The following is a 60,948-nucleotide window of genomic DNA, read 5'->3' as shown; positions in this document are numbered from 1 at the left end:
TATTTCTCGTATAGTTTCTTAAAATTAAAATTTTAATTTTAAAATATTGAGTTGAACTAATCAAATTTAGACTCAAAATTTAGTCAAATTGACTCTCGATAAGCGAAATGTATCATCTAATTTGAAACAGAGGGAGTAATAAACTAATGTGAAAATATATAATAGTTAACTTTATAATTTAGCGATAATCATGTTCAAAAAAACATATATTGGATTGATGTAAACTTCCGATGTGGATAAGTTGTTACCCCACCCTCACTCTTCCCTTTCACTACTAGTCATATTTAGGAGCTTTTTCCCATCAATCAGTCACCACACCACATCTTCCTTCTTCAAGCATATATAGGGCTATTAAAAAAGGCCATAATGATATGGTAGGACTAAGTGTAGTACTCGAAGGCAATGAAAATATTGGGACAAAAACAAATGTGGCTATTAATGCAACTGCAACTTGTGCTACATCTTCTTTTTCAAATATAGTTAACAAAGCCAGTATTGTGACGATCAAACCCTTTTCTCCTACCATTACAATATCCTCACCTTTCTCCACTCAAAACTCTATTGCAGCCATAGCCATGGCCACTACTAATTGTGGGTTTCTTGATTCTTGTTTTCTTTGTAAGCAGAAGCTCTTACCTGGCCAAGACATCTACATGTACAAGTAAGCAGCTTTATATTTCATTTTTTTTTTTATACTTCGTTAGTTAAAAAAGATTCCCTTTTGGTGATTTGATTGGAGAAGATTGCAAGATTTGTTTTTACACTATTAACGTGATTTTAACTATTTATAATACATTGATAGAATCCCTCCGGTCTCATTTTATGTGAACTTGTACGAGAGGCATGAAATTTAAAAAGAAAAGAATGATTTTTTAATATGTTGGTGTAAAGCAATTAGTCATTTTTGTGGGTACAAAATTATATCATTAAAAGTAAATATGAAATTTAAAGTTAAAATATTTTTAAATATTAAACAATTAATGCGGTTCTTTAGGATAAACTAAAAAGAAAAATATATCACAATGAAATGAGACAAAAGGATTAGCATTTTTTTTATAGATATACTTAACTTATATACATTGATAATGAAAAACAATTACACTATAAATTTATTTTAATTGATTATAACATGTCATTTAATTTATTATATTTTTGAGTTACTAAATTAGGATAACTCTAGATGGTTACAACTTACATGTAAAACTTGGACATCTTAATTTGATAGTATGAAAAATTATATGCTGCTACAAAAGTAAACTCTTTAATTATTGTCAAACCATGTTTAAATGAATTCTCAAATTTGATTGTGTAAATATTTTTTTATTAGATTAATATATGCATTTAGTTAAAGTTTAACGTGGAATGGTCTCTTGTTCCATGAACAGGGGTGATAGGGCATTTTGTAGCGTGGAGTGCAGGTGCTGTTGAGGTTTTTAAATTTTTAAGATGAAATAGACTTAAAATGAGGGTGAATGGGAAATGGAGGGAAAATGAAATTTTTGAGTTAAATTTTAAGTTTTTCCCTCTTGACAATGAGACATTATCCCATATTGGAAGAGGAAGAGATTTTTGGTGGGTATATATATAATTGCTCTTCTTGTAGCTCTTAAAAAGTTAAGAAGAAAGCAAGCCTCGCGCCGTCGTCGTCGCTCGCTCGGCTTCGGCTACGGCTTTGGCTTTGGCTTCGGCTTCGGCTTCAGATCGATTGATTAATTAATTTTTTGGACCAAATTTATTTGTTAATAGTAAATATTAACGTAAGATTATCCGCATTTATAACAGATATTTTCCAATCCGTGTATTGAGGGTGGACGTTTGGTCTTCTTCAACACTGGCTGCTATATATATGTGCAGCAGCTGTCAACAGATTTGGCTATACATTGCACTCCTTCCTCTCAGCATTTCCATACGATTTTCTGAGTTTCTACTCCTTCGTTCTGCATTGTTTTAACTTCAAACAAAGCAACAGTAAGTGTGATTTGCTACCGAACTTGGTAGATAGCAAGTCTGTTATTACCCAAGTCCAGAAATTGCAAGTGATTATTCATGATCTACTTGCCGAAGGTCTTGTCATCAACGAAGCATTCCAAGTAACAGCAATGATTGAGAAGTTGCCTCCGTTGTGGAAGGACTTCAAAAATTATTTGAAATACAAACGAAAGAAAATGTCCCTTGAAGATCTCATTGTTCGGTTGAGAATCGAAGAGGACAATAAAGCTGCTGAAAGAAGAGGCCGTGGAAATTCAACAATAATGGGAGCAAATATTGTTGAAGATAACAAAAAGAAGAAGAAGGCTTCTGGTCCGAAATACAACCCAAGCAAGAAGCGGTTTAGTAGAAACTGCTACAACTGTGGGAAAACCGGACACAAATCTACGGAGTGTCGTGCTCCGAAGAAAGACAAGAAAAGGGGTCAAGCAAACATGGTAGTAAACCATGATGATGTTGATAACTTGTGTGCCATGCTTTCTGAATGTAACTTGGTGGGAAATCCTAAACTGTGGTGGTTTGATTCAGGAGCCACTCGCCATGTTTGTGCAGTTAGAGAAGCTTTTGCTACTTATGCTCCTGCTGGACCCGGAGAGACAGTTTATATGGGAAATGCTTCAACAGCAAAAGTTGAAGGATATGGAAAGATATTTCTGAAAATGATTTCTGGCAAGGTCATGACTTTGAACAATGTCCTTCATGTTCCCGAAATGAGAAAGAATTTAGTCTCTACTGGACTTCTTGTTAAGCATGGTTTTAAGTGCGTTTTTGTGTCCAACAAGGTTGTCATAAGTAAGAATGAAATATTTGTAGGAAAAGGTTACCTCACCGAGGGCCTTTTCAATCTAAATGTAATGGTTGTGGAAAATAATAATAATATTTCAGCTTCTTCTTACTTACTTGAGTCAAATGATTTATGGCATATACGTTTGGGTCATGTCAATTATAAAACCTTGCGAAAAATGATTAACTTGGAAGTACTGCCTAAGTTTGAATGCGAAAAATCAAAATGTGAAACATGTGTGGAATCTAAGTATGTTAAACATCCTTATAAGTCAGTTGAAAGGAATTTAAATCCTTTAGACTTAATTCACACAGATATTTGTGACATGAAGTCAATACCATCTCGCGGTGGAAAGAAGTATTTCATAACTTTTATTGACGATGGTACTCGATATTGCTATGTTTGCTTACTGAATAGTAAAGATGAAGCAATAGACGCATTCAGGCAATACAAAAATAAAGTTGAAACGCAACTTAACAAGAAAGTAAAAATGATAAGAAGTGATATGGGTGGTGAATATGAATCTCCTTTTGAAGAAATATGTTTAGAATATGGAATTATTCATCAAACAACAGCCCCTTACACGCCCCAATCTAATGGGATTGCAGAAAGAAAGAATCGCACATTAAAGGAGATGATGAATGCGTTGTTGATAAGTTCTGGTTTGCCACAGAACTTGTGGGGGAAGCCATTCTTACGGCTAATCGAATATTAAATCGAGTGCCCCATAGCAAAACACAATCCATTCCATATGAAAAATGGAAAAGAAGGAAGCCCAACTTGAATTATTTTAAAGTGTGGGGGTGTTTGGCAAAAGTGCAAGTTCCTAAACCCAAAAGGGTAAAGATAGGACCGAAAACCATTGATTGTGTTTTCATAGGATATGCGACAAATAGTAAAGCATCTCGATTTCTGGTTCATAAATCAGAAAATCCCGACATTCATAATAATACAGTTATAGAATCAGATAATGCTGAGTTTTTTAAAAATATATATCCGTATAAAAAGGAATGTGAGTCGTTTGTTGAAGGATCTAAACGACCTCGGGAAGAAACAAAAGAAATTACATGTAATCAGGAGGATCCAAGACATAGTAAACGTCAAAGAACGTCTACTTTATTTGGACCAGATTTTGTGACTTTCTTATTGGAGAATGAGCCTCAAACATTTAAAGAAGCTATGACTTCTTCGGAATCATTGTTTTGGAAAGAGGCAGTCAATAGTGAAATAGAATCCATATTAAACAACCATACATGGGAATTGGTTGATCTTCCTCCTGGAAATAAACCTTTGGGTTCTAAATGGATTTTTAAGAGAAAAATCAAAGATGATGACACTATTGATAAATTCAAGGCAAGACTCGTAGTCAAAGGGTATAGACAACGAGAAGGTCTAGACTACTTTGATACATACTCTCCAGTTACAAGAATTACATCCATAGGGATGTTAGTAGCATTAGCTGCAGTGTATGGTCTTGAAATTCATCAAATGGATATTAAGACGGCCTTATTAAATGGAGAGTTGGAGGAAGAAATTTACATGGAACAACCTGAAGGGTTTGTGGTTCCAGGTAAAGAAAAGAAGGTATGTAGACTTGTTAAGTCTCTTTACGGACTAAAACAAGCACCCAAACAATGGCATGCGAAATTTGACCAAACAATGTTGTCAAATGGTTTTAAGATAAATGAATGTGATAAATGTGTGTACATTAAAAATGTTCCAAATCACATAGTCATTGTTTGCCTATATGTGGATGATATGCTGATAATGAGTAATGACATTGCCAACATAAATGCTACTAAGCGTATGCTCAATAGCAAGTTTGATATGAAAGACTTGGGAGTTGCTGATTTAATTCTGGGAATTAAGATCCATAAGACTCCTCAAGGTCTGGCATTGTCACAATCTCATTATATTAAGACAGTACTTGAAAAATTCAAGCACTTGGGCTTTAAAGTTGCAAAGACTCCAATTGACGTGAATCTTGCATTAGCAAAGAATAAAGGCCAAAGCATATCACAATTGGATTATGCTCGTGTGTTGGGATGCTTAATGTATATCATGAATTGTACACGACCAGATATAGCTTGTGCTATAAGTAAACTGAGTCGATATACGAGCAATCCAGGCCAATCTCATTGGATGGCAATGAAACGAGTTTTGGGATATTTAGAACATACCCAGAACTTTGAATTGCACTACAGTAATTTCCCTGCGGTGATTGAGGGATACTGTGATGCAAATTGGATCACCGGTTCAACTGATTCTAAGTCCACGAGTGGATATGTATTCACTATTGGTGGAGGAGCGGTATCTTGGAAGTCGTCCAAACAAACATGTATTGCCCGCTCTACAATGGAGGCTGAATTCATAGCCTTAGATAAAGCCGGTGAAGAAGCTGAATGGCTCCGGAATTTCTTGGAAGACATTTCATTTTGGCCCAAACCGTTGGCACCAATATGCATACATTGTGATAGTCAAGCGGCAATTGGAAGGGCTGGGAGCGTTATGTATAACGGTAAATCTCGTCATATACGACGAAGACATAAAACCGTTAGGCAATTACTCTCTATAGGAATTATCACGATTGACTATGTAAAGTCAAGTGATAATGTGTCAGATCCACTTACAAAAGGCCTAACTAGAGAGGTAGTTGAGAAATCATCAAGGGGAATGGGGCTATGGCCGAGAACAAGTCATTGTGGCGGTAACTCTACCTAGAAGACTGGAGATCCCAAGATCTAGGTTCAAGGAGATCAAACAAAGTCATTAATGACGGTTCAACATTGTCAAATAAAATTTTAGTCCGTTCTCGTGATGAGACAATGTTCAGTACCAAGGATAAAGCATTAAGGCTTTTTAATGATTTCTAAATTTGATACGGGGTATATCAAATAGTGTATCTACAGGATGACACGTTTAGGAATCACCTATGTAAGTGTGAAGTGTTAGCCGCTTCAAGGAGAACTTTGTAAGGCCAGTTCTCTACGCACTTATGAAACCAGGCGGTGTTCATGGCTGAAACGAACACAACAATGAGAACCAAAGACGGTTAAGGGTTGATTGTGTGACTTATGGTTGTCTAGGTATACACCAAAGATCGACGGTTCAAAGATATCAAATCTACCGATTGACCGAGTATATCCGACATAAGTTTACTACGGAAAGTTCAAAGGGAAACCTACTTATCCAGATGCGATTAATCCTTGCTTGTAAATCACACAGTTTTTTCATGCATACTTCCGTGATATAGCCATTCCCCATTCATGTGGGGGATTGTTGAGTTTTTAATTTTTAAGATGAAATAGTCTTAAAATGAGGGTGAATGGGAAATGGAGGGAAAATGAAATTTTTGAGTAAAATTTTAAGTCTCCCCCTCTTTACAAAGAGACATTGTCCCATATTGGTGGAAGAAGAGATTTTTGGTGGGTATATATATAATTGCTCTTCTTGTAGCTCTTAAAGAGTTAAGAAGAAAGCAAGCCTCGCGCCGTCGTCGTCGTCGCTCGCTCGGCTCGGCTCGGCTTCGGCTTCGGCTACGGCTTCAGCTTCGGCTTCAGATTTGGATTCGGCTTCGACTTCGGCTTCAGATTCGGATTTGGATTTGGATTTGGTCAAATAATCGATTGATTGATTAATTTTTTGGACCAAATTTATTTGTTAATAGTAAATATTAACGTAAGATTATCCGTATTTGTAACAGATATTTTCCAATCCGTGTATTGAGGGTGGACGTTTGGTCTTCTTCAACACTGGCTGCTATATATATGTTCAGCAGCTGTCAACAGATTTGGCTATACATTGCACTCCTTCCTCTCAGCATTTCCATACGATTTTCTGAGTTTCTACTCCTTCGTTCTGCATTGTTTTAACTTCAAACAAAGCAACAGTAAGTGTGATTTGCTACCGAACTTGGTAGATAGCAAGTCTGTTATTACCCAAGTCCAGGAATTGCAAGTGATTATTCATGATCTACTTGCTGAAGGTCTTGTCATCAACGAAGCATTCCAAGTAGCAGCAATGATTGAGAAGTTGCCTCCGTTGTGGAAGGCCTTCAAAAATTATTTGAAACACAAACGAAAGGAAATGTCCCTTGAAGATCTCATTGTTCGGTTGAGAATCGAAGAGGACAATAAAGCTGCTGAAAGGAGAGACCGTGGAAATTCAACAATAATGGGAGCAAATATTGTTGAAGATAACAAAAAGAGGAAGAAGGCTTCTGGTCCGAAATATAACCCAAGCAAGAAGCGGTTCAGTAGAAACTGCTACAACTGTGGGAAAATCGGACACAAATCTACGGAGTGTCGTGCTCCGAAGAAAGACAAGAAAAGGGGTCAAGCAAACATGGTAGTAAACTATGATGATGTTGATAACTTGTGTGCCATGCTTTCTGAATGTAACTTGGTGGGAAATCCTAAACTGTGGTGGTTTGATTCAGGAGCCACTCGCCATGTTTGTGCAGTTAGAGAAGCTTTTGCTACTTATGCTCCTGCTGGACCCGGAGAGACAGTTTATATGGGAAATGCTTCAACAGCAAAAGTTGAAGGATATGGGAAGATATTTCTAAAAATGACTTCTGGCAAGGTCATGACTTTGAACAATGTCCTTCATGTTCCCGAAATGAGAAAGAATTTAGTCTCTACTGGACTTCTTGTTAAGCACGGTTCTAAATTTGATACGGGGTATATCAAATAGTGTATCTACAGGATGACACGTTTAGGAATCACCTATGTAAGTGTGAAGTGTTAGCCGCTTCAAGGAGAACTTTGTAAGGCCAGTTCTCTACGCACTTATGAAACCAGACGGTGTTCATGTCTGAAACGAACACAACAATGAGAACCAAAGACGATTAAGGGTTGATTGTGTGACTTATGGTTGTCTAGGTATACACCAAAGATTGACGGTTCAAAGATATCAAATCTACCGATTGACCGAGTATATCCGACATAAGTTTACTACGGAAAGTTCAAAGGGAAACCTACTTATCCAAATGCGATTAATCCTTGCTTGTAAATCACACAGTTTTTTCATGCATACTTTCGTGATATAGCAATTCCCCATTCATGTGGGGGATTGTTGAGGTTTTAATTTTTAAGATGAAATAGTCTTAAAATGAGGGTGAATGGAAAATGGAGGGAAAATAAAATTTTTGAGTAAAATTTTAAGTTTCCCCCTCTTGACAATGAGACATTGTCCCATATTGGAAGAGGAAGAGATTTTTGGTGGGTATATATATAATTGCTCTTCTTGTAGCTCTTAAAGAGTTAGGAAGAAAGCAAGTCTCGCGTCGTCATCGTCGTCGCTCGCTCGGCTCGGCTTCGGCTACGGCTACGGCTTCGACTTCGGATTCGGATTCGGATTTGGATTTGGATTTGGATTTGGATTTGGTCAAATGATGGATTGATTGATTGATTAATTAATTTTTTGGACCAAATTTATTTGTTAATAGTAAATATTAACGTAAGATTATCCGCATTTGTAACGGATATTTTTCAATCCGTGTATTGACCATTTGGCAGCCGCCTAATGCTCTTCCCACCATGAATGTGCTTGCTCCACAAACATGAATGTGCTTGCTCCACAAACATGAATGTGCTGGCTCCACCATGGAGGGTGGACGTTTGGTCTTCTTCAACACTGGCTGCTATATATATGTGCAGCAGATGTTGAAGAAAGACACTCAACAACACAACACACAATACACAAGACTGAAATCGCTCAACAGATTTGGCTATACATTGCACTCCTTCCTCTCAGCATTTCCATACGATTTTCTGAGTTTCTACTCCTTCGTTCTGCATTGTTTTAACTTCAAACAAAGCAACTGTAAGTGTGGTTTGCTACCGAACTTTGTGTTCGCTGAAATACTGGGGTTTGAAGTACCGCTACACCAGTGTGTAATTCGTTCTATCCTGGGAGGAAATAATCCATTACCTTGGGTACTAGGAGGGGATTAAATTCCTTAAGGAAACACTGTGAATTCAGTGGGCTCGAATTAATTACTTTTTCATTACGTTAACTTATATTTTGCAGAATTATTATTTATAAATACAGCAATATTGGCGGGACTAACAGGTGCAACCAGATTTTTAAGGATGAAGAAGAAACTACAAAGGTAAAACCAAAAGATAACCATTCATTAGCCTTCATTAAACCTCAAGCTTCTTCTTCGACATCTATGTGCTGAGATTTTCTTTTCAACAATACCAAAATTTATTCTTGGCACATTTTGTTTTAACTATAGGTCACGGGTTCAAGCCGCAGAAGCACTGTCTACATCATACCTTTTGGTAAAGGTATGCCGTCTTTCTCCGTACTCTACGTGAATACGGGATATTTTGTGCACCGGACTACCATTTACAATTTATTTTGACTATTGTATCCTGTTCTTTTCCCCCTTGGATTTCTAGTAGTATGAAAATTGAATGCTTAACAAATAGTTTCCATTATCAGCCCATGGTTTTGGTTTTCCTTTGCTATAAACTGATGGCGTTAAATGGCAATCAATGAGCATCTTTAATATTATGCCTGGATTGGAAAAGGATTCGAACATAAAGAAATTCAGTATTTAGTAAATTCAAAATGAGAGTGTGATCTTGTAATGTATACATTTTATATATCTTTTGTTTATGTATACAGTTAAAGCAATGAGTTCAATTGGACATACAGCTCGTCGTAAATCTGCCTTTGACTCGAACCTCCATGCGTCAGACCTTCACATATTTGTACGGGCAAACCCGTATATATGGATTGTAAAGATATGGGAAAAAATTCTAAAAATTAGTACATTTTCTATTAAATTCTGAATTTTACAATGATATTCGAAATCTGCTCTCCTTTTCTATTTTTTTTTTCTAGGAAAGGAGGCATTTTAAAACATTTTTTACTATATCAAAGAGTGGTAAAATAACTAACCTTATTTACTTTCCTGGCCTCTAAGTGATAGGAGAGTCAATGTTGATAGTGGCGGGCATGTGAACCCATGGTGTTTCCGCCAAAATAGGTATTTTATGTATATATATTTTTAGAATTAATTTAATTATCTGACACTCATGCTTCACAAGGCTGAATGATGTACTTGATTAAATAATGAGTTATTTACTCAAAAAGAACATGAATTAATTTACTTAATGAGTACTTTTTTTGTCCTTTCTTTAATGATACACCCATGTTTTAAAAATCCTAAATCAGCCTCTGATTATTTATGTTTGCTATCTGTTTTGGTAAATATATTTTGCAGTGTCATTGGTCTTGTATTTATTCCAGTTCACAGATCACAATCAGTCTTTGAGCTTTAAATGAAGTAACATTCAAGTAAGCGTGAGCCAATTAGCTAGTTCATTTTATACAGTTACTATATGAAATTGGAGTTAATTAATAAGTCCATGTATTTTGCTCAAATATTTGATCTTGCTTCGAGTTAGTATTCCTTGAATTTAACATATAAAATCAAATTTAATAACAAGTTTTTTCAACAAATTTTAGATAACTACAATGATTCTCAAAAAATATGCTACCCAAATTGAGAAACGTAGAAATCTTCCGGGCTTAATTTCAACCCAACACCTCTCATAGCACTTTTTTTGTTTTCTTTTTTGTGATAAGGACGTCTTTCATATCACTCGTTAAAGTCATATATTCACTCAAGTTAGCCAGAAATGTCTGAGAAAGTAAGCAGATTATACAGGTACATGAATTTCCCCCTAGATCTTTGTAGCTGGGAATTTTCAAATGATACATACATGGGCAGACTATAACATGATTGTCGTCGTCGTCACCCATTTCTCTATCAACGTCACCAGTGAGTTCAACCAGATTTGAATAGAAGTACTGCTTTTGAATCCAAATAGAAGTATACAAAGTGGTTCGTCTCATGAGTCACATAAGAACCTACGTGGGAAAAGGAAAAACACAAAAATATCATGATTTGTTGATGCATAATAAGTCTGCAGATCAATTCATCAAAGCAGTCAATCTTTCGTTTAAAATGAACAAATTATTCAAAAAAACATCATAATGCAGACAAAACCATTCCCATCCTCACCAAACTCTACAATATGTCTGGTATACGGAGAAAGAAAAAAGGAATAAAACAAATAACCAACACAGCAGAATTGGTTCTCATCCGAATTGAAGTGACTTTAGCAGCCTTCATCACAGTTAAATTGTGCGACCATTTTCTTTGCTACAAGTACCATCTATAATCCTCAACCAAAGCAAACGACCAACAAAACTGAAACTGATAATGGGGCAAACGACCAACAAAACTGAAATTGATAATGGGGCAAACAAAATCTTGGCTATGCATAAGTTCAGCAGAGCACAAATTAGCAACCAAGATATTGTGGAAAACTAATTCCATCAACATCAAACTCAGGCAAAGGACAGCTACTACACTCTCCTAATATTCATCGCACGAGGACAAATTGTCTACCAAAGCCGAAGACTCCAAAATTATATTCGCAAACCTCTTAGACCTAAAGTAGAACGACAAATGTATTGCCTCATGGTTGTCCTGAAAGCATGATATATTGGAGGCATCAAATAATATCTTTTGATGTATCTTCGGGCACTTCAGACAAAATTCATGGTCAAACCAATTAATCTCTAATAAACGAGTATGATTTACCAAAGCACAGAAATAAAATATAATACTCTGGCACTGCGATTGAATATTCCACCTCTTGTTTTATGGTGCTAGAGAAAGGAAAAAGAAAAAGATACCAGGAGATCAACAAAAGAATTTAGTAAAATATAACCATATTAAATTATACTACATAACTTGGGCAAAAACATCTGAAAAGGTTTTAACAATTTCCTTTCTGAACAAGAGAAAGTAAAAGTCCTAGGTGGTTTCAAGAAGCACCGGATGAGATACGTCCACCACACATCTACAGATGTTAACAGAGCTTCAGCTGTGAAAAGCCCATTCAGGCCAAGTAATTGACAAATCTATAGGTCTGCATGAATCAATTTAATAAGTATCGACAGTGGAGATCAAGTTCTCTGCCACCTTTCTACACACTATTAGTTACTCAAGTCCTCTGTTACCTTTCTACACATATTACTTTGGTATTTTGTACTTATTTTTATTGTGGGTCGGGGTGGGGAAAAAGCCCACTTATCATGGCGCCTCTAGGTTAATTTTGTCTTTTGAGTTCAAATGTATAGTCCAGGGGTGGGGATAAAACCCACTTTATCATGGTGCCTCTAGGATAATTTTGTCTTTAAGTTCAAACCTGTACTCCAAAATTCTTCAAATTATCAAATGTAATACATGAGGTTGGCCTCCTCCAGCTTTTGGCTAAATGTCAGTCGCTACTTTCGAAGTCCTGTTGAACCGAAACTGGCTATTGCAACTAGCATCAGCCTTCAAATTATTTGTAACCAAGGGTAAGTGGCCAGTATGGTTGTATTAAATAACAGTATGATTTCCATTGCGAACTAACAAGGAAAACCTTTCTTTCTATAGGTACCCAAAAAATGTGATAATTCTATTACACTGCTCTGAACAAGGACCACAAGTTACACAATGGAGAAGTGCAGATGCTTCACTAAAGTGACGGAAAGAAGCTTAAGTATAGTTTGACAACTGAAGCCTTAGCACTTACAAAGAATGAATAACCTGTCAAACTATTATAGGATTCGTCCTACGTAAAGATAAGTAAAGGACTATTGTTAGTTGCAGACTGCTGATTCTCTGATAAATGTGCCTCAAAGGGAAGGGAAACACAAAAGTTGGTAGATTTGATGTATTACACTTCTACTCTCAAATGGATCACTAAAACAGAGCGTTCTCGTTTAGTCATGATCAACCTCTAACCTATTTCATTTTAATCTAGACATGATCAACTTCTAACCCACTTCATCACTCATTGATTTTCTTCACAAGCACAGGAAAGTCATGTATGACCACTTACGCATACAAATAATACTCTATGCATAATCCATTTATTAGCATCTCACAGGACCAGTGTTAATCACAATAACCATTCATGACCTAAAAGAGATTAGACTAACACAAGTACAATTTCATAGCAAGAAACTTAAGTTTCATCTTAATAAATGACAATTCGGGAATTAGCATATAGGAATTTTACCTACCAGATTATGACATTTAGGAGAAAGAGTTATAAAACAGACAAAAGAAAAATAAGTAAATTAACGTGGGACATGTGAAGAATTAAGTTTGCGATAAAACCAAAAATTTAAAACTGCGTGCATGCATAAGCACAATATCTCTCAGCGATTGTGTATTAATAGAGAAAACATTGCCTTATTTACTACCACAATTTCTAATCTCACACAAACATGGCGAATGGGTAAACATGCCACCAAGCTGAGAGTTTGGTCGCTCATGTGGGCGCATGACAACAATCTTAGCAATGAAACTTTCACCATCCTACATGTGTTCACAAGAGGAATCTCTGATGTCATCAATTGCGGTTTAATAACTGGGTGTATGTGTTTGTCAAGAAAACAAGCACATAACAGGGTAGACGTACGATGTAGTAGAAACCCTAGCAAGATTGAAGGACATGCTGTCGATACCTTTAAGATCCCAAAGGATACCAAAGGTTCTTTTACCATAATGGAGCCGGCTAAGCCAGATGCTGGCCAACCAATAAATTATCTTTTGAGACCTGTTAGAAATGATGATATCCATTACCATTTGACCCGTTGTTAGAAAAAAGGGTCATCACCAAGTTTTGTGTTTACTGATATTTTGTTGCAGGAAAAAAACCAAAAGTTTAACGAAAATGTGTTAGCACACGATATGCCAATTTATGTTACAAGTAGTTGCATAATTCTAATTAAGTAGTTACCGAACCACCTAATACTATTGAACCTAGATATATTCTACCAAGAGTGGTGAAAACCTCAACACAGAAATTTTAACCAAACCCCCTTCCCAGGTAAGCTTTTCCTTTGACCTTCAAAGATCAAAAAGTTAGACGAAAATAAGATCCTTTGACAAGTCATTTAAATTGCACAAATACTAATCCACCCTGACATTCAAGACAAAGCCTGAAGGAAGGCCAGATCCGCACATTTCCAACATGTATTGCATGTCATTGCAATAGGCCGCAAGAAGAAAACAATTAAACAGTAGCTTTGTTACCATGTTACCTTCTAAAGCATCAACTTCTAATTAGACAAACAGAAATTTGATTTCTTGTAGAAATGTTTATCAATATAACCAATGCAGCACCTATGAACTTGAAAAAGAAAAAAACAAGCTGGAAGATCAGAAGAGCCAAGCATGTTTACCGAAGTTTTTTCCGACAATGCAATGCCAAGTAGGGCCATACTTCTTGTCGAACTCCTTCTTAATCTGTTCTGCTACATCCTTCTCTACATTACACTTCTCAAATGCCTAGAATATACACACAGACAAAATGTATAAACATTCAGAAGTTGTATAGTCATGTCATATTCTGATCAGTGTAGACACTTAAAATTCTGGACTCTTCCTGACAATCAAGCAAAGAGTCCGGAACCAAAGTGATACATAAATTGGTCATAGGTTGTTTTTTCCACCTATTTTTGTGCTTTGAGTCCAAAAAAATGACACTTTGGTTCCGGACTCTCAAGCAAAGATCCATCTCACTTTTTTGTCTGAGAAATACACTTTTTGTCTCTTGAATCAAAGATAATAACTTAGAAAATAAATAGAGAAACATTCAATATTGTACTCAACAACAACAACAACAACAACAACAACTCAGTATAATACCACTAGTGGGATCTGGGGAGGGAAGTGTGTACGCAGACCTTACCCCTACCTTGGGGTAGAGAGGTTGTTTCCGATAGACCCTCGGCTCCCTACCTCCAAGAACTCCCACCTTGCTTTTAGGGTGACTCGAATTCACAACCTCTTAGTTGGGGTGACTCGAACGAACTAGAACTCACCACTAGAGCAACTCACTCTTGTCAATATTGTACTCACAAATTTATTAATTAAAGAGTTTAAATTCTTCGCATTGCCGGCGTAAAAGATACTGTATTTACACAATAAGGTCATTTATTAGGTAATTAGAGATGAATCTCTTGGTAAGTATTATAATATGTAATCTGGTAAAAATGATAACTGACCAATGTCACGGGTTAAAATACTTTTTACAGTATCAGTATATATAACTTTATATATAACTTAAATCCTTAATTAAATTGTTTTACTCAAACAAAAGATCCTTTGTTCAGGAAATACACTGCTTTGGCCTCTAATTAAAGAAAATAGCTTAGACGCTACAATCACGAGATGTTCAAAGTCAACTCACACTTTATAAATTAAACGATTTAAGTCATATGCACAGACATTTTAACATGTGAAAGCTGGTCAGTTGCCATATTTATCAGTACCAATTAATTCGTATCAAGAGATTCCCCTAGTATTTGCCAAATGACCTAATTGTGTACAAATTTTAATTACCTGATTGTGTAAATATTTTTTGCACCGGCAGTGAGTAGAACTTAAATTTATTCCCGACTTCAGTTACTAGTAATTATTTTCTCACTCCGAAAATTGTTCATGAATAATTAACAAATTCGTGTGTGCGCGCGCGCGCGCGAGAGAGAGAGAGAGTATATACAGCAATAGCAATGTCGACAGCCTCATTTTGGAGGTCAGGTTTCATATCGGCACTTTTTATGATGACTGTCTTCTTCCCAACAGTAGTAGAAGTAGCTGAATTCGAAGAGGATTTTCGATCATCGGAGGAGGCTGATAACGACTTGCGATCGTCCGACGAAGACTTCACCACCACAGCTCCGGCTCCGATACCGTTTCTCTTCGTGTCTTCGCTCATTTCTTCTTCTTTTCTTCTTCTCTTTCTGTTTTGAAGTTGAAGGCTGACACGCCGGGGCCGATGGTGCAAAAAAGTGCAAGAAAGAGAGTTTGCGTGTGTGTGTGTGAGAGAGAGAGAGAGGTTGTCTTTCTGATTTCCAAGGGCTAATCCTTATTGGGGGCAGTTTGCCACTTTTTGCTTTACGCTAAAGAAATTAGAAAATATTTTTCAAAATCAGCATATTTTGAAACATAATTTTCTTTAAAATATTTTTTAAAAATTATTGTTAGTGAGAAGTAATTTATATTTAACTAATTAATTTAAAGCATACTTTTAGGTAGTAATTAGTAGGAAAATTATCAATTATATTAGTCCATAAATAAGTTAGTATAAAAATTAGTCAATTCATAAATATTACCATTATTAGCCATGTAGCTATTTGTAACAAACAAAAAATGTCAATTTTTTGAATTTTGCTTTCTTTTGAGTGGGTGTTATTGGAATAGATTAGATATATCTTAAGGGGTTTAAATCTCAGTTTTGGGATCATTAGATAGAGTTTTGAAATTATTTGAATTGAAAATTCGAAGTAGAAGATGAACATGAAAAAAGTGATATGTGTATCACATATGTATCATATTTGTATTAAATATATATCACATGTATATCTATGTATACTTGTGTGTGTGATACATTTTTGTTACATGTGTCACAAAAGAAATTTTGAACTCGATTTTAACTATGAATTTTGATACCAAATCACTTCTAATCTTCCTCAATTTTTTGTATATTGACTCATTCATATGTTTTCAATGAATTTTAACCATACCTATCGAAAATGCCATTTTGCTTAGATTTTTGGAATTATATATATGAAATTTTCTTTTCGTTTTGCATTTAATGTTGTTGATCACGTTTAAAAATATGGAAGGAGATCTTTGCGTGTGATTCTTGGAGAGAATTTGGAATCCTTATTTATTTTGGCTAATTTTGGTAAGTTTATGATTAACGGCTAAAGGTTGGTAAGTTATGACTTATTTGAGACATTTTTGTAAGATTTTCGATCTTAGTATTTGGTGAAATTTTTAAAAAATATTTCTGAGTAGGGTTGTTAATAGGGTGAAGTGCGGGAATAGTCACCTTTAAACCCGCTATTTAAAATATATTCACAATTTACAATATTTTTAAAGATTAGTTAATTCACCCAAACTTCAGGACTAAGTATCATAAATTTGAAAATTCATGACTTAGTGTCCTGATTTTTTGAGCTGCTAATTTGAAATTCAAGACATAAGATTCGAACTTAAGGACATAATTTTCCAACTTTAGGACACGATATCCTGAACTCTAGGACGCAGTGTCCTGAAATTTGTGCAAAATTGACTAATCGTTAAATACATTATAAACTGTGGATATATTTTAAACAACATACTTAAAAGTGACTACCTGATGTCATTTTCACCCGTTAATATGGGCTTGGCCAGCTAGGCTGGCCCAACTCAGTCCGTGATTTAATAAGTTGTGCTAAGATTTTTGAAACCTATTTAAAAACAAGATTTTTAAGCTCGACCCATGTAAATCTGTAGCCCCTGAGGCTTGATCAAGGATGGGTTGGGTCAGCCCGTAGAATTAATAAACGTACTTAATTATGAATTGTTGTTCAAAAATACTTTTTAAATTAATTAATCAAACATAAATTATTTTTTATTAAATATATTTTAAAAAAATACTTTAAAAAATTATAATAAACTAATTTTAGAAGTTCAGCTAAACAAGCTTCCGGTCAAAGACTCTCAACAAAGAAGTGAAAGGTGTAGGTACATATAATAGGCCTAAAAGATCAAAGTTGTGCAGAATACTTGCTTACAAACATCCACTGCTATATCAGAAGCTTTTCTCACTTTCTTATGAAAAGAAAAACACCATACAGCAAACCCATATCTCCGTTGTCTTCTTCCCTTTGCTGCAGCTGTGTCACCTTGGACTTCGGACAAATCCTTTGCAAATACAGAGATTCCATTCTTTTCTTTCTGTAAAGGCTGGCTGTTTCACGGATAAATAGGTCTGCATTGAAAATTGTACTTATATTGACATTTACGGGTTAATTATGCTAACTCCTCTTTAATTTGTCTAAATTATGCAAATACCCCTTATGTATACTCCATAATTTCAATTCAGTACTCCCTCCTAATTTATGTGACAATGTTTGACATATAGTATAAGAGGTAGTTTGATTAAGATGAATTAGAGAAAATAATGCATGCATTAACTTTTGGTATTACTAATCTCTTATTTTGTACACTTTTTCAACTTTATGTATTATTAATGCAAGTACTAGTTATACAACCTATTTGGTTTTACCAAGGTTATTAATACATGCATTAGCATGATTAATGATAAAATTATCCTTAAAGTCCCTTAAAGCTAAAGAATATGGAGGACATTTTTATAAATAACTATTTTTTATAAAAATTATGCAATGTATTTTAATTTTTAATAGATAAGAAATAATTTATACATAATTAATACTTGCATTACAAACCCATGCATTACAAAATCTTGCATTACTAATACGTTTTATTCAGCATTATTCTTATACACTTTACCAAATGATCCCTAAATCTTATGGTATAGTATGAATCTTAAATATTTGTAGGACTCAAAATCATCTCATTAAGAGTATAATAGAGATTCTAAAGTTAAATTGCTTCTAAACATTAAAAAAAAAAAAAAACATTCTTTTGGGACAGCCGAAAATAAAGTACGACACAAATTGAGACGGAAGAAATACTTCTCTTTAGTTCATTTTAAGAAGAATGATAGTTTTTAAAAATAATTTAATTTAATGTTTTGTTTACCACACAAATATATACATATCTACGATTATAAGTTTTACATATTTCTTCCCCCTCCCCCCCTAAATTTCACACGTAGTTAAATTATATCACATAAAGTGAATAATACTACATGATGGGTTGTTTGGTATGATGGATGTGTAAAAATAATTTTAGTATCAAAATTTAGTTTTGCCTTATTCTTGATTGGTTACTAATACTGGGATAAGTTAACATAGGACTAAAAATAGTATCAAGATAACTTATATCTTTTAGAGAGTGAAATAGTAATCTCAGGATAAGTTATCAAAGTAGTAAAGTTAACAAATCCAGAATTAATACAACATACCAATCAATCAATAAAAAATAATACCAGAATAACTAATTCCAGCATAACTAATCTTAATATTACTAATTTTAGTAAAATAAAGTAAGCTAATAATAAATAACACTCACATTACATTTATATTACTAATTCTTATATAACTATCGCATAACTAATCCATGCATAACTAATCCCAACATAACTCAACCTTGCATAACTTATCTCTGCATAACTAATCCATGCATTATTTATTCCTGCATAACTAATACATTTATAACTAATACATATATAACTAATATCTGCATAACTCTAACCGGCAACCAAACGATCCATAAGTATATTGGTAACTCCTAGGGTTTTTTTGCCTTGTTCATCAAAATGCGAAAAAATCAATCTTCTTATATTAAATAAGGATAACTTAATAAAACGTATTTTTTAATAAACAAAAAAAGCGCTAAAAGGACAGTTAAAATGAGACGGAATATGCACATTAGTAGCTCCTTAGGGTTTTTTGTCCTGTTTATCAGCTTTAATTACTACTCCATAGTCAGGTTTCCACATGCTCCTCGGGACTACCATCTCTCCTACTTCAACGCCATAATATTTTTCCTTTATTTCCATTCCTTCATTTATACTCCCCATTCTGACCACTTTCCCTTCTTCTTCTCCCTTTTCTCTCCATCTTTCCATTTCATAACCAACTTAATCCTTTCTTTCTCACCAGCTCTTTAAGTTAAGCTCTAGTTAGCTCTTCTCAAGAAGAAGAGAAGCTATAACTAGTTGGAGTACTATATAATAGTGAAAAATATGGTAATGGAAGGGATTCAAGAAGACATAGGTGAAGGTATTTTCCAATGTACAAATCATCCTTACAAGAATAATACCCCAGGTGGGATTTGTCCTTTTTGCCTTCAAGAAAAACTTGGAAACCTTGTTTCTTCATCTGCTGTTTTTCCTTCTAATTCTTCCTCTTCAACTTCTTCTTTTAAATCTGATTTTGGATTCACTTCCACTACTTCTTCAACTCTTTCACTCCAAACCAACATCAAGAATACCTCTAACTTTACAAAATCAAGAAAATCTGAAGGTGAAGATTATGTCCATCAGAGAAAAGGGTTATGGTCATTTCTTTACAACTCATCTTCTAAACATTTTTCCACTGCTAAGAAATCTGAAAAACCTACAAAAGACATTAACTTTCCTTCATCTTCAGCTTTGAGTGGTTCTATAGAGGTAGAGGAGAATGAGGTCTGTCCTATTCAGGTTTATTCAAGATCCAGATCTATTGGCTGTGGAAGCAGAAACGTTTCAGGTGATTGTATTTTGCGAAGAGTCGAGTCTCAAAGAGAAGGTAAACATAGAGTTTCCTCAAGAAAAGAATGCATTAAAGAAAGAGTAAGATGTAGAGGGATTTTTAGTGGTTTTATGATTACTAGTTCCTCTTCATCTTATTGGGGATGGGTATTAGCAAGTCCAATGCGAGCTTTTACTAAACCATTATCAAGTAAGAAAGGAGAAGCCTCAAACAAGAATGCTACTCCAAATTTGGCTGCCATTCCTTCTTTATTGACAAATTAAAGGCTAGGAAGGGTTTTCTAGTTTACAAAGTAAATGACACTATACAAATTTACAATTTTCTTGTTTAGACTATGTTCATTTATGAGGTTTTGTTCATCTTTGTTTATGTATCATCACTGTTTAGGGGAAGGGGAAGGGCCTTGGAGCAATAATTGTGTACTATTGTGTTTTTATGATCCACGGGTTTTGAGCGTCGGACGGCCTTTTTACTGCTTTTTCCCTCTTGACTGTCGAGGTTATAGTGTCACAGACGCACAGTTTTGGCTGGTAAAAGATCTTTTATTGGAATCTGATTTGTGATTAAACACATAGTTACATTACTATCTTACTCAGTCTGACAATTTAAATGTACTCTTTATTTCTCCGCTAATTTTGAGTATTTCACACAATATCTCGTCCAGCATTTGAAATGTACATAATATCACATCATCTTTTTATTGCACTGGTAACTTATACTAATTACAACTCTTGAATGAAGAAATTAGGATGAGTACTAAATGGGTGATAATCAGGCGCAGAAGCCCGGTTATAGGTTCTGTTTTTGCTCAACCAATATATTTGTATTAAACTTAGAATTTAAAATTCATATCGTTGAACTTCTGGTTCTACCTCGGGTGCTAATCAACGAAGAGATTGACATAATTGATTGCAATGAGGACCCCAAGTCATAATATAACACTTAAGTCAAAGATCTTAATGAGTGAAATCTGATGAACTTTACTATTAAAGGACATACTATTTTAGCACCTACCAGAAATACATTCAAAGATAATCAATCACTTGGTTAGGTATTCTAGGGGTTGGCAGGGTAGGGAAACTTCTTAAAAAGCATTCAAAGGAAAGATCTTTCTACCTTCTTTTTCCCCTAGTAGTAGTGCAAATGGTATAAACTTTTTAAATCCTAGCCCCAGTAGGCAGTAACTATACTTCAGATTTTTTCTTGATTTATTTAGTATGATCCATTCTATACCCTAAGGTCTTGACTTGTAAAATCACGCACATTTTTTGGAATTTTGACTACAAGCATTAGTTTAGGTTTTTGCAACTTCAGTAGAAAGCATACAAAATTGAGTAGATAATATTACATCAATGGTTGGTTTGGAATCTGCCGCAAGATGAATGGAACTCAATCTAGTAACCACCTAAACTGATGAAATACAAGGTGCAACCACTTGGACAAAGAAACAAGTGGAAAAGTAAATGTAAGACTATAGAATATCTGGTATTTCAAATAATCTTTTCTACTCTACCTGGAAAAAATAGTTACCCGCAACTACTCGCCTTCCTACATCTAACTCCAAACTTCTGCGTTGTTTTGACAGTTTTTTCAGCTGTTCAGTAGTTAGTCGTGTAAAATTTACTCAGATGGGGCAGGGTGGAATATCAATAGTAATACCAGCTTGGATTTGGCCCCAACCAATAAGCCGCCAGTGCTTCTCAATTCTCCGGCTAAGAGCAATTTTCTCACCTTTGCTGGTACACACAGGGGACGTTAATTGCAGTTTCGCGAAAACATTCTTGACAGCAACAACACGAGCCCCTGTTGACATAGACCCTATATTTAACATGAGGATTTCTCCCTTTGCCAACTTTGAGACTTTACCCTGCCTCTCCGAGTCCTTTGTCCTCACACCCAAAAGACGTCGGAGCAAAAAGAAATTCACCTGCATTACAAAGTATAGAAATAAAGGAAAGATACATAAGAGCACTGTATAGGAACTCAGTTGGAAGGAGGATAACACAGTCAATCGAAAACAGTAGACTTATTGAAAAAGAACCAGTAGTTCCTTTACGACAGACTTAACTATTTCATTACTCAGAAAGAAAAGGGATATCACTGATCTAAAAAACAGTTCTCTAAGAAGAGACATACAAAATTCTAGTTTTAGCAATTCATCAAGTTTCTGAAGTATTTCAAGGAAGTCATACCTCTAGTTCGACGAAAACTTCAGGGAGTGACCCAACCTCCCCAAGAACCTGTCCCACCAATCGATCAGCACGTGTTAATGTTGGATCCATAGTTGTTCCAACTCCAATGAGGCCTCCGGGCACAGCAAATTGTAGTTCATTTTGCTCGGCAAACAATGATACTATTCTTGAATATATTGGAGTACATTTGATGTTTCCACTCTCATCTTTGACAACAATTCCTGGACGAACTTCAATAAGTTGATTTACCTTCAATACACCCTGCACAAAGAATCTAATTAACCATTATGAAGGTCTTCCTTTTGTTATAAAGGTGGCATTCATGTCGTTTTTGTATAAATTCAATAATACGTGGATAATTTTGTGAGGTGCTATTTCTTCCTTAGCTGAGTTAGTTAAATATCATTAACCTTCATCATTTTCAGGGCATGATTTTTTTTCTTTAGTTTTTATTCTCCTATTCAAATACATTATTTAATAAAATTTATGTGATTCAAAAGAAATAAATAATTATACCCACCGTAAATGACTAGTATCATTAATTGCAGGAAAAGAGAAAGATACCTTCAAAATACTGCCACCAGCAACACCACCTCTGATATCATCAACTTCAAAACCAGGTTTGTTGACATCAAATGACCGGATAACAATCATATTTGGTGGTGAAATGAAATTCCTCTCAGGAATGGGAATTTTTTTCACAATATATTCAGCAACTACATCAATATTGTACTTCAATTGTGCAGATATTGGTACAACTGGGGCACCATCTGCAACAGTTCCCTGAATAAGGTTTTGAAATATGGTATTATAACAACTATCCTCACAAATTAAGCACAGAATGTGAGTGGAGAAAGAAAAGCAGTATTCCACTAACCTGAATAAATTTCTGAATTGCCTCGTGCTGGTTGATGGCAACATTTTCCTGGACTAGATCAACCTTATTTTGAAGAATTATGATATGTTGGAGGCGCATAATTTCAACAGCTGCTAAATGTTCAGAAGTTTGAGGTTGGGGACAGCTCTCATTGGCAGCAATCAGAAGTAAGGCTCCATCCATAATTGCAGCTCCATTAAGCATCGTAGCCATGAGAATATCATGACCCTGCAGAAAACGATGTTATAGGCAGCATTGGTATAATAGAAAGTTATACGGCAGAGATGAGAATTAAATATCACAAGGATGCAAAGTACATCATGAGTTAGTTTTTCAGTATTATGACTGCAATTTATTAAACAAAATAATCTCCCCTAGTAAGGAGAAGTATCTACTGACAGAGAAACATAAACGTACGTTAATGACAACATAACCAAAGAGAAAATTCTCTTCAAATTATGTATTCCAAAGTGCATGCTGCAGTTTCAAATATCCAATATCCAAAAACCATTAAAAGGAGCAGTAATTTTCAGAAAAAGGGACAATTACATAGTAGTTTATTAGAATAAACCGTTCAAAGATGCAAAGCTGAGGGTCACCAGCGATTGTTTAGATAACGATACTGAAGCTGAATATCTCTTTCTAAAATAGGCCTACAATTCTGAAACAAAATAAAAAAATAAAAAAGGAACACACATAAAACACGGGGAAAAAAATACTTATCTTCCAAGACTTCCTTCAATCTTAGAGAAAGCTAATAGGTACTGCAAGTTAAATGCGAATACTAATATAATGTCGAGCATTCAGTACAAAGAAAGCAGTAACGATTTATTGAAAACTTTTTTTTAAGTACTTTCCTGCTTTAATACCAAAGCTACAATCCTCAATATTTTCTCTGGTATGGTCATATCTAAGCACAGTCAAACTAAAGGCTAATCATCTCATATAGAAACAGAATGCACAACTAAAATGGCAGTAATACATACTGTACAGAGTGGCACGTGAGGAACTTACGGGGCAATCAACAAAGGATACATGCCTCAGTAATTTCATCCTGCAGTTCTCAAAACCAGGGACATCACACATGGGACTGTCTTCTTTTCCACTACCATATGCCCTGGAAATGATTGTTGTTACAGCACAGGCTACCAAATGAAGCACATTTCTGTTTCAAGTCAAGGACTCACTTGTAGCACATGGGTCTAGGACAGCGCTCTTCTTCACATTTGTATATCTTAGCATTTGCATATCCAAGCTTAATTGTAATATTACGTTCTAGCTCATTTTTAAAACGAACGGTCTGCACAAATAAGGGTGTTTAATTATTTTCTGTCTGACTACTTTCAGCAAACACACAGTGTGAATAAAATAAGTAAGACAAAACAAAGATCAGACCAAAATAAGGACTTACTAACCAACATATACGAAATATCAATTGAGCTAGCCCATAATAGATAAAAATCATTAATTTTCGTAAAAGCTGATTATTCCACCATAATTTTCCCAAACTGCTAATACAGGCTCTGTGTCTTGTTGCAATATAGAGTAATATAATAATAGCTTTGATTCATTATCAGCATACTGAATAGGAGCACAGGGAATTACTTTATTTTTCATCATAACAGAAGGAAAAGGACAAAACCCAGAAATGCTTTCTAGTTGATAAACTAAATAGTTACTTAGCGTTAGATACCTATAATTAACAGAAAGAATATTTGTTCCCAGAAATACAAAGGTAAATAAGAACCTGTATTTACAGTTTACAAAGGTCAACATATCATTCAATTGTAACTCAAGAGAAGCAGTTAAATAGAGGACTCTCACATCTGACAAGAATTTTATGATCTAGCAGGACAAACCTTCTAAACTCAGAAGTTTAACTCCATTGATAAAAGGTCCAGAATTTAAATACGACATACCTGCACACCAGATATAGCTTTTACGACTGTTGACTTTCCATGAGCCACATGGCCAATAGTACCTAGATTTTGAAATCATATTTCAGTAATTCAGTGTGACTAGTAAAGTGTAAAAGGGATATATACCATACACAAATTGATGTAAGCACATATCGTTTCAAGTATTCAATTATTACTAGTTTACCAATATTTATTGTAGCCTGACGAGAAATAACTTCAGGCGAAAGCGGATGTAGCTTTGTCACATCCAATTTGCTTAGGTCCTGCTCCATCAATCCTTTCCGAGACATTTTCGACTGCTGTTAAATACTTCAGTAGCAATCTTCAACTCTGAAAGTTGGAACAAAGACAAAGAAAGTCATCTTTAAAACTACAATGACTTATCATAGAACGTCGAGCAACAAATCAACAAACTCAAGGAATAGGGTTACACAGCTTAATCACCAAAGTGTTTGCTTAAGCAACGAAAAATTCAGACACCTCATTATTAACTTTCTTTTATTGTCCTTCCCATACCAAAGAAATGGAACCTAGCTGATCAAAGACCAATCTCCACCCGATACACTGCCAACGACCAACGGATTCATCAAGTACGTTCAAGCATCCTAGCATCTCAAATTGACCTCATCTTTTTTTCTTTCCATAAATGCATAATCAATTGACATTATTAGGTTGATTTTTCTATATAATATAATGGTAGTATCTGGATAAACTTGCAGGCACCTCGACTACTCTACTGTATACCTGCTTCGTCCCACCAACACAGGTAATGAGTAACTCTATCCACCGAAATTTATATAGATAGAAAAATTCACTTAGTACTGAGTTTAAGTTTTATGCACTGAGAATGTAATATTCACACTATTACGTCAGTTGAAAGACAATTGCATGTTACTTCATTTAATATGAAATGCAATACTATTAGTAATATGTCACACAGGAATTCGAAGCTTTATTTGAGAAATGGAAACAAACACATCGTTTTAATCCAATTCATTAAGCATTTGCATTATAGCACTAAAAATCATTACAGAAAAGGTTAAAGAGTTTGGTCTAATTGAAGATAGACAGAAAGGAATTATTTAAGAGAAACATACAAAGTCAGCCGTCGGAGAAGGAGAACGACGAGGAGTTGGCTGCTGAGAGGAGGGTTCGGCCGCTGAAGACTGTTACAATTTGGGCTCCATTTGTTTGCTTTTAATCCACAGCCCACTTGAATGAATTTGGGCTTCAGATCAAGTAGGCCTTAAGTACTACAAATTTGGGTTTTATGACTGGCCCAATAAAGGCCCATTACGATTGGTGGATTAAGTGGGTCAACCCGGTCCACTTGCCTGGTCAGTGACTAAAACATATGTATATGACTGGTGAGACATCTCTATAGCAGCATCCCTAAAAAATAAATTTTTCTTAAAACTAATTTTTAAGTTATATTTTACTTCTCTATAACAGCTTTTTACCTATAACAATAACATGTAGTAGCACGCTCTTTGTAAAATTACCTCTCTAAAGCAGCCATATAAAATATTTAAGATTACTAATAATAATTCTAAAAATATGCACACAATCTTTTCTATTAACAAAGTTTCTATCTTGCATAACGTATAAGATTTGAAGATTTGTACAAGATATTTTTTCTACTGGACAAATTCCAAAAAATATTGGGATTTTTTCATTCCTATACACTAGTTGAAACCTTATTATGAAAAATATTCATGTTTTGGTATTTACCCGACCTAAACACATTTTAGTTACAAAATATATACAATCCACCTTAAAGGGCACTCAAATCTATTATTTGTGTCTTCAATCAAGGGATTTAGTTACACCATTTTCCTTTTTTTTTCTCCTCTTCTCTTTCCTTATTTTTCTTCCGCCTTAATATACGGTAATCATGGAAGCTATTTTTCTCCACCCTGTCATTTTGCCATGGATTGTTTTCCTAGTTTGTAAATTTGGAAGAAAGGCGCAAGCTTTTAGAAGAGCAGAAAAAGTGAATTTGGAGGTGTTGAGAGGAAAATGAGGTTCTTTAGAGTAGGCTAAGAGAGCTTCAAAATGGTTTTCTTGTTGGATAAAAGTTTTGATTTTTGAATTAAGCCAAACAAAAGAATGGATTGGATTCGTAGTGGAAAATTCACGGGATTTGAAGCAAAGGAAACGCATAGCATCTCATCCTCCTAAGTTCAGCAAATGTCACTGACAAACTGGAGAAGGTGGACTTACTCCTCTGCACTTCAAGCGAAAAATATATTTTATTTTGTTTCTTGTGTTATAAAGATTGGTCTAAGTGAAAAATATAAAAATAGATATGCGTGTCTGAAATATATTCAGTCAAGTATGTCAATCATTAAAGGAAGGTGGGTCAAGTAAAAATGTATTCAGTATACAACTTATCTACAACTTTCATATATTATTTCTACCGAGTTATATACAACTTAAATACAATTTTTATATAAATTTTATATAATATGTCCTTTGTATATTTTGTATCTGATTTATACATACAACAACAACAACAATAATAACAACCCAGTATAATCCTACTAGTGGGGTCTGGGGAGGGTAGTGTGTACGCAGATCTTACCCTTACCCTAGGGTAGAGAGGTTGTTTCCGATAAACCCTCGACTCCCTCCTTTCAAGAACTCCCCACCTTACTCTTGGGGTGACTCGAACTCACAACCTCTTAGTTGGAAGTGGAGGGTGCTTACCACTAGAGCAACTCACTCTTGTCAGTCTGATTTATACATAGTAAAAATAAATTTCATACAACTAATTATATAATATACAACTTATCTACAACTTATCTATAATTTTCATATATTATTTTTACCCAGTTATATATAACTACAATATCATACCACTTAAATATAATTTTTATATAAATTTTATACAATATGTCTTTTGTATATTTTGTATCTAATTTATACATAGTAAAAATAAATTTTATACAACTAATTATATATTATACAACTTATCTACAACTTATCTACAACTTTCATACATTATTTCTACCAAGTTATATATAACTACAATATCATATAACTTAAATACAATTTTTATACAATATTATTCAACTTTCATACAATATTTAAATAAAAAAAATATATAAACAACATAATAAAATTTTTCTACAATTTTACTATAATTTCGTAAGTATAATGTATGCCATGTCTTCTTCTTCTTCTTCTTCTTCTTCTTCTTCTTCTTCTTCTTCTTCTTCTTCTTCTTCTTCGAGTTTCAATCTGAAATTCAGCTAAAATCAAGTTTAATCTTCACCAAAACAACCTCAAAATTGAGATATAAACTCCAAACAATATTTCCAATTGTTTGCAACAACATCCAATCCAAACAAATAATGATTTTTGAAAATTCAAATTCGAATCAAAAGCTTCAAAGCTTTTTAATGGCTGTCAATGGTGGAATTGCCGCTCTCTTTTTCTTTGCTCTACATTACTGGAATTAGGGATTGAGAGATAGAGAGAGACGTAGAGAGAATTCCCAATTACTTGCAACAACACCCAATTCAAACAAATAATGGTTTTTAAAAACCCAAATTCGAATTCAAAGCTTCAAAGTTTTTTAATGGATGTCAATGGTAGAATTGCTGCTCTCTTTTCCTTTGCTTTACATTACTGGAATTAGGGATTGAGAGATAGAGAGAGACGTAGAGAGAGAGAGAGAGAGACGAAGAGAGAGAGAGCGTAGGAGGGAGAGAGAATAAGGATGAGAAATAATTAATTTCTAATATAAAGGGATACTCATTTAATTCCTAAAGTGTATATAATTGGTAAATTTATATATAGGGTATAATTAAATTAAAACTTGAGTAGGGAGGGTAATAAAGTTTCAAATAGTGTATAGGAATGTAAAAGCTCCAAAAATATTTAGATAGAAAATTCCACTTTGATGAATTTGGGCTTCAGTTCTAATGGGCCTTAAGTACTACGAATTTGGGCTTTAAGACTGGCCCAATAAAGGCCCATCCAGATTGGTGGATTAAGTGGGTGAATCCGGTCCACTTGCCCGGTCAGTGACTAAAACATATGTATCTTACTATGTTTAACGGAATAAATTAGACATAATTGTCAAAATAAGACTTTTTGATTTTGCTATCCAATTATATTGTATATGAATCTTAATATGCAGGAATACAGTTCTTTTTATGTTCATTCGAATACTAGATTTGTCCCTCAAGGAAATGAATACTTCTAGGCAAATTATCCTTCTCCGATATTTTCTTTCTCTCTTTTTTTATAACGTAGCATTTATATATTAAAAAATGGAAAGTACTAGTACTTAGAGGGAACTAAACGTGAGGTTACAGTTTCCGTTGAGTCAAACATTAAGCGAGACAAAATAAAAGGAGGTAGGGGTGGGGTAGGGGGTGTTTCAAAAATCATAGTATCATGGTGTAGTGTAGTAGTCCTTTGCTTGCCAAAACGTGCCATTTGATCCGCCACTCCATTTCCCTTCCGAAATGTGTGTTGGATCCCAGGTAATTGTAGATTACCGAGCATCAAAGTCTTCGTAGAGCAGTTAACTAGAATTAGAAGATTGCTGACGCGAGAGAGTACGACCTCTCTCAGGATAGATGGTTGTCCTCCTTTTCACAAAAAATTGAGAGATAAATTGATATATTTGTTGGATCCATTAGGATTGAGAAGACCTGAATCTACACTCCTAACTCCCCAGAGTCATGTCCTACCCTGCCTTGAACTAGAGCGCGAACACCATGACACATAACTATAAGAGAGTATTTGCCCGTCGATGTTAACTTGATCAATAATTGATGAAAGGACCACTTGGAAATCAAGTAAAATTTGGAAATCTAAATTCAGAATTATTTCTCCAGAGATCATATAGATACAATTTTAGCATTGCCATGACTTAATGTCATAGTCTGGTTGTGCCCAAAGCATTGTCTAACCCCGATCAATATTGTAACAATATTTTGTATATATTTTTTAAGTCACTGTAATATTTGTTAGGATCGAAATAATCAGGTGTCATGCGTAAACTAGTAAAGCAAAACTTGAATAACGATAAATCAGACAACAAAGGAGAAATATACAAATAGAGACACAAACATTTGACGTGGTTCGGTCAATTGACCCACGTCCACGAATGGAGATGAACAATCCACTATATAAAAGAGAGTACAAATTATCGAGAGAACAACCTCACGAAGAGGCAAACACAAGTGACACACTAACACTTGTCCTATAAAATTCTCCCCCTAAACATGACTCTCAAACCCCTTATGACTATATTGTGGATGCTACTGAATGAGAAGGAAGGATCCCCAATTTATAGAAGTCCAAATATTTTTCTACAAGAAAAGGGACTAGCCAAATATGGAAGATTTGTAATTTCCATCTATAAGAAGAAAAATTCAATTATAGTAAATATGTTGTACTTTCCTTCAAGAAATAGGAAAATCAAATATGGTAAAAAAATCAAGACAACCCCTAACAATATTCAGGTTAACTTATTCGTACCTTAACTAATGAATTAGGTACTTGTTGGTTTCTATCAGTACAGATATCAAGTAATTCCACTCGATAAGGTTTACACAAATGTAAAGAATTTACCTAATACAACACTGCTTGAAAATAATGCTAAGTAATTTGTGATGGAAGTACAACTATATTAGAACCACACAACCTCAAATCCAAGCTCGTATATGAGCTCAGTCGTGACATTAACCAACGATGCTTGCGTAAAAATTCTGCATATGTCACAGTAATGATGTTGTTGCCATCAAGCGAATAGACATCCGTGCCCTCATTAAGATGGTTGTTCATATTTGTGGAACTGATGGTTTATTTCAAGCCTCGTCTACCTTGCCAAGCCACTTGCCTTTGGAACTATATATATTGAAAAATGCTCAATTATATAACCCGAAAGCCCCATATTTAGGGTGTGTTTGGTAGGTCGGAAAATATTTGGCTTAAATATTTTGAAAAATATTTTTCTCACAAACTCATTTTTCTTCAATTGGAGGAAAATATTTTCCGTCAAGAGAAGAGAAAACATTTTTCAAAACTTTTTTTCAACAAAATGATGTAATAAAAAGTATTTTTTTTCATGATATAGTTCAACAAAATATATATTTTCTTTTCATGATATATAAAAAGTATTTTCTTTCATTTCAACAAAATGAGTACTTTATTTTCATGTTATAGAAATAGTACCTTATTTTCAGCCAAAAAAGAGTATTTTCTTTTTAGTTATAGAGCACAAATTTTAATGTTGTTTTTGCGTAAAAAAGTAAAGCAACACATTAGTTCCTTTGTGTTTGTATGAATTTTTAGAAGAATAATTAAATTCTTGAAGAAAATAAAGTCCTATTAAGTATTTGGGGGGAGGGGGGAGGGCACAAGAAATATGGGAACTTGGGAGGGGAGGGAGGGATGAGGAGAGTAGCATAAGAAATATTTTCCTAAACAATATTTTCTACGCTCTAACCAAACACCAAAAAATATTTTCTGAATTTTTTTTACTCACCAACTATACAAGAAAAAATAAGTGATAAAACTATCATGTCTCAAACTACCCCCTAGACGTGACTGGCACTCAGTTAATATCACATGCCGGACGAACCAATTCCTGTACTCTTAACCTTTTATATAAGCATTGAGAAAAATACGTACAAGTCAAAATGCATTAAAAATTATTAAATACGAAATAATTATCCAACTAAAACCATAACTTATTTATAAAATCTAATGACCACTTAAGTAATAATTCTCTAACCCAAATTTCATACTAAGACCATGGAGCATCTAAGAGAATTACAAAAGACATTATATGAATAAATGATAAAGACTTTTTTGGCAGCCTCCACAAACAATACGGCAGTTCATCTCACTAACTGAATCAACTCTAGCGAACTTGCCAGCTACTAGACACGTCTTTATCAATAGTAGACATACAGGTAAGGAGTGAGTTATACGTACATATAACTTAGTAAGATCCTCGACTCGACACTCTGAATACCTCTGGAACAAGTGTTAGAAAAAATAAACACACAACGAGCACATAAATAATATGCACATAAATCCTTTCACCATATAATTACTCTATAAGGCCCAAACAGTTATCAGCAATAACGCTATGTATATCAGCATAATCTACACTAAGGACTTGTCATACACGGCACTGAAGAAAATAAACCAAACACTCCACGTATAACGACCCGACCGGTCATTTTACTTTCTAGAATTCCGTTCCCTTAAATAAGACTCACCGTATGTATTTTTACTATTTTATGACTTGCGGGGATGGTTAGTTCGGGTTTGGAAGGGTTCAGGTTGAAATTGGAACACTTAGTTTCTTATTATTGGCTTAAAAGAGTTAAGTTTGACTTGGGTCTATATTTACAGTAAACGACCTCGGAATCAGGATTTGACGGTCCCAATAGGTTCGTGTGATGATTTTGGACTTGGGCGTGTGTTCGGATCGGGTTGTGGATGACCCAGGAGCGTTTCGGCGCCTAAAGTTGAAAGTTGGTACATTGAAGGTTGTAAAGTTCTTAAAATTTGGTTGAAGTAGGTTTTGGTGTTATCAAGGCCCGTTAGGGATTTTGAGCCTGGAAATAGCTTCGTACGGTGATTTAAGACTTGCGTGCAAAATTTGGTGTCATTCCGAGTAGTTTAAGTATGGTTTGGCGCGTTCGGAGTGAGTTGGAAGAACTTGAAGTTCATAAGTTGATTTGATTTGATTTGGAGGGTAATCCTTAGTTTTGATGTTATTTCACGTGTTCCTAGGGTTTGAGAGATTCCATTTTATGATTTCAAACTTGTTGGTACGTTTGGAAAAGACCTCGAGGGCCTCGGATGCCATTCGGGCGATGTGCGAAACTCGTTTGAACTTAGAAGAGAGGCTGAAGCAGCAGGGTTCTGGTGCAATCGCACCTGCGAAGAACCTGCCACAGGCGCGAGCACGCAGAAGTGAGCTAATTTCCGCAGAATCAGAATAGGAGCCGCACCTGCGAACGCGCAGGTGCGAAGGAGTTGATCGCAGAAGCGGGGAAGGCCGCATGTGCGAGGGGCGATCCGCAGAAGCGGGATCGCAAGTGTGGTGCCCTTTCTGCAGGTGCGCCCAAAGCTGGGCTGGATGTCTTCCGCAGAAGCGGACCTTTGTCCGTAGAAGCGGCATCACAGGTGCATCCTAAGGTCTGCAAAAGCGGAATCGCTGGAGGCAGTGAGGTCTTTTTATGTCGGGACTTAAGGTAATTTTAACTCATTTCTTTCATACCTTAGGCGATTTTGGAGCTCTTTGAAGAGGGGTTTTTACCTATCACTTTGAGGTAAGTAATTTCTATATGAGATGAGTTTAATACATATATTTTTGGGTAGATTCTTAGCATATAAAATTTGACAATTGTGGGTTTAGTTGAAAAATCTAGATTTTGATAAAAATGGAATTTAACCACGAAAATGATTATGGAATTGGGTGAAATTATTTTTTTTGTTTTGGACTCCACAAGAATTTGTCGATATTTCCCGCACGCGGTTAGGAAGATTGGCCGCAATCTATATATTTGAGTTCGTTAGGTTATGGGTAACAATTATCTTCGAAAATTTCTGGAATCCAGGCACGTGGGCCCGGTGGTGAATTTAGGAATCTTTCAATTTGGGTTGGGTAATTATTCTAATAGCTAAATTATTAACTTTTATGCATATATTGATTATTTTACATAACATTTGGCTAGTTTCGGATTTTTCGGTACCAAGTTGGGTCCTTAGAGTGAATTTGTGACTGAAAAATGAGCTTTGAGGCGAGGTAAGTTTCTTACCTAACCTTATAAGAGGGAATTTACCCCATAGGTAATTTAAATTACTATTTAATTTTAATTGTGGGGTCTACGTACGCACGAGGGGACGAGAGTCCGTGCGTAACTATTAATTATATTTAAGTATGGGTAGTTTAGGACCCAAATCATGAAATACTTGTGATGTTTGCACCCTACTTGTTAATTAAAGTGCTTAAATTATATTGAAACTTGTTAAAAGATTGTAAAGACCGAATTTCACTTGCTTGAATTTTGGTGGGTCATGTAACCGTTAGTAGAGATTGTGCTTCTTTGTGCATTAGCCTTATAATAGCTTTTAAATCGGATGTTCATAAATTAATCTCTCTTCTTGTGGAGTGGGCCGAACGCCTTGGAAGTATAATAAATACATCTATGATTCGTGCCGCTCGACCCTCAGCAGTGTACATATTATTCTGGATCGGGCCGTACGACCTTGGCATAAATCGTGCGTGTTAATGCTTGAAGCCCGAATACATATGATATTATTTTTGATGAATTGAGAGGTTATAATTTATTTATTTGTTCGGAATTTATTTTGAATTAGTACAACGTTAGTGAAAGACTTTTGGAATTTACTGTTAGATAAAGAATCATTTAATCAGTGCTGTCATTATATTAATATTATCATTCACATACTCTATGCTTGTTTCACATTTATGTATTTTATTGTTAGCATATAGTAAGTGTCGACGTCGACCCCTCGTCACTCATCTTTGAGGTTAGACTGGATACTTACTAGGTACATGTTGTTTATGTACTCACGCTATACTTCTGCAATAGTCGTGCAGGATCTGAGGCAGGTGCATCTGGCAGTCATACCGGCACGCGCCCCCGATACCCCGAGGCTTAGTGGTGAGCTGCTTTCCGTATCCGTTCTGTAGTACCCCGAGTCTCTTTTTTGCATTACTTTCTGTCTACTCTATCTCAGACAGTAGTTTAGTGTTTTGTATATTCTACTAGTAGCTCATACACTTGTGACACCAGGTCTGGGGATTACGCTAGTAGACATTTGATGGCTTTTGAGTATTTATTTCACCACACTTGTTCTTATATTAGTTTATATTTTATTTTATTAAAATTTTCAGATCTTACTTACTTAATAAATAGAATGATAAAACGAGTTTAGAATGATAAAAAACCCCTAGGTGAACATCCCTTTAATTTTTAGAGCAAGTTCAACTCGTGGTCAAAGGTTGACCCCAAAAAGTCAAATCTGATTAACGGGTTAGAATTCCCGTACCATGACCACCAACGGATTCTCCTCGAGGAGAGAATTCCAGAACACTTATCAAAATCAAATTTTGATAATGTTTGCCCTTTCAAATTGATGAATTAAGTTGAAGAACCTTAGGGCTTGACTTTCGCAATTTCTGAAAATTTCTCCATGTTTCTACCCTAAAAATCTTCTCATAATTAAGTAATAAACTCAAATAAAAGTTAAGGATGATTACCTAATTTGGTAATTTGTGTTGAGAATCCCTATTTTTCTTTTCTCCTTTCCTCTTCTCCCCCCCCCTTTTTTTTTTCTTCTTCTGTTTTTGCTTTCGGCTTGTCTTTTCTTTATTAAGCTTCTGTTGCGTTTCCTTTGGCTCATTACTCTTTATCCTTACTTCTCTTTTTTTCTTCTTCTTATTATTATCTTTTTTTATTTATAAAATTACAAATTAACCCCTAATTAAATTAGAGTTATTACATTCTCCTCCACTTAAAATATCGTTCTTCCCCGAACGATCAGAAAAGTCATATTCGGGACAAAATGTACTTTACAACTTCGTACTCATTTCATGGGCTAATTTACACAAACCAAACCTTCGTCCTTGGCACGATATATGTCTCAAGCATAATACCCATAACCCTCTCTTTAACTTTAGCTTAGTATAAGCGCTAGCAATCTTTTCAACTGAGAATTCTATTGGTCGCTTATAAAGACCGTACTCATCTTATAAAGTCTTCCAAATCTATAAAAATTTCGGCAACATCTCCCCTATAACTAGGACTAATTTCATTTTACACCTGTCTCAAATCAAGCAACAACAATAATCTACAACAGAATATATACTCCAATATACAGTCATATGTAAATGGAGCACCGAGCGATCCTGTATTATCATGCAATAATTACTAACGAAGACCACGTGATTACCATACTTTGGGTGGATTTATCCAATCGGGATAAAAAGGAAGGCATAAGTATATCTATAGTAACATTTCAATCTTTGAGAACCTACTCTATATCCAAAGTTAGCCCATGCTTAATTTGTTATTGATCTTATATTTACACCTTAGTTTCTAGATTTACCAATATCTAAATGGAGGTATAATAGTGATATTATCCCCTAAAGTATTACTTGGTGTTGTCCATCACTAGTCAACTTGTCTAAGTGAGAAAACTTAAAATTTGCTTCTTGCAATTGTCACAAAATATTTCCAATTATTCCTTTTGCTAATTCTCCTTTATTAAATAAAGGGTGTACCGTTTCTATGTCCAGTTAAATGAAACATAGCACTTGATTAATTCCATCCTTTTTTCTTCTTGCAGGTATCCTTCTTAGATACTCAATCCGCCTCGATCTCAAATGAACATACTTCTCTAGCTTTTATAATTTACTTATCCATCTCTTAGCATTTACTCGTTAGCTCGAAGGTGTTAACATACATAGAACCTCCCATACAAGGAATATTCTTACCCGTAGACAACCATGAATCCCTTTTCGTGCAATGTTAAGTGCATTAGGAATATTAAATATGACAAAACCAGTCAATCTAGGCCCAAGTTCACTTAAATGCCAATATTAGAAACCATAATAAATTCCCAACTATCCCTCTGTCCTAACTGTGATTCCACATGCCCATTAGACACAATCAATAATAGTAGACTCCCCCACTTGGTAAATTATACTTTTTCAATTATCTTATTTCGTCAATATTCAAACTTTCTTAACTCATGCAGTACAAGATACAACACATATCACGAAAATTGTCACAAAGGAATACTAAATTCAATAACATTTGTGTTAATTCTTTTCAAGTATTCAAACTCTTCAAATTATATATATCTCTTTAAAACGGCGCACGACAATCTCCATACTGTACGTCTTACCCTTACTTTAATAGCTAACCATGCCACTATTCGCTGAGTTTCATACTCAACATTTTACTATATTGGTACATTAAACGTTATACTTAAGTCTTACTTTCTCTCATAGATCGGAATTCATTAACGGACCCCAAGTAGAATATATTGCACCTTTTACATCACGTAGTGCCACTATCAAGGCCATACTTAATACACTAAAATAACATTCACAGATTCTCAACATTCAAAAATTTGACTAACTCTCAAAACTCTTTTTTTTTTAAAAAAAATTTGACACACGTTCGTTTGAAAATAAAGTTATCCCAAAATTTAAAACAAGTAAAATCTCAACTATCACCAATGCGCATAACATTTCATGTGCTCAAGGTCACTCCCAATTGCCAATATATTGTTAGAAACTTCCAAATCAATCGTGTCGTTCAACAGAGGAGGATACACATGGTCTAGCTATTTGCGAAAGGGAAATCCTAAAAATAAACTCGATTCATCATAACGCACGAATGAGGAATAAAATAAGAGAAAACATCCCAAATGCTTAGTAGCCTAGAGATCATAAGTATGGGCGCCTACATATCCATGAACTAGACTCTACTAAACACTGCTCCATGACCCAGGACTTAAAGCCTACGCTCTGATACTAACTCTGTCACGTCCCAAACTACCCCCTCGACGTGACTGGCACCCAGCTAACATCACACACCGGGCTACTCTTAACTTTTTATATAAGCACTGAGAAAAATATGTACAAGTCCAAACACATTAAAAATTATTAAATACGAAATAATTATCCAACTAAAATCAAAACTTATTTATAAAATCTAATGACCACTCAAGTAATAATTCTCTAACCCAAATTTCATACTAAGACTGTCACGACCCCAATTCACCATCCGTAGGATGTCGTGATGGCACCTAGTCTCTAAGACTAGGTAAGCCTAACAAATTGCGGAATAACATAATAAAAGTCTAAAACTCAAACCTCAATAGTTGTAATAAATGAAAACTAAGTCAAAGAACTACAATCTCTCCAAAATCCGATAGAAACAAGTCACAAGTTTCTAAGAAATACTAATGTCTCTATACATCAGAGACTACTAAAATAAGAAAAACAACATGATAAGGATAGAAGGGGACTTCGAGGTCTGCGGACACTGGCAGATATACTTTGAAGTCTCCGTGTACAGCTAGTTCATTGATACCTGGTTTGATAGGAAGTACCTGGATCTGCACAAAAAGATGTGTAAAAATATAGTATGAGTACACCATAGCGGTACCCAGTAAGTACCAAGTCTAACCTCAGTAGAGTAGTGACGAAGTCAGGTCAGACCCTACTGGAAATAATAATAAATAAGGCAGAAATTTATAATAGGGTAATGAAGTGACTGAGAAATAAACGAAATTTATAGAAAGATAACAACACAACAATTAGAGGTAAACAACAAGGGCGTTCCCGAGGTACCGCCTCGTAGTCCCAAAAGTAAATCTACAGTATAAGGAATCTCCCGAGGAATATTCTCGTAGTCCCAAAAGTAAATATGCAGTATAGGAGGATCTCTCGAGAAACCACCTCGTAGTCCCAAAAGTAAATATACAGTACATGGGTATTTCCCGAGGAACCGCCTCGTAGTCCTAAAAGTAAATATGCAGTACAAGGGGATCTCCCGAGGAATAGCCTCGTAGTCCCAAAAGTAAATATGCAGCAAGTAGTTGGAGGAACAACAAATTTTCAGCAAGAAATCTTACAGTTAAAGATTTAAATCAAATCAAATAAGCAGGTAATTCAGCTAAGCATGTTGCACATATTGAAAGTAAGAGTTAGGGCACGTAGACATGTGATACTAGACTTAACATGATCACTACATATACTAAAGCAACTCAGTTAAAGAATTTAAAAGAAGACTATTCAGCAAGAACTGATATTTTTAAATTTAGCCCGTGTACGCACTCGTCACCTTGCGTACACGGCGCTCACATATCACAAAATGTTACAACATTATCAAATTCTAAGGGGGTTCCCCCCACAGGGTTACACAAGCCTATTACCTCGAATCAGGTAATTCTTTACTCCGCTATGCCTTTGCCTCGCGAATTGGACTCTGAAATCCTCATATCTAGTCACAATTAATTCAATTCAATCAATACAAATTTTAGGAACAAATTCCATATGAAAATACTAATTTTATAACAAAAATCCGAAATTTAACTCAAAAATCGCCCGTGGGGCCCACGCCTCGGAATCCGACAAAAGTTATAAAATATGAACGCTCATTTAATCACGAGTCCAACCATACCAAATTTACCAAATTCCGACATCAACTCGACATCCAAATCTCAAATTCTTATTTTGAAATCCCTAGGCCCAAATCCTCTAATTTCACCTCAAAAATATGTAATCTAGTCGAAATACTCAATGATAATCCAATATTATTGACTAACAATGATCACAAGTGATTTACCTCAAGATTTTCCGTAAATTCTCTGTCACGACCCAATTTCACCTATAGGTCGTGATGGCGCCCAACACTACAGCTAGGCAAGCCAACCAATAAGTCAAACGTACATAATAACTGAAGTGGTAGAGACGAGATGGCCGACTTTGACACTCACTATGGGTCAATAATAATAACTGAAATAAAATTAGGATATTTAAATCAGCATGATTTACAGAATTTACAATAATTTATTTAATCAGCAGAAATAATCAAATTTCTTCAAATGTAACAATTCTCAATATATTAATTAAATTCCTTCAATTCAAATAATTTCCAATTTATCAATTAAACCTCATTTACAGGAGTACCAATTAATTCCTTAACAAGCAAGAATAATAATTCATTAAATTCCAAGTATTTTTCAATTTATTAATTAGCTTCACAAGCTGAAATAAATTATTAAAGTATCGTGTAATTATTATTATTAAGCACGATTTCTGCCGAGGACGTACGACCCGATCCAGAGTGTCGTGTACACTGCCGAGGGACGTGCAGCGCGATCCATAGATGCATCTATCCTGTCGAGGCGTTCGGCCCGCTCCACAAGAAAGGAGGACATTTTCTTATGTGCCTCCGGAAGGAGAGTATATTTATTATAAGATAAATTTGGGAGGAGAACAATTTCTTTTAACAATTAATTGATTTAAACAAAAATTAAGCATATGAAAATTTCATATTTTTCTACTTTTCATAACAATTCACAATATATACATCAATTTTTAATTAATAAAGAACACAATTCACACAAGTAATTCATGCTTTGAGTCTTAAACTACCCGGACTTTAGCATTAATAGTAGCTACGCACGGACTCTCGTCACCTCGTGCGTACATAGCCCCCGCAATTAGCAACAATTATTCAATTTAATCCCTATGGGGTAATTTTCCCCTCACAAAATTAGACAAGAGACTTACCGCGTCTTGCTCCAATTAATCCACTATAAGGCCTTTTCCATGATTATCCAACTTTGTCTAGCTCGAATCTATCCAAAATAATTCGATACAATCACTAAAAATTATAGGAATCAATTCTATAAGAAAATACTATATTTTTAATAAAAATCCCAAAATTAATTAAAAATTCGTATGTGGGGCTCACATCTCGGAATCCGGCAAAAATTACGAAATCCGACAATCCATTCAATTACGAGTCCAACTATACCAGTTTCACTCAAATCCGACTCCGAATCGATACCGAAATCTCAAAAATTCGTTTCTATGAGATTTCTAAAAATTTCCCAAATTTAAATCTCAAAACACTAATTTATGGTGAAAACAATGATATACTTGTATATGTAGACCAAATCCGAGTTAGAATCACTTACCCCAATATTTTTCCCTTGAAAATCTGACAAAAGTCGCCTCTGCTCAAGCTCAAGTTCGTCAAAAATGGCAAATGGGACGAATGTCCTCTGTTTTTATAACTTACAGCTCTGTCCAGTTCGATCAAGGAGCTCGATCAGGGGAGCTCGATCTCGGGAGCTCGATCTCAGGGAGCTCGATCTCAGGGAGCTCGATCTTGGGAGCTGGTCATGGCCTCGATCAGGCCTCGAGCCTGGGACATGGTCATGGCCTCGATCAAGTTCGATCTTGGGTCTTGATCCTGGCCCTCGAGCCTTGCCTTTGATCGTGGCTTCGATACTGAGCCTCGTCCCTGACTTTGACTCAGGCCTCGATCGTGGGCTCGATATCTGGGTTCGATCTGGGGCTCGATCATAGCCCAGAATATACAGCAGAAGGGAAAATTGCAGCAGCTTTTTAAGTCCAACTTTTGATCCGTTAACCATCCGAAACTCACCGGAGGCCCTCGGGACCTCAACCAAATATACCAACAAGTTCTAAAATATCATACGAACTTAGTCGAACCTCTAAATCACATCAAACAACGCTAAAACCACGAATCATACTCCAATTCAAGCTTAATGAAACTAAGAGTTTTCAACTTCTACATTCGATGTCGGAACCTATCAAATCAACTTCGATTGACCTCAAATTTTACACACAAGTCATAAATTACATAACAGAGCTATGAAAATTTTCGAAACTGGATTCTGACTCCGGTATCAAAAAGTTAACTCATCGGTCAAACTTCCAAACTTAAATTCTTGTTTTTAGCCATTTCAAGCCTAATTTAACTACGGACTTCCAAATAAAATTCCGAACACGCTCCTAAGTCCAAAATCACCATACAGAGCTGTTGGAATCATCAAAATTCTATTCCGGGGTTGTTTTCTCAAAATATTAACCGAAGTCAAACTTAGCACTTTAAGGCCAACTTAAGGAACCAAGTGTTCCGGTTTCACCCCAAACACTTCCAAATCCCGAACCAACCATCCCCACAAGTCATAAATCATTACAAGAACTTACGGAAAGTTTTATTTTAGGGAACGGGGTTCTAAAAGTTAAAATGACCGGTTGGGTCATTACATTCTCCACCTCTTAAACAAACGTTCGTCCTCGAACGGGTTTAGAATTGTACCTGGAGTGCTGAATAAGTGTGGATATTTGCTCCGCATGTCTTCCTCGGCCTCCCAAGTCGCTTCCTCGACTGGTTGGCCCCTCCACTAGACTTTTACTGCAGAAATCCTCTTGGACCTCAACTGGCGAACCTGTTTATCAACAATGGCAATTGGCTCCTCTTCATAACCCAAGCTATTATCTAGTTGAACTGTGCTGAAGTCTAACACATGTGATAGGTCGGCATGATACTTCCGGAGCATAGATACGTGAAAAATCGGATGAACTCCCGATAGGCTGAGAGGCAATGCAAGCTCATAAGCAACCTCCCCAACTCGTTTCAACACCTCAAATGGGCCTATATACCTTGGGCTCAACTTGCCCTTCTTCCCGAATCTCAAAATTCCCTTCATCGGCGAAACCTTCAAGAGAACTTTTTCACCTACCATAAATGATATATCACGCGCTTTCTGATCTGCGTAACTCTTTTGTCTGGATTGTGCTGTACGAAGTCGCTCCTGAATCAACTTTACCTTTTCCAAGGTATCCCTTACCAAATCAGTACCATATAACTTAGCCTCACCTGGCTCAAACCATCCGATACGTGAACGACATTGCCGACCATATAAAGCCTCAAATGGAGCCATCTCGATGCTGGATTGGTAACTGTTATTATAAGCAAACTCGGCCAAAGGCAGGAAACGATCCCACTGACCTCCAAAGTCGATCATAGATGCCCTGAGCATATCCTCCAAAATCTGAATTGTCCTCTCTGACTGTCCATCGGTCTGCGGATGAAAGGCTGTGCTGAGCTCTACACGGGTCCCCAACTCGCTCTGTACTGCTCTCCAGAAATGTGAAGTAAACTGAGGGCCTCTATCTGATATGATGGAAATTGGCACACCGTGCAACCGAACTATCTCCTGAATATAAATCTGGGCCAACCTCTCTGAAGTATACGTAGTCACAATAGGAATAAAATGTGCCGACTTAGTCAACCTGTCAACAATCACCCAAACTGCATCAAACTTCCTCAAGGTCCGCGGCAACCCAACTACAAAGTCCATAGTAATTCGTTCCCATTTCCACTATGGTATAGTCATCTGCTGAAGTAGGCCACCTGGCCTCTGGTGCTCATATTTAACTTGCTGGCAATTTAGACACCTAGATACATACTCAACTATGTCCTTTTTCATTCGTCGCCACCAATAATGTTGCCTCAAGTCATGATACATCTTAGTAGCACCTGGATGAATAGAATACCGAGAACTGTGTGCCTCTTCCAAGATTGTTTTCCTCAGTCCATCCACATTAGAAACACATAGACGATCCTGGAGTTGCAGAACACCATCCGCTCTAATAATAACTTCCTTGGCACCACCTCATAGTACCATTTCACGAAGAACCATCAGGTATGGGTCATCATACTGGCGAGCCTTGATCTGCCCAAATAGTGAAGATTGGGCCACCACACATGCAAGAACTCGGCTGGGCTTTGAAATATCCAGCCTCACAAGTTTGTTAGCCAAGGATTGAATATCTGAGGCTAATGGCCTTTCCTCTACTGAAATGAAAGCCAAACTACCCATACTCTCCGCCTTCCTGCTCAAGGCATCTGCAACCACATTTGCTTTGCCCGGATGATACAAGATAGTAATATCATAATCTTTTAGTAACTCCAGCCATCTGCGCTGCCTCAAATTTAGATCCCTCTGCTTGAACAAATGCTGCAAACTGCGATGATTAGTGTAAACTTCACAAGACACCCCATAAAGATAATGCCTCCAAATCTTTAGAGCGTGAACAATCACAGCTAACTCCAAATCATGTACTAGATAATTCTTCTCGTGGGGCTTCAGCTGACGTGAAGCATATGCAATAACTCGCCTTTCCTGCATCAATACACAACCCAAGCCAACGCGTGACGCGTCGCAATACACTGTATATATTCCCGAACCAGATGGTAACACTAACACAAGTGCTGTAGTCAGTGCTGTCTTGAGCTTCTGAAAGCTTGACTTACAATCATCGGACCATCGGAACTGAACATCCTTCTGGGTTAATTTGGTCAAAGGTGCTACAATAGATGAAAAACCTTCCACGAACTGACTATAATAACCTGCTAAACCCAAAAAACTCCTGATCTCAGTCGCCGAAGTGGGACGATGCCAATTCTGAACTGCCTCAATCTTTTTGGGATCAACTTTAATACCTTCGCCCGATACAATATGTCCCAAAAATGCAACATACTCTAGCCAAAACTCACATTTAGAGAACTTAGCATATAGCTTTTGTTCCCGCAATGTCTGAAGCACTACTCTCATATGTTGCTCATGTTCCTCCTTACTGCGCGAATAGATTAATATGTCATCAATGAAGACAATGACAAATGAATCAATATATGGCATGCATACCCTGTTCATCAGATCCATAAATGCTGCCGGGGCATTATTTAAACCGAAGCACATCACCAGAAACTCATAATGACCATATCTAGTCCGAAAAGCAGTCTTCGGAACATCCGAATCCCGAATCTTCAACTGATGGTACCCCGACCTCAAGTCGATCTTAGAGAATACCCTAGCACCCTGCAACTGGTCAAATAGATTATCAATACGCGGTGATAGGTACTTGTTCTTAATAGTGACTTTGTTCAATTGGCGATAATCAATACACATCCGCATTGTTCCATCCTTCTTTTTCACAAATAATACTGGTGCACCCCAAGGCGATACACTCGGTCTGACAAATCCTTTGGCTAGTAACTCTTCAAGCTGTTCTTTCAATTCTTTCAATTCTTTTGGAGCCATACGATACGGTGGGATAGATATAGGCTGGGTATCTGAAGCCAAGTCAATGCAAAAATCAATATCACGATCAGGTGGCATACCTGGAAGATCTGACGGAAATACATCGGGGAATTCCCGAACTACAGGCACTGAATCAATAGTCGGAGTCTCTGCAGTAGTATCCCGAACATAGGCTAGATAAGCCAAACAACCCTTCTCAACCACGTGTTGAGCCTTTATAAAAGAAATAACTCGATTAAATGAACTAAAAGGCGAACCCTTCCACTCCAGCTTAGGCAATGCTGGAATAGCCAAGGTAACAGTCTTGGCATGACAATCTAGAATAGCATGATATGGAGATAACCAGTCCATGCCCAGAATAATTTCAAAATCGGTCATCTCAAGCAATAGAAGATCTGCTCTAGTTTCATAACCACATAATGTAATAATACAGGACCGGTAGATCTGGTTCACAACAACAGAATCGCCCACGGGAGTGGACACATAAACAGGGGTACTCAAGGACTCACGAGAAACACCTAGGAATGGAGCAAATAGAGATGTCACATATGAATACGTAGATCCTAGATCAAATAATACTGAGGCATCTTTGCCACAAACAGGAATAATACCTGTAATCACGGCATCTGAGGCCTCTGCATCTGGTCTAGCCAGAAAAGCATAGAACCGAGCTGGAGCGCCAACTGTCTAGCCTCCGCCTAGCTGACCTCCACCTCTAGGACGGCCCTTACCCACCTGTCCTCCGCCTCTCGGTGGTCGGACTACTGGTGGAGCAACTGGTCCGGTAAGCATAGGCTGCTGACCCTGCTATGCTGGTCTACCTCGAAGCCTGGGGCAAAACCTCCGCATGTGACTGGGATCCCCACACTTGTAACAACTCTTCGGTGCAATGGGCTGCTGACTAAGTGTCTGGCCCCGGGGACCTGAATACCCACGGAAAGAACCCTGAATAGCTGGTGGGCGATAAGAACTCTCTGGTATAGCACTGAAATAAGGTCGTACTGGAGCACCTCGAGGAGGTGGTGGTGCTGGATATGGGGGTCTGCTGGACTGCCCCCTCACGAACTGACCTCTGCCCCCGGATGGGGCACCTCTGAACTCTCCAGAGTACCTGAATCGCTTATCTCTCATAATCTGCTCTCGGCTCCGCTGACGTACACCCTCAATCCTCCGGGCTATCTCCATAACTCGCTCATAAGAAGTACCCATCTCAACCTCTCGAGCCATAGTGGCCTGAATACCAGTATGTAAACCGGCTACAAACCTTCACACTCTCTCCGCCTCAGTAGGGAGTATCATTAGTGCATGGCGAGATAGTTCAGAAAACCTTGCCTTATAATCAGTCAGTGACATCTGACCCTGCTGGAGTTGCTTAAACTGAAACTGCAACTCTTCCCTCTGGGAGGGTGGAATATACCTGTCCAAGAAGATACGAGTGAACCTGTCCCAAGTCATGGGAGGAGAATCTGCTGGTCTGCCAAGAGCATAAGACTGCCACCGTCTACGGGCTCTACCCTTTAGCTGAAAAGTAGCGAAATCAACCCCATGGGATTCCAATATCCTCATGTTGTACAGTCTATTTGCAACGATCAATGAAATCCTGCGGATCCTTATGTCGCTCACCCCCGAAGACAGGAGGATGTAGTCTAGTCCATCTGTCTAATAGTTTCTGAGGATTGGCGGCTACAGCTGGCCTAGGCTTAGGTAGGGCTGCTTATCGGGCAGATTGGGCGGTTATTTACTCTTAACGGTTTGGCTTATCGGTTATCGGCTTTTTAAATGTATTAATCCACTAGCCACCCGATAAGATATCGGGCGGATTGGTATCAGTTTAGCTCTTATCGGGCGGTTATTGGGCGGTTTATCGGCCTAATTCAATCTATATTGCGTGCATTAATTGTTTGCTGACCATTGTGACTCAAACTAAAATTCCTATGCTCAGCAGACTACATTCCAGTCTATAGAATACAATAGATGAGTCCATTACATCCCAAAGCAAACTACATTACAGATGAGTCCAGAATACATATGTCTTTCCTCCGCCCACAACTGCAAAGGAAAAGTCAATGCTCCCTAATTAATTCTGAAATGATAAAATTCCAGTCTATATTCAAAGTGAGTCCAGAATACATACTTCAAAATAATTAATCCATAAGTGAGCAGACTACACAAAATCTTTGTCATGCAGCTAACGCCTAACAGTGCTTGAATTTCTGCAGCTTCAAAGTTCAAACAACAACTTAATCCATAAGTGAGTAGATCCCTGTAAAAAATATGCATACACCAAATTTCAGCATTAGGCAACGAAGTAGAGACTGTGATAAATACTACTGTTAACTAGTATGCATACACCTAAAGCCCATTAACAACTCCGGAAAATAAAAAAAAAACTAATCTCAATTAACTAATATTTAACAAGACTCCAACGGCCTAAACTTAATTGAAATGGGCAGCCATCCCTTTGGTTCGTTAACAAAATCATATATAAGTCTAATGAGCTATTTATTAAGAAAAATAGTCACATAAATGGAGATGGAACATCAAAAACAAATTCATTCATGATTTCAGCCATTTTTATGGAGAAATAGTACAGATTCAGGAATGTGTACATAAAATACTTGACAAATAGAGCTTGAAACAACTGATAAAGGACAGAAATGGAGATGAAGGAAGTTCGGCTACGATTTTGATAGCAAACAGTAGAAGAACAACAATGTCGACCTCAACTTCAATCCAAAAACAAATGAGAAACCCATAAATTCTCTAAGTAACACAACAGAAATCAGAAAACCTTTTTAATCTTATTTTTTATTTTTCTTCTTCAGATCCGGATGTAGAAAAATGGGAATTCAGGGATTTGTTTTAACTTTTTTCATAGGTGAGATGTGTGTGCATGATGGGGAATTCTCGGCTTCCTTTTGCGTGAAAGGGAATGGGTGAGTGAGGAAGGAGACCAGGCGGTTAGGGTTTTCAAAGGGGGATCCGTCTGTCTTTTTCTTAGGGTTTGGGAAAATGAGTATTTTAAAGAGAGGGGAGATCCGGTTGGGCCAGGCGGGTCATGAAAATTGGGCTTCTAAAGGGATGGGCTTGAAACAATTGCAAAATTAGTCACTTTGGATTCAAATTTTAATTAAAACCAATTTGTGTGGCTAAACTATTATATATATTTTTGGTGTTAGATAGAGAACTGGAAGTCGATGAGATAGAGTGTTGGCGGCTACTAGTTGAAATTTAGGCGTTAGGGTTTCTAAATGTCTAATAGTAAATTAGTAATAGAGAATAGAGATAGAGTACTGGAAGTGGAAGAAGGGTTTTTAATTATTTAATATATATATATGGATAAAAATAAAAATTATATATATATATTCTTAACGGGTTAACGGATTATCCGTTAAGAAAATTGAATAATTTGCCCCCAAACCGATAAGCCATTAATAAAAGAATTTCAATCCGTTTTCCGTCCGTTAAACCGTTAACCCGATACCAATAAGCCATTAAGCTTCGGTTTCGGTTCGGTTTTCGGTTTCGGTTCGGTTTTGAACACCCCTAGGCTCAGGTGTAGCTGCTGCCACTGGTTGGACTCCACCCACGGGTAGTGCACCCTGGGTCTGATATACAGCAGCTGCCTGTCCATGAGCCTGCGCTGTAGGGGTCTGTGCTCCCCCACCCACCTGAGATGTGGCTGGGTCTGCCGGAAATAAATCGGCTTGAGCCATATTGTCCATGAATCGCATCATACGACCCATGACATCCTGAAATCCCGGTGCAGATGTGAAGTCCACCGGAGTTGGCTCTGCCACAGGCACCTCACCCTGCTCCTCAATAATGGGATTCTCTGCTGGATTCACTGGCGGCATAACTGGAACAGTCCTGGGACGTCCTCGCCCTCTACGGCCTGGAGCCCTCCCTCGGCCTCTGGCAACTGGGGGAGTAGCTCTTCCCTGGTCTGGAATCTCATTAGAGCGTGTTCTCACCATCTGTGAGAGAATAAGAGAAGGATATTTAGTACTACATCAATTGCACGATGGAATATGAAGAAAGGCGGTTTCCTAACACTATATAGCCTCTCGAAAATAAGTACAGACGTCTCCGTACCTATCCGCAAGACTCTATTAGGTCTGCTCATAACTTGTGAGACCTACGTGAACTAAGTGCTCTGATACCATGTTGTCACGACCCAATTTCACCTATAGGTCGTGATGGCGCCCAACACTACAGCTAGGCAAGCCAACTAATAAGTCAAACGTACATTGGTTAAACTTTTATTCCAAGAAAATAATAAAATACCAACTTCTACCAATGTGTGTGTGCCAAGACCCGGTGTCACAAGTGCATGAGCATCTAGTAGATTATATAAAACTCCAAAAACTATCTGAAATGAAATAGACAGAATATAAATATAAGAAGAGACACTGGTACCTGCAGAACGGCTCAGAAAGGCAGCTCACCACTATGCCTCGGGATGACGTGGGTATGTGATGATAGGTCCTCCACTAGTACCTATCTCAGATCCTGCACAAAAAGTGCAGCAAGTGTAGTATGAGTACGTAAACAACGTGTACCCAGTAAGTATCAAGCCTAATCTCGAAGTGGTAGAGACGAGATGGCTGACTTTGACACTCACTATGGGTCAATAATATTAACTGAAATAAAACTAGGATATTTAAATCAGCATGATTTACAGAATTTACAATAATTTATTTAATCAGCAGAAATAATCAAATTCCTTCAAATGTAACAATTCTCAATATATTAATTAAATTCCTTCAATTCAAATAATTTCCAATTTATCAATTAAACCTCATTTACAGGAGTAACAATTAATTCCTTAACAAGCAAGAATAATAATTCATTAAATTTTAAGTATTTTTCAATTTATTAATTAGCTTCACAAGCTGAAATAAATTATTAAAGTATCGTGTAATTATTATTATTAAGCACGATTTCTGCCGAGGACGTACGACCCGATCCAGAGTGTCGTGTACACTGCCGAGGGACGTGCAGCGCGATCCATAGATGCATCTATCCTGTCGAGGCATTCGGCCCGCTCCACAAGAAAGGAGGACATTTTCTTATGTGCCTCCGGAAGGAGAGTATATTTATTATAAGATGAATTTGGGAGGAGAACAATTTCTTTTAACAATTAATTGATTTAAACAAAAATTAAGCATATGAAAATTTCATATTTTTCTACTTTTCATAACAATTCACAATATATACATCAATTTTTAATTAATAAAGAACACAATTCACACAAGTAATTCATGCTTTGAGTCTTAAATTACCCGAACTTTAGCATTAATAGTAGCTACGTACGGACTCTCGTCACCTCGTGCGTACGTAGCCCCCGCAATTAGCAACAATTATTCAATTTAATCCATATGGGGTAATTTCCCCTCACAAGATTAGACAAGAGACTTACCTCGTCTTACTCCAATTAATCCACTATAAGGCTTTTTCCACGATTATCCAACTCTGTCTAGCTCGAATCTATCCAAAATAATTCGATACAATCACTAAAAATTATAGGAATCAATTCTATAAGAAAATACTACATTTTTAATAAAAATCCCGAAATTAATTAAAAATTCGTCTGTGGGGCTCACATCTCGGAATCCAGCAAAAGTTATAAAATCCAACAACCCATTCAATTACGAGTCCAACCAAACCAGTTTCACTCAAATCCGACTCCGAATCGATACCGAAATCTCAAAAATTCGTTTCTATGAGATTTCTAAAAATTTCCCAAATTTAAATCTCAAAACACTAATTTATGGTGAAAACAATGATATACTTGTATAGGTAGACCAAATCCGAGTTAGAATCACTTACCCTAATATTTTTCCCTTGAAAATCTGACAAAAGTCGCCTCTGCTCAAGCTCAAGTTCGTCAAAAATGGCAAATGGGACGAATGTCCTCTGTTTTTATAACTTACAGCTCTGTCCAGTTCGATCAAGGAGCTCGATCAGGGGAGCTCGATCTCAGGGAGCTCGATCTTGGGAGCTCGATCTCAGGGAGCTCGATCTTGGGAGCTCGATCTCAGGGAGCTCGATCTTGGGAGCTCGATCAAGGAGCTCGATCTTGGGAGCTGGTCATGGCCTCGATCAGGCCTCGAGCCTGGGACATGGTCATGGCCTCGATCAAGTTCGATCTTGGGTCTTGATCCTGGCCCTCGAGCCTTGCCTTTGATCGTGGCTTCGATACTGAGCCTCGTCCCTGACTTTGACTCAGGCCTCGATCGTGGGCTCGATATCTGGGTTCGATCTGGGGCTCGATCATAGCCCAGAATATACAGCAGAAGGGAAAATTGCAGCAGCTTTTTAAGTCCAACTTTTGATCCGTTAACCATCCGAAACTCACCGGAGGCCCTCGGGACCTCAACCAAATATACCAACAAGTTCTAAAATATCATACGAACTTAGTCGAACCTCTAAATCACATCAAACAACGCTAAAACCACGAATCATACTCCAATTCAAGCTTAATGAAACTAAGAGTTTTCAACTTCTACATTCGATGTCGGAACCTATCAAATCAACTTCGATTGACCTCAAATTTTACACACAAGTCATAAATTACATAACAGAGCTATAAAAATTTTCGAAACTGGATTCTGACTCCGGTATCAAAAAGTTAACTCATCGGTCAAACTTCCAAACTTAAATTCTTGTTTTTAGCCATTTTAAGCCTAATTTAACTACGGACTTCCAAATAAAATTCTGAACACGCTCCTAAGTCCAAAATCACCATACGGAGCTGTTGGAATCATCAAAATTCTATTCCGGGGTCGTTTTCTCAAAATGTTGACCGAAGTCAAACTTAGCACTTTAAGGCCAACTTAAGAAACCAAGAGTTCCGGTTTTATCCCAAATACTTTCAAATCCCGAACCAACCATCCCCACAAGTCATAAATCATTACAAGCATCTACGAGAATTTTTATTTTAGGGAACGGGGTTCTAAAAGTTAAAATGACCGTTTGGGTCATTACATTCTCTATGAAAAATCCCCCAAAACCGTGTTGAAAATGTCTAAAATGACAAAAATATCGGAACCCCTATGTTTTGTAAATCTGGTTAGTGCTTTCGCACCTGCGGAAACTGAGCCGCTTTTGCGGTCTCGCAGGTGTGAGAAAACAATAGCTTCTGTGGTCTGCCCTGGCCAGCACTGCCTCCGCTTCTGCATTCTTCTCGTCCTCATCTGCGGTCACGCGGGTGCGGAATTTTCTTCACACCTGCGACCACCGCCTCACAATCCCCCTTTCCGCTTCTGCGAGTCCATACTCGCTTGTACGAGTCCGCACCTGCGGTCAGTACCTCCGCAGGTGTGATGACACCAGAAGCTGCAAATTTTCAGAATTTGCCTAAGTTCAAAAATTGATCCGATTAACCATCCCAAACTCACCCGAGGCCCCCGAGACCTCAACCAAATATACCAACAAGTCCTAAAATATCATACGAACTTAGTCGAAACCTCAAATCACATCAAACAATGCTAAAACCACGAATCATACTCCAATTCAAGCTTAATGAAACTTAGAAATTCGAACTTCTATATTCAATGCCGAAACCTATCAAATCAAGTTCGACTGACCTCAAATTTTGCACACAAGTCATAAATGACATAACAGACCTATTCAAATTTTCAGAATTGGATTCTGACACTGATATCAAAAAGTTAACTCCCCGGTCAAACTTCCAAGCTTAAATTTTTATTTTAGTCATTTCAAGCCTAATTTAACTACAGGCATCTAAATAATTTTTTGGACACGTTTCTAAGTCCAAAATTACCATACATAGCTATTGGATCATCAAAACTCTATTCCGGGGTCGTTTACACATAAGTCGACATCCGGTCACTATTTTAACTTAAGCTTTAAACCCTGAAACTAAATATTCCAATTTATTCCAAAATCTTACCGGACCCGAATCAATCACCCCAGTAAGTCACATAACAACTGTAAAGCATAAATAGAGCAGTAAATAGGGGAATAAGGTTGTAATACTCAAAACGACAGCCCGAGTCGTTACAAAGATCATGAAGCATCTGAGAGAATTACTAAAGACATTGTATGAATAAATGATAAAGACTCTTTTGGCAGCCTCCTCGAACAATGCGATGACTCATCTCAATAATTGAATCAACTCTAGCGAACTCGCCAGCTACTAGCCCTGTCTTTACCAATAGTATCTTCATAGACATGCAGGTAAGAAGTGAGTTATACGTACATATAACCTAGTAAGGTCCTAGACCCGCCACTCTAAATACCTCTGGAACATGTATTAGAAAATATAAACACACAACGAGCACATAAATAATATGCACATAAATCCTTTCACCATATAATTACTCTATAAAGTCCAAACAATTATTCAACAATAACTCTATGTATCTCAACACAATATACACTAAGGACTTGTCATAAACGGTAGTGCAGAAAATTAACCAAACACCCCACGAGTCCACGCCAGCAAACACAATGCCCCAAATCTATCACAGCGGCATATACAATGACCCAAATCTATCACGGCGCCATACACAATGCCCCAAATATATATATATATATATATATATATATATATATATATATATATATATATACAACAACGAAGAAATAATTTCTAACGTCTAAACGCCATAGTACGAGGCTACGCTACATCACACCACACCGCGAATCACTTATTAAATAATTTTAGCTTTTTACAAAAATAATATAAATTTTTCGCTAGTCAAAGACCACCGATTATGCCAAGCTTACGCTCGTCCTAACACATAGACCATGCAGACAAAATATAATTTCAAAACAGATTTTGAAAAAGCAAGCATCAAAGCTTAAAGTCTCACTTACCTCGAATTTACAATCCAACCACTATTTCCAATAACTCAAAATTATACTCTCAAGTCTTTGGATCACCTCAAAACACAAAAAACGAGTTTAGAATGATCAAAAATCCTTAGGTGAACATCCCTTCAATTTTTAGAGCAAGTCCAACTCGTGGTCAAAGGTTAACCCAAAAAAGTAAAGTCTAGTTAACGGGTTAGAATTCCCATACCATGATCACCTACGGATTCTCCTCGAGGAGAGGATTCCAGAACACTAATCAAAATCCAATTTTGATAACGTTTTCCTTTTCGAATTGGTGAATTAGGTTGAAGAACCTTAGGGCTAGGTTTTCGTAATTTCTAATTTGTCCATGTTTCTACCTTAAAAATCTACTCATAATCAAGTAATAAACTCAAATAAAAGTTAAGGATCATTACTTTGATAGTTTGGGTTGAGAATCCCTATTTTTCTTTTCTCTTTTCCTCTCTTTTTTCCCTTGTGAACAACAAATTTTTGACCACACCTGAATTCTATACTATTTTAGTGTAAATATTTCTTTTAGGTCTAATCTTGATATTTTAAACTTTTATCTTACTCTTAATAGGTTTTATTTAAGAAAATTAAAAATTATAAAAAAAAATAAAAAAAAATCACATACGCTATGGTATTTGTTTTAGTGTCACTAAATTATATGTAAATATTTAAAAAATATGTGTGTTAATTAATATTTTTGTCTGTGTTTTAATTGAATTTTACTTCTAAAAGAAAAAAGAAAAAAAAAACTAAAAATTAAAAAAATTGAAGCACCCATAACTTTTCCAAAGTTTGGTAACAAATTTTATCTCAAAAAAGAAGAAGATTTCAATCACTCCATGATCCCACTCCCACACGACACAATGCACACACAGTGCACTACTCATATTTTTCTCTCCACAACTCACACATTGCACTATATAATACATTCATGTTTTAGCATTTAGGAGGCGAAACGAGATTTAAAGGGAAGAAAACAATCTGAAAAAAAAAAAGAATCAGTCACCTTCTTCATTAAAGAACAAGCCTTAAGTTACGTTTTAGGCCGTGGGTTTGTTCTTGAAACATAAGGAGTCTGGGTTCAATCTAATAAATACTAGCTGGTTAGCTGGCCCATTTCCCCGTAATAGATCTCTGCTTAAGTTACGTTTTAGTGTTTATTATCAAATTAATTTCAAATTTTAGAATGTTAGTAATGTATTAAGTTGTAAATTGTTTTAAAATAGATAATTTGTTAATATTTCAAATAGCTAAAAAAATATATTTTTTGACTTCCAAAAACTTCTTATCCATAACTTTGGACCTTCACAATAATCTCAAAATTTTGGAAAACAACATATCATGAAAACATTAGTATGCTTTAGGCACACTCTCAAGTAATCGAATTATCGTGATTATGTATACGTTCGCGTAACATAACTACGACTTTTAAATTAAAATCAAGGTATGCGTTCGCACAATTTTGGGCAAAACAATCTTAATAATAATAAAGTGTTACTCGTTGTGTACACGTACGCATGACATGACTTTGACATACCAAACAAATTACATATATGTGATTCGTTTCAAGGTAATTTCATAAATTTAATAATCAAATAATTTAAAAAGGGTGAAACAACACATAGATCCTTAAAACATGTAGAATATCCTAATCGATTTTAGCCTGAGTGTAAATTGTAAAGCGACCATGCTAGAACCACGGGACCCGAGGGATGACTTACACTTTTCCCTCGATCAACAGAATTCCTTACTCAGTCTTCTGTTTTCGTAGACCATAAATTAGAAGTTAAATTTTCCTTTTGATAAGGGATTAAAAATAAAAGGTGATTTGGAACACCAAAACTCAATTTCAAGTGGCGACTCTAAATAATAAATAATCCCTTCTCAAAACGTGAAAAAACTCTTCTAACTCAACCTTGTATTAGGATTGTGCGGAGAAAAAAGAGGTGTGACACCCCTTTTATTTTTTTTTTCTCCTACTGCATTTTTTTTTTCTTCTGTTTTTGCGTTCGGCTGTCTTTTCTTTATTAAGCTTCTGCTGCGTTTCCTTTGGCTCATCACTTTTTATCCGTTCTTCTCTTTTTTTTCTTCTTCTTATTATTATCTTTTATTTTTTATAAAATTACAAATTAACCCCTAATTAAATTAGAGTTATTACAAAAACCACTCATTTTCCATGAAAATATTTTCTAGGAAAATATTTTTTCTTTCGTACCAAACACACCCTTAGTCAACATGTTAGATTTTATCTAATTATTTTTGTGACCCAATAAACTTAAGGTCCATAATTAATATTTAATTAATGACAAATCTCGTCCGTCCGATCGGTTACTTGATGGACGTACCGGATTAAGTGAGAACCTCTATAAATTGGTCCTGTCTCCACCCATTAGGGTTACCACCTATTCTATTCTTCTTTTCCATCAACGAAAATTAGGGCAAGGGGCGAGAAACCAATTTCAATTAATACTTCCGCTTCGTGATAATGGCTTCCGCTTCATGTATGTTTTCTGTATCGATTATATATAAGATTATCATGTTTAAGATCCCGGTATAAATTAAAGTTTATGTTTTTACACAACAAACCTGCAATAACATGCCTTGATCTTCAATAGATGTAAAGGCACATAAGTTGAACTGATCGGAACTAAATGTATCATTAACTATAACCCGAAACAAATTTCATATCATCTTATCTTCATGACATGGAGAAAGGAGGGGAGTTTCAACCTCGCTCATATCCGATTCGACCAGTCCATTGCCTATACTAGTGATAATGGCGATATTAGGATCAATTTGAGTGGACCTCGACTTTTTTCCCATTAGCTGACCTTAATAGGACAAACAAGTTCCAGCGATGATGCACCTATATTAACCTGTTAAGTAGATGACAAATTAAGACGAAATTAATGTACAAAAAGATAGGATAACATATATAGGTGCAAGGCGACTTAATAAAATATGGAATATATATACTGACTGAATATTGAATAATATGCTTCTGAAATAGACAGAAATCACAAATTCAATACAAATTTTATAACTCAGTTAAATCCAGTGTAGCAACAAAGTGTGATGACCCAAAATGTCATCTTTAAATTTAATAATTAATTCTGTATTTTAAGACCTCGAAAAGAACCATTTATCATTACTCGACTTGCGTGCGCAATCCGTAAAATTTTCCGAAAAGTTTTTATGCGAAAAATGAATTAAAATGTGAATTTGAGCTTTAAACTCAACTGAGTTGACCTTGGTCAATATTTTTAGCAAACGGACTCTGATCAATATTTTGACAGTTTTGGTAGGTCCGTATCGTGATTTGGGACTTGGACGTATGCCCGGAATCAAATTCCGAGGTCCCTAACCCGAGATATAGAATTTTGAAGAAAAATTAAAAGTTTAAATTCAAATAGTGACCGGATATCAAATTAGGTGCAAACGACCCAGGAATAGATTTTTATAATTCTAACAGTTCCGTATGGTGATTTCGGACTTAGGAGCGCGATCGAAATTTTATTTGGAAGTCCGTAGTGAAATTAGGTTTGAAATGGCTAAAATAGGAATGTAAGTTTGGAAGTTTGACCGAGGAGTTGACTTTTTGATATCAGGGTCGGAATTTAGTTCTGAAAATTTTAACAGCTCCGTTATGTCATTTATGACTTGTGTACAAAATTTGAGGTCAATCAGACTTGAGTTGATAGGTTTCGACATCGAATGTAGAAGTTGGAAATTCTTAAGATTTATTAGGCTTGAATCTATGTGTGATTCATGTTTTTAGTGTTGTTGGATGTGATTTAAAGACTCGACTAAGTTCGTATGATGATTTAGGACTTGTTGGTATTTTCGGACGGGTCCCGAGTACCCCGAGTGCGATCCGAATTGAAATCGGATCAATTTTTGGACTTAGGCAAATTCTGAAATTTGCAGCTTCTGGTGTCATCGCACCTGCGGAGGGAATGACCGCATGTGCGGACTCGCACAAGCGAGCTGTGGCTCGCAGAAGCGGACGAAGGGGTGCCCAGTTGGAGCTGCAGATGCGGCTCATGTTGCGCAGAAGCGAGAGGAAGGGCGCAGATGCGGGCAGGTCCGCAAGTGCGATGGAATTTTTCGCACATGTGAAGGCGCATATGCGGTCCAAAGCTTGCAGAAGCGAAGGCAGCTGGGCTGAGCAATTTTCACAGATGCGGTATTTCAGCGCAGATGCGAGATCGCAGGTGCGAGAATTTTGTCCGCAGGTGTGAAAGCACTGACCAGATTACAAAAACAGAGGGATTCCGATATTTTTGTCATTTGGACATTTTCAACACGGTTTTGGGCGATTTGTTAGAGAGAATTCACGGGGAAACTTGAGGTAAGTCACATGTGATCATTGTTAGTCAATTATATTGGATTATCATTGAATATTTCGAATAGATTACATGTTTTTGAGGTGAAATTAGAGGATTTGGGCCTAGGGATTTCAAAATGAGAATTTGAGATTTAGAGGTCAAGTTGATGTTAGATTTTTGTAAAAATGGTATGGTTGGACTCATAGTTGAATGGGCATTCATATTTCGTAACTTTTGCCGGATTCCGAGACTTGGGCCCCACGGGCCATTTTTGAGTTAATTTCGGATTTTATTGAAAAATATAGTATTTTCTTATGGAATTTTTGTTGACTATGTCGAATTAATTATGACTAGATACGAGTCGATCGAAATCGGAAAATCGAGAAAAAAACATACTACTTGGGTAAATTGGAGCAAGTCGAGGTAAGTGACTTGTCTAACCTTGTGTGGGAGAAATTTCCCCTAGAATTAATATTAATGTGATTATCAAAATATGTTGAAAGTCGTGTACACAAGGTGACGAGTGTGTACACGGGCTAAATGTGAAAGATTATATTTTTAAATTGTGTAGATCATTGTTGCGCATTTATTAAATTATTTTATCTTGTTATATTCTTCATCATTGATCTGAGATATATATACCTTAAATTTGTTTGACCTTTTCTTGCTAATTGTTATATCTGTTTAGTTGAAACTTAGTTTCTTTTATTCTGTGCATTATTTGAAGGGTGATTTTCTTTAAATTAAACATTATGAATATGAAGTATTTGAAATTTTAAATTTGATATTGATATATAGAGACATTGAGAATAAAGTTTTAGAAGCTTGTGACTTATTTCTACCTCATTTTGGGAGTTGTAATTATTTGAATTGTAATTTATTTATTTCAGATATTTATGATTATTCCGGATTGATAGGCTTACCTAGTCTTAGAGACTAAGTGCCATCACGACCTCCTACGGAGGAAATTTGGGGTCGTGACAAGTTGGTATCAGAGCACTAGGTTCATAGGTGTTACGAGTCACAAGCAGGTTTAGTAGAGTCTTGTGGATCGGTACAGAGACGTGTGTACTTATCTTCGAGAGGCTATGGAACTGTTAGGAAATATTCACTTCTTTGATTCCTTATCGTGCGCCTTTGTTGATTTCAGAGTTCTAAACAATTATCTTTCTATTCTCTCACAGATGGTAAGGACACGCACAACTGGATCTGATGATCAGTTACCCGTGCCCCCTGTTGGAGCTGCAAGAGGCCGGGGACGGGGCAGAGGCCGAGTTAGAGGCCGAGGAAGACCACGTGGTGCAACCAAAGCACCTGCACAAGCTGATGCACTAGAGCCACCAGTAGCTTCAGTTGGAGAGCAGGCACCTGAGACGCCTGTTACTACTCATGCACTTCAGGAGACTCTTGCCCAGTGTTTGAGCATGTTTGGCACTTTAGCTCAGGCAGGATTAATTCCACTTGCTCCTGCCACATCTCAGGCTGGGGAGGAGTGCAGACTCCCGCCGCCCGTACTCCAGAGCCACGGGCCCAAGTTGACCATGCCCCAAAGGTTATACCAGTGCAGCCAGTTGTCCCAGTTCGGCCTGAGATTAGGACAACAGTTTCAGAGGGGGAGCAGCTCAGGCTCGAGAGGTATAAGAAGTACCACCCTCTCACTTTTAGTGGTTTTGCTTTAAAGGATGTTCAGGGTTTTTTTGGAGGAATGTCACCGTATCCTTCGTACTATGGGTATTATGGATTCCAGTGGGGTTTCTTTCACGACATTCCAGTTTAGAGGAGCAGCCTACCAGTGGTGGCGGGCATATTAGTTAGATAGTCCGGCTGAGGCAGCTTCACTTACTTGGACTCAATTTTCAGATATGTTCTTAAGGGAGTATGTTCCTCAGAGTCTTAGAGATTCATGGCACATAGAGTTTGAGTAGCTGCGCCAGGGTTTTATGACCGTGTCAGAATATGTGGTCCGATTCAGTGATTTTCCTAGGCATGCACCAGCCTTAGTTGCCACAGTTCGAGAGCGGGTTCGCAGATTTATTGGGGGTCTTCACCCTAGTATCAGATACAGTATGGCCCGAGAGCTAGAGATAGACATCACATACCAACAGGTGGTGTCAATTGCTAGGAGATTGGAAGGTATGCAGACTCGGGAGAGGGAAGAGAGGGAAGCTAAGAGACCTCGAGATTCTGGCACATATAATAATTTTCGTGCCCCGGTTGCAGCCCATCATGGTAGAGGTTATGTGAGCCGTCCTATTCATTCAACACTTCCAGCTTCCAGTGGTATTCCGACTACTCCTAGACCTCAGGTTCCATATTATGCACCACCAGTGTCTTTTGTAACTCCTATACGGGGTGCTTTCAACGGGCAGTCTAGTCGATCATGCCCGAGCCAGTCCCAGCAGCCACGTCCTCCGAGGGCTTCTTTTGAGTGTGGTGACACTCATCATATTATGAGAGATTGCCCCAGATTTAGGAGGGGTGCACCTCTACAGATTTCTCAGGACCTACCTATTCCACAGGGTCCTCAGGCTACTCAGGCCATGATTACTGCACCAATTGCCACTCCACCTGCACAGCCAGCTAGAGATGGAGGTCGGGCAGGTAGAGGTCACCCTAGAGGGGGAGGCCAGGCCATATATTATGCCTTTCCTACTAGGACAGATGCCGTTGCATCCGATTCTGTTATCACAGGTATTATTCCGGTCTGTCATAGAGATGCATCAGTCTTATTTGATCCAGGCTCCACTTACTCTTATGTGTCATCTTATTTTGCCCCGTATTTGGGCGTATCACGTGATTCCTTGAGTTCTTCTGTTTATATATCTACACCCGTGGGTGAATCTATTATTGTGGACCATGTGTATCACTCGTGTTTAATTGTTATCAGTGGTTTTGAGACCAGAGCTGATTTATTATTGCTCAGTATAGTGGATTTCGATATTATTTTGGGCATGGACTGTTGTCGCCTATCACACTATTCTTGATTGTTACGCCAAGACGGTGACGTTGGCTACACCAGGTCTACCGCGGATAGAGTAGAGAGGTACCTCGGATCATGTTTCTAGCA

The 60,948-nt window shown here is 36.7% G+C and overlaps 4 protein-coding genes across 4 annotated transcripts; 2 read left to right on the top strand and 2 right to left on the bottom strand.

The window, feature by feature from the left end:
* Window positions 1-356: 356 nt before the first annotated feature.
* On the top strand, window positions 357-9,329 carry LOC104094305 (FCS-Like Zinc finger 15-like). Its single transcript, XM_070175508.1, has 4 exons — window positions 357-661; window positions 1,386-1,418; window positions 8,849-8,888; window positions 9,018-9,329. Exons 1-4 carry the CDS (start codon window positions 372-374, stop codon window positions 9,144-9,146), a joined length of 492 nt encoding a protein of 163 aa, XP_070031609.1. The 5' UTR covers window positions 357-371; the 3' UTR covers window positions 9,147-9,329.
* Window positions 9,330-10,199: 870 nt separating this feature from the next.
* Window positions 10,200-15,741, bottom strand: LOC104091218 (uncharacterized). Its single transcript, XM_009596501.4, has 3 exons — window positions 15,367-15,741; window positions 14,045-14,150; window positions 10,200-10,663 (listed from the first exon to the last, which is right to left on the bottom strand). Exons 1-3 carry the CDS (start codon window positions 15,580-15,582, stop codon window positions 10,581-10,583), a joined length of 405 nt encoding a protein of 134 aa, XP_009594796.1. The 5' UTR covers window positions 15,583-15,741; the 3' UTR covers window positions 10,200-10,580.
* A 3,516-nt stretch (window positions 15,742-19,257) lies between these two features.
* On the top strand, window positions 19,258-20,586 carry LOC104091220 (uncharacterized). The gene has a single exon (XM_009596503.3). It carries the CDS (start codon window positions 19,528-19,530, stop codon window positions 20,296-20,298), a length of 771 nt encoding a protein of 256 aa, XP_009594798.1. The 5' UTR covers window positions 19,258-19,527; the 3' UTR covers window positions 20,299-20,586.
* Window positions 20,587-21,328: 742 nt separating this feature from the next.
* On the bottom strand, window positions 21,329-26,229 carry LOC104091219 (eukaryotic translation initiation factor 2 subunit gamma-like). Its single transcript, XM_009596502.4, has 9 exons — window positions 26,121-26,229; window positions 25,208-25,353; window positions 25,024-25,085; window positions 24,292-24,404; window positions 24,119-24,221; window positions 23,105-23,332; window positions 22,792-23,010; window positions 22,228-22,488; window positions 21,329-21,962 (listed from the first exon to the last, which is right to left on the bottom strand). The coding sequence occupies exons 2-9, from the start codon at window positions 25,311-25,313 to the stop codon at window positions 21,660-21,662; spliced, it is 1,395 nt and encodes a 464-aa protein (XP_009594797.1). The 5' UTR covers window positions 25,314-25,353; window positions 26,121-26,229; the 3' UTR covers window positions 21,329-21,659.
* Between the last annotated feature and the right edge of the window lie 34,719 nt (window positions 26,230-60,948).

The sequence above is a fragment of the Nicotiana tomentosiformis genome, chromosome 5 (genome assembly GCF_000390325.3).
Source record: "Nicotiana tomentosiformis chromosome 5, ASM39032v3, whole genome shotgun sequence".
NCBI classification, from domain to species: Eukaryota; Viridiplantae; Streptophyta; class Magnoliopsida; order Solanales; family Solanaceae; genus Nicotiana; species Nicotiana tomentosiformis.
Note: the sequence above shows the minus strand (reverse complement) of the source record. Positions and strands in the feature narration are given on the sequence as shown.

Bases quoted from the DNA above. Each gene is read 5' to 3' on its own strand.
- LOC104091218 (XM_009596501.4), bottom strand. From the start codon at position 15,582: ATGAGCGAAGACACGAAGAGAAACGGTATCGGAGCCGGAGCTGTGGTG. The intron at 14,151-15,366 runs GTATATACTCTC...TGTATATTCTAG, and splicing joins CTGTCGACATTGCTATTGCT to GCATTTGAGAAGTGTAATGT. The intron at 10,664-14,044 runs GTAAACATGCTT...TTTCCCACGTAG, and splicing joins CATTGTCGGAAAAAACTTCG to GTTCTTATGTGACTCATGAG.
- LOC104091220 (XM_009596503.3), top strand. From the start codon at position 19,528: ATGGTAATGGAAGGGATTCAAGAAGACATAGGTGAAGGTATTTTCCAA.
- LOC104091219 (XM_009596502.4), bottom strand. From the start codon at position 25,313: ATGTCTCGGAAAGGATTGATGGAGCAGGACCTAAGCAAATTGGATGTG. The intron at 24,222-24,291 runs GTGAGTCCTTGA...AATCATTTCCAG, and splicing joins CCTAGACCCATGTGCTACAA to GGCATATGGTAGTGGAAAAG. The intron at 22,489-22,791 runs GTATCTTTCTCT...TTCTTTGTGCAG, and splicing joins CTGGTGGCAGTATTTTGAAG to GGTGTATTGAAGGTAAATCA.
- LOC104094305 (XM_070175508.1), top strand. From the start codon at position 372: ATGGTAGGACTAAGTGTAGTACTCGAAGGCAATGAAAATATTGGGACA. The intron at 1,419-8,848 runs GTGCTGTTGAGG...CGGGACTAACAG, and splicing joins TTTTGTAGCGTGGAGTGCAG to GTGCAACCAGATTTTTAAGG. The intron at 8,889-9,017 runs GTAAAACCAAAA...TTTTAACTATAG, and splicing joins ATGAAGAAGAAACTACAAAG to GTCACGGGTTCAAGCCGCAG.